General features: G+C 39.6%; 1 protein-coding gene across 1 annotated transcript; it reads left to right on the plus strand.

Annotated features, from left to right (window-relative positions):
* The first annotated feature begins 27408 nt into the window (after positions 1 to 27408).
* Positions 27409 to 30561, plus strand: LOC131686241 (uncharacterized). Its single transcript, XM_058970501.1, has 2 exons — positions 27409 to 28217; positions 28317 to 30561. The coding sequence occupies exons 1-2, from the start codon at positions 27409 to 27411 to the stop codon at positions 30559 to 30561; spliced, it is 3054 nt and encodes a 1017-aa protein (XP_058826484.1).
* The last annotated feature ends 41528 nt before the right edge of the window (positions 30562 to 72089 follow it).

Raw genomic sequence — 72089 nt, forward strand, 5'->3', positions numbered from 1 at the left:
AAATTTTTTGTACATAATTAGAACGTCAAAAGCAGTGATGCTATGAAAAGTAAAATTTTCATCAATCTTCAGGGCATCCATTGGTTTTTGCTTAATAACTTTTTTCACAATCATCAGATCGTTTTGCCGTCTTCTAGACTTTGTTTCCTTGAGAAATTTCCTATAAAAATCAGAAATCTACTTATTTTTAGGATATAACGGGCGACTCTTGGAAGAATTAATTTGCAAAAGAAAATTTTCCTATACGAAATCCCATGTAAACTTTAAACAGTGGGCGCAAAAATATAGTTTCACCGATCGAGCTAAAAATTTGCAGAGTTGTTCTGGGAGCTAAATGGGACCCAAAAAGTTACTCGGAGCCAAATTTTATTTTTTTCATATAACCATGTCCCACTCTAATGAACATTGCATGAATGGCTAAATTCAACAAACAACGATGCGAACAAGCAGCGAACAGCAGTCATCAGATTCGGATTTTTTGTTTGTTTGTATTATTCATTTTCGATGATTCTGTGCTTTCGTGTGACGAACGGCGCAGCGTTATTCGAGGCATGGGTGTATGACACGACGAATATCGCATCGATGATGAACGAATGAACTAGTTCGGCGAAGAATATTTGCAACATTGATCATACATACATACTTTTAAGTAATATCCTTCACCTTGGAATCTACACCATTTTTTTATATAAAACTCACCTTAAGATAGTTTTCCTGCATGCAGCGACTTTCGCCGTGTAATCAAACAGATTGGTGTAGCTACTTCCATGTCATATAATTGCAGCGTTTTAGGAATTGTGTGTAGTTCTGCTTAGTGCCCATCAATGAATCTATAATATGATATTCCTTCATATCACATTTTTTAGGAATCACTCCTCATAAAAGACTATCAAATGTGTAGAAATATGTTCAAATGTTACGTAAACAAAATATATTCTACGTACTACTATCATTTACCATCAAGCAACGATTTTCTGGATCTCTTCAATACTGCTTAGCCGTTTCACTCTTGCAGCAATTATTTCCCTGGGAAATGAAACTGCGATGGTTAGGTATATTATACGGGTACATAACAAAAACTTTGACCGTAGCGAAACAAAAATATTTTACTGTTTGATGCAAATAAATGAAATGCAAATATGCTTCGATAAATTTATATCAATTGTATGGTTTCCCAGCTCACTTCGAGATTATTCAATTGATGTTTTAATTTTAATTTCGAATCCGCTTTTATCTTAACTTCAACATATTTAGAAAAAAAAACCGAGAGCTTTCTTATGTACGCATCCTTTTCAACTCAAAAAATGGTCACATTTCCACTGCAATTGTTGATTTTCTTTTTGCTGTCTTTCTTTTCAAGCAACTGACAGCTTTCAAAAACAACAATTTTATTCAGCTAACTGGTGAGGCGAAATTCAACAAAACAGTTAGTTGTATTAGCAATTTTTAGTTGAAACAGTCAAACCTAAAAACAAAAAATGCAATATTCTATTTTTGTGATTGCGGGGTTTTCCGTGTATTGTAAAGCTCAATAGATGTTTTTTGATAATACGACGTATCACGATTGGTTTGCAATTTGATAAAAGTGATCATCGGGGCCAAAATCCGGATTCACCGGTGAACCGGTCAAGTGTCCTTGTAGTCTGAAAATGGTTCGATTTGGTTCTTACGCACAGGTTTCTGCCACTCACACTAACCGGTTCATTTGACATATCAAATTTGTCAACTCTATCAATAGTAATGAATTAAAAAAAAAATTCTAATGAAATATCAACCTGTTTTAACGCAACCATGAATTTATCAATCGTGCTAGTTTGTCTTGCTGATTCTAACGCACTATGCAGATGAGCCATTTTTTTCACTGACGCGTATCTGTCAATCCCAGTTATGACTTGTGTAATGTTGCGGTTTACCAAGGCAACGTACGATGCCAAGAAGATCTTTTATCTCAGAAACGTGCACCAAAGATGAAATGTTTCCATGCTCACACGTTCCCTGTCAAGGCAATGGGAGGAGAAAATCGTTTTTCTCGTTTTGGTCAAAGTTCCGAAGGATTGATTTCCAAGTAAGCAACAACACACACACACACACAAACACGCACGTGGGGCTAAAAGAGATGGACGTGACTAAATCCATGAAATTGTAACTACATATTGATTTAGGGTGGCCTTGCAGTGAGACCATTGAGAGCCGATACCCACTCTAGAATTAGAACAACCCTGGAAATGGTTTTCCCTTCAGTTTTTTTCTCTCTCGTAAAAGGACACGATGTATTGAATCAACGGAGGAAAAAATTGCCATCTATCTTCGTGCAAATATTGACGTTTGTCATTCTTTTGAGCACACCCCGAAACAACGTGTACGGCATCCATCAATGGCTTCTGCAGTCATCGTCACCATCTTCATGTATCCTTTAGAAAGGCAAAAAAAAAACCCAGTCACAGGTTGTCATCCATTCGGATCGGTTAACCGGTAGTGAAAGCGACATGTTTTTCCATGCACTGAGCCACAGGCATATGCACGAGTGAGTTTCTGCATGAATTGGTTTTTGCCCATCGGCTTGTTCGACCGGTGCTGACCCAGTTATTTGTAGCCTCCCACATGGTGTAGGTGCAAACGCATCTTTCACCGGTTTTCAGTGAATAGGAAAATACTGTATCGAGTGTGCCTCGCTTTGTTGGTTCGTTCTAAGCCGCAATGAATGTTTGATATTTTTGCTTGAATTTTCATCTATCGCAGTTGGCAGGTCAATTCCAGGACTTGTATTGTCTTGTGGCTAGGAACAATTTAATCACCTGCACACAGTAGGCCATTTCTAGCGAAGATTATTCGACAACAAATTCAAAAGCTGCACGTTTCCATATTTTGCCCGAACCAACTGTGCAATTCAGCGGAAACTTCTTCGCCCGCCAGCGCAAAAGACTTGCGCCCTTGTTTTGCTTCCAACAAACAATTTCCAAGTAGCAGAACTACCACGGAACTGCAAACAGCTGCAAAAAGACACCCGTTTGTTGTTGTTTTTCAGCTGCTGCTGATGCTGCTGCTGTTCTTGTTATGCGAGCAAAAGTTTGAAGGATTGCAACTTTGGCAGTTGCAGCAACTTTTGTACATCAGCTTTTCTTCCGACACGGTACAGCATTTCGTTACATGCAGTTGTTCTTTCCGATTAGTTGCCTCGTTTCACTCGAATGGTTCACTAGTTAGTTCGCGAAGGTATTTGTTACAGACTGAACAAGCTTGTTTTGTAATTTGCCATGTCATTCAGTACTGTGAACTTAATGTAAATGTGTACCTTTTCAGGGCAAATATCGTCGGAATTGTTTGCTACAATACAGCAGTTAGCAAATCGAATGCGTTCAACCATTCCAGAGATCTTTGTGTGGTGTGTTTCCATGGTTGACAGACTGTATTAACGATGTAAAAGGAAATCAAATTAAAATGCTTATCAGTGTGTTAGCGCATTTATAGGTTTGTTCCAGTAGTCAGTACTTGGCTCCAGTTATACACTCGCTCCAGACTACTCCGAATTGCTACTCAAATACTTTCTGCTCCGTAATACTTCCAGTTTCTCCCGGTATGCATCAAATCTATCGACCCATTTCAGAACTTAATGAATCCTCAAGAGTAGACAAAACTTGATTGGTTAAAATTTATTTACGGATATTTTTAAAAATTATTTTCCGTCGGCCTCTGCCCGCACTGAGTGCCAATCACCGATACTAAAGAGGTGACTCCACCATCTGGACCCTAGATTGTGGAAAATTTCAACGACCTCGGTTGGGATTGGGCTCAGGCCCGCTGGGGTGGGTGACGGCTACGCTTACCACTCAACTACTGGCGCCGGCTTATTTGTAGGTATTTGTGGTATCTTAAGTTGAGAGAGTGAGTGAGATGTGATGAGATGAGTGAAAGAACCGGGGGCTTGGACTCGGCGAGAAAGAGTAGGAATCGAGGATGGAGGGTACGCAAGATATCACATTGGCGATCCTGCCATGATTAAAGGATCTAAATTCACAAGAATAGTTTCATTTGTTTCTACAAAGTGAACCAGGTAGTGAAGTGGTGAAGTAGCGAAATGAAGTAATTTTCAATAAAATAGAAAAAAAACCGCTTCAAGAATGAGAGACTGGAAAAAAACCGTGAGGCCAAACAAAAAAAAAAGTTTGCTTGCGTTGAGTAGAGCTCATAACTAAGTCAATCAAAGAAGTGAGTAGAGTTTTAGCTCATTACCACAATCTAATTTTATAGTTGCGTCGGGTAATGCCCATGACCAACAATAAGAACATTGCGCTGAGTTAAGCTCATGGCCAATCGTATAAAAAAAGATGCATAAAAACTGAGTTTTGACTCATAGTCCTTATAAACGCAAAAAAAAGCAAAAAGGATAGAAACCTTCCAACACTGCAAAAGAAAGAGATTATTTTTCGTACACCCACTACTATGCAGTATACAAGAAAAAGAATGACAGTTCGAAAGCGTACATGTGGTAGTCCGTTGCGAGAGTTGGGTTGGGATGTCTGTTCTGATATTTCTATTGCATGCATATTACCTGCATTCTCACGAAAGATAGCCAATGCTAAAAAGAGCAAAGTAGAGTAGCATAGACGGTTGTCGCATAGCAAGTGTTATGCAAAACATTCCACTCACACTATTGAGGGCTGTTTTTTTTGTCTCCAGTTATGACGATATTATATTAATATAGTGTACTGAGTATTTGTTACGATCACAGCTCAGACCGACGCACAGTGGTCAAAATGTGTAAATTCATGCCTTTAATTATTTAGCGGGAAAACTATAAGGTTTTGTGTTTTGGTGACTTCGAAAAAGTTGTTGGAGCTACCAGGGCGGATTTTCGGAAGTAGACAGCCATGTTCCAAAATACAGTGTAAAGACATTTCTGAAATCTAACTTTTTGCTGGTAGCAGATAGACAGTTTCAGTCTTCGGCAAAGTTGTAGAGAATATTATTTTTAGCAAATCTTTCATAAGAATTGACTCTCTAACTATAGCCGTTCCAATGTTATGCGGTGTTTTCATTAGGACCCCCTTCAAAATTGGTTTTTTAATGATAACTCTTGTCGTATTTATTTCTCCACAAATATGTGTTCCAAAATGTTTTAGATATTATGAAAATGCACAACTTTGTTGAATATTTCAAGACGATATTATGTTTTTGGAGAGAGTTACAGCTTTTTTTATGATTAATATTATCAAACTTCATAGCCAGTTTTCTCAAAAAGGTGCAAAAATATGCATATGAAATATTGTTATTTTGAAACTATCATAAATCCCCTACAAAATCCTGAGGGAATGGTTTGAATCCGCTGTATCCTAAGATGTTATGATCGAATGAAAGTGCTAGTAATCGGGGCGATCATATGTGTTATATTGAATATTTAAAAATAAGATAAACATAAACAAAATTCATTAAGATAACGATAGTTTAAATTTCTTCTGCTGACTCGTCTGAACTGGCATTGTCAGATGAATTGCTACCTTCGTCATCATAAATCAGCATAGCCTTCGCATCAGCTGAAAGTGATTTAAGTGTTGCTTTGGGTAGTTCTCGAATATCTATCACTACGGGGTCAGAAGACAACAGTAATCGCTAAAAAAGATCCTCGTTGGCTAGAACTCGTGATGATTTTCTCGTGTGTTCACTTCTGTATCGTCTAAGATCTTTGTTCCGAGACTCCTGTGCTTCTTCAGAAAGCTTACCAATTGGAACCAGAAACGTTTCGATCACCTGCGATCCATGGATCAAAATTTTATGGACGCTGGCCGACATGTAATACCACGGATATAACGCCACAAGTTGCTTTGCAGTTTCCATAGCGTATTCCCCACATTTCTTACAATGTACTTTATGTCCAGATGCCATCACCTGAAGAATGTTTCCGCAACGTTTCAGCACGGTCACATGGATTCCAGTAATCTCAGCAGTTTTTTCGGCAAAGGAGAAAAATTTACGCGCCGTATTTCCGTCGTTCGACGTACCTGATCCTCCCGAACGCGGTTTATCAATTATAAGGCCTGTTCCAATTTTAAATTGATGTTGAATTCGCTTTTTTCGTTCGACCATCTTATCGCGGCTCACGCCTCGTACCTGCCATGTTTTGATTTCCAAACGGTATGCAACGTGAAGAAAATACTCCATGAATCTAATCCAGGCGTGTAGAGTAGATAACCCGAATTGAAATGCATCAGTATTTACATCAAGCTTCTTAATACTTGCAATGTTGTTCATCATTTTTGGTGTAGCTTGACAAATATAGCACTTTTGTGAAGATTTGGTCGCAGTTAACGCGTTACATATTTTGCCGTCAACCATTGTTAATACCATTTTGTAAGAAATCCTTACCAGACGCTCATTTTTTAAAATTTTCGTTGGTTGTAATTTGTCAATTTGCTGCTCGAAATACACCCGCTCCCTTACCGAAATTTCAAAAGATTCAGCTACAAACTGTATTCGAAGCGGTCGGCAGTAGCGCGTTGACGATGGACGTGGATTTTGGAATAACACTTTTCCGTTATATTCGGCTACTATTGGAACGATTGAAGTCATGAAAAGATTTGCATCACTTTTCGAACCATCATCCTCTTGAAACGTTTGTTTGTATTCCGCATGGTCAGCGCTGCCATCAAATCCCCACTTTACGGTCAGTTCGATCCTTAGGAGTTCATCGTCCGAGAAATACTGTAGGTTTTCGCTATTCGCTTCTACTATGCGGTTTGACGTATGATCAAGAAGCTTCTGCAAGTCAACTTCGACAGAACACTCGGTAACAGTTATAGATGATTCATCGGGGTAACATTTTTGTTTCTCGGCGATAACTTTAGTGTATGATGGGTATATATTAACATTTCGTACTTTTGCACCTTTCTGAATTTTTATATAACTCGCTTTCGTAAGATTGCATTCGACGATCAAGGACAATGCTTCAGCTCTAATGTATCGGATTTCTTGTGCTTTCTTCCATGAACGTTGCATTTTAGAAGCCCGAGTGGGAGTTGTTTGCGTTGCCTCTTTAACAACCAAAGCTGCTGATAAATCTCCTGACTCTCGAAGTTTCATCTGTGTCGCAAAAGCTAACTCATCAGAGGAATGTTTGGATCGCAAGATTGATGTTTTGAGGCGCTTCACTTTGTCAGTGCTTTCCAAAAAGGGCAGAGTTTTTCTTCCTCGACAAGTTTCAATAGGCTTTGTATTTATTTTATTTAAAATGTATCCGGGTAGTCTGAACGAACTGTTGAAGTAATCAGTATTGTATTTTAGAACAATAGATTCACTTCGATGATGTCTAAGCCATAACTTATTGAAATATTTGCAGACAGTCGAGGCAATTCTTTCAGTTTCGCTTGCAACATATGGCATATCATCAGGAACTATGCGATAAGCTTTGAAAATTGCCTGGCAGATTTCATGTAATTTTTACTATGATCGCCTGTGGTTTTTTTCCAAAGCAGAAACAGCTGACGTTTACTGATTTCAACTACACAAAAAAAGAAAATTTATAAAAAAAAGAATAACAAACAGATACACCAGGGTATTTGAAACATTAGGATGCTATATTCAAATATCTAATTCACAAAACATTAAATAGCAGCGACAAATGTACGAGCATAGAATAGAAAGAAAACGTCTAATCAATGACAGATAACGAAATTGCATAAATAAAATGTTGCGTTGCTTTCACAGATTACAATACACTAAACAAATATTCATGGTAACCATCAGTTTGCACTTACCCGCAATATTTGAATACATAATTCAAATTAATTACACCGCACCGCGTGATCAGAAAATGTAAGTGATTTTTTCAGCATTTGAAAACCAATTTGATTTATAACTCAGGTTCCTTTGTTTTAAAAAAAATTTTAGTTACGTAACAGATAGACGCTTCTTCAGAATGAGTTTGTATATTTGTGTAACGCCTCCCATGAGCACCAAGCATCGGAGTGTCGCCGAAAAAACTCATATACTCACAGTTTCATTTGTTCATAGCACCTTAGGATACTATCGGATACAAACCATTCCTTCAGGATTTTGTAGGGGATTTAGGATAGTTTCAAAATAACAATATTTCATCTGCATATTTTTGCAACTTTTTGAGAAAACTGGCTATGAAATTTGATAATATTAATCATAAAAAACTCTCTCCAAAAACATAATATCGTCTTGAAATATTCAACAAAGTTGTGCATTTTCATAATATCTAAAACATTTTGGAACACATATTTGTGGAGAAATAAATACGACAAGAGTTATCATGAAAAAACCAATTTTGAAGGGGGTCCTAATGAAAACACCGCATAACGTTGGAACGGCTATAGTTAGAGAGTCAGTTCTTATGAAAGATTTGCTAAAAATAATATTCTCTACAACTTTACCGAAGACTGAAACTGTCTATCTGCTACCAGTAAAAAGTTAGATTTCAGAAATGTCTTTACACTGTATTTTGGAACATGGCTGTCTACTTCCAAAAATCCGCCCTGGTAGCTCCAACAACTTTTCCGAAGTCACCAAAACACAAAACCTTATAGTTTTCCCGCTAAATAATTAAAGGCATGAATTTACACATTTTGACCACTGTGAGACGAGAAGAGATATTCAGTTATTCGTTGTTGAACCTATTAGTTGGACGCCATTTTGCAGACAGGATTTTTTTTGTGTTTATACGAACTGCCGACTGTTTTTCTTCGTGTACTATTTTAATATTCAGCGTATATTGTAAGCCGAATTCAGTACTGAAGAAATAATGGCGAGATTGAAACTAATTGTTTCGTCATAATTTCAGGTAATGAGCGGATACTGGCAAGAAACTGATGTAAACGCAGAGGAGATTGAAGATGATATTGGTGGTGATGACGTCAGAGAAAATTTCGTTGTTCCCTGGCCGAGAAAAATTTCAGCTGACCCGAATGCCGCCCCGGAATCGATGAAACAAATAGCCTGTAGCGATTTTGGCAGTAAAAGGAGCAAATCAGAATGGTTATCAGGATCGTGGCCATTACGACAATTTGCCTACAAACAAACGCAAAGCTGAGTGGTATCGTTTCCGAGACCAATTTGAACGAATTATGTCATGCAAATCTCCGGTTAATGCTATTACAAGGCTAACGGGATTAAAGATTTTCGCAGGCAGTTATCTCCTCAGTATAATTGAGAATTACGAGCGATGAGAAAAATTCAGCGGAAGATGTATACAAGGAAATCATCTTGGCTTTGGACAAGTATTTCAACGAGATGTGCGATACAACAAAAGAGCGAATGAAATTTCGCGAAATGAAAATGAGGGCTGATGAGGCGTTTGCGGACTGGGTTTTACGTTTGGAGTCCCAAACCCAGTTTTGCGAGTTTACACCGGAACAATGTAAAGAACTGGTCCAAGCATTGTTGCGACGATCAATTCCTGAAATTGCAGGGAAACTATACGAAATGTCTGATATCTTTGAAAACAGTGTCGAGAAAATAATTAGCCACGGCAAGCATCTCGATTATATAAAAACCTGTTTTAATCCACCTAGAGGTGCAATTGTGCCTTTCTCATTTCTCCAAACTATGATATAATAGCTGGTTCGTACAATATAACATTATAAAAATGTCTTTCATTCTTATTACACTTGGTAAGTATATATAAGAGCACCTTTTTGCATTCATCGCGGTATCGGTTTGAATCGGAGTTTTCTATGTGATGGCACTCCACCACCCGTAGCTCCGGAGCTGGAAGTCGGATGGAGATGGAATTTAATATCAGTTTCCGGGGACGCAACACCTTTCATTTGAGACTAAGTTGATCAAATCGTTCTAGCCATTTTCAAGAAACCAATATAACCGTTATTCTGAATTTGGATGCTTCCGGATCCGTCGATGGTGGCCAGTGTGGCCAAAGAGACTTTGAATGACTGTTGGTGATCTAGATCTACAAATTCAACAGTTGTGTTTACATTTTGGAAAAAAAATTCACCTTTTTACATTGATCGCAGAATTCGTTAGAATCGCGATTTGCTGCGTGATCGTACGTATCACCCTGTAATTCAGGAACCAGAACTCGGATCCACACAAAATTCAACAGCAGCTGATGGACCTTTCATTTAAAATCAAGTTTGTCAAAATCGGTTCAGAAAATTGCGAGAAACCGATGTGGACAAATCAACAAATATTGTTTTGTAACCATACTCTTCAACTCGTAATCCGGAACAAGATGTCGGTTGAAAACAAAATTCAATAGCAACCTATGGGAATATTATACCTTTCATTTGAATCTTAGTTTGTAAAAATCGGTTCAGCCATCTCCGAGAAACCGATGTGGACATTTTGTTAACAAATCCGCACATACACACATACATACATACATACATATATACATACTAGGGCATTGCAAAAAAATTTTTTTTTTTAATTCTCAAAGGCCCCCCCTCTCATATTGTGACAAATGTCAAAGTAAGCTCAGATGCCAAATTTCACATCATTTGGACAATTTTAGACCCCCGCCCACTTCGCTTGAAATTTTTTGAAATTGGTACTATGGGAAAATATGGAGGAAAAATACATTATATGCAATAACTTTGGAAGTAGCAATCAGAAAATTACAATTTATACCTCTTTTGAAAGGAAACAATTTTAGTATTTGAATAAAGATATATTTGTTTCTAGGAAAATACGGGAAAGTAGGGTACTGGGTCATTTTGGCCCCAAAATCCCCTATTTTTAATGATTTTTCTGCTCCGTGATGCAAATCATACATATTTTGTAGTTTTTCTAATGTGAAAAAATCTCAGAAATTGAACGGAACCCTTTTGATCTTAGTCCGAATACGATAAGTTGGGGTTATAGGGCTTTTTGTCAGTCATATTAAATTTTATCATTTTCTCATGCATATATCTCTATTATTCTTCAATCAATTTTCATAAAATGTAACTTATTTAACGTGTAAAATTCTGAGGAATAAAACAAAAATAAAAACGTTAAAGATAAAATTCAGAAACATCAAAAATTTTGATATTTACTCTACAAATCTTTTTTTTTTCATTATTTGTCCTAATACCTCAACTTCCCTTATTTTTCCAGGAATGAAACTTTTCTCATGTGATCCCTAAGCATATTTTACACTAAAAGTAGTAAATTAAATAAGAATTTTGTTGTTAAATGGAGTTAATATGTGCGATTTTATGATAAAAATGTGAAATCGACACTATATGTCAGATAATTTGATGTTCCTGAATTTTACCGGTAACGAATCTATTTTTGTTATAATCCTAAGGATTTTCCACGTTCAACAAGGTATAGTTTATGAAAAATGAGTAAAGAATAATAGAGATATATTCACGAGAAAATGATGAAGTTTAATATGAATGACAAAAGGCCATTTAACCCCAACTTCTCGTATTCGGACTAAAGTCAAAAGGGTTCCGTTCGATTTCTGAGATTTTTTCACATTAGAAAAACTACAAAATATGTATGATTTGCATCACGGAGCAGAAAAATCATAAAAATAGGGGATTTTGGGGCCAAAATGATCCAGCACCCTACTTTCCCGTATTTTCCTAGAAACAAATATATCTTCATTCAAATACTAAGATTATTTCCTTCCAAAACAGGTATAAATTGTAATTTTCTGATTGCTACTTCAAAAGTTATTGCATTTAATGTATTTTTCCTCCATATTTTCCCATAGTACCCATTTCAAAAAATTTCAAGCGAAGTGGGCGGGGGTCTAAAATTGTCCAAATGATGTGAAATTTGGCATCTGAGCTTACTTTGACATTTGTCACAATATGAGAGGGGGGGCCTTCGAGAATTCAAAAAAAAATTTTTTTTGCAATGCCCTAATACATACATACACACATGCACACATACATACACACTTACATACACACAGATATTTTGCGATCTCGGCGAACGGAGTCGAATGTTATATGAGACTCGGCCCTCCGGGCCTCGGTTAGAAAGTCGGTTTTTGGAGCAATTGCATAACCTTTCTATATGAGAAAGGCAAAAAAATAATATTTAATTAGCTTGATCAGCATGAGTTCAATGTTATCTTCATGTGGTCATATTTTGAAATGTTGGTGGAATGGATTTAAAAGTGGAGGGAATGGGGGGTTAGTAGAGTGGAAGTGGAGGATGCGTCAGAAATCCTTCATCTTATTTCGGTATACGGGGTGGATGAAGGAAATGCGGGCGTGAGGGTGGTCCAAGGGGAGGGGAGTAATGAAGGAGGGAGGTGTAAGGGCAAGGCGGGGGGAGGGGGCGGCGACGCAATACTCAATTGCATATTTTGCCTTCCATTTGAGACTTGGTTTGAGAAAATCGGTTCAGTCATCACCGAAGAACCGATTTGACTTTAATTGTGGAATATGCCCGGAATTCCGGAATCGTCGATAGTGGACAATATATTCAAAGAATGTTTGATTGGCAATCAGTGATCTAGATCTGCGATTAGAAGTAATTTGGTGACCATTTCAATAGTTTTTAGCCTCTGAGGTATTACGATTGTACCGATTTATATGGGAAATTCCAGTGTATCCTTACTAACACCCCTGTAACTCCGGAAGCAAGAGTCAGAACCGAATGAAATTCAGCAGCAGTCAATGGCATTACTGTATCTTTCATTTGAAATCAAGTTTGTAAAAATCGGTAGATAATTCGTTGGGGAATGGGTGTGATATTAACTTAGGAACTTGGCGGGTTCCCCCGGGGCGTCATGAACCGTCATAGGTGGCCAATGTGGTCAAAGCTGCTTCGATTGATCATTAGTGATCCAGACCCGCAAACTAGAGTAATGTTACATCAATTTTAATATGTTTTACATCATTTTAACATCATGGTGGTACCAGTTTGCATGGGAATTTGCTGTGTGACCGCACTCTTCAACCCGTAACTCCGGAACCGGAAGTCGGATCAACTAAAAAATCAATAGCAGCTTATGGGAGCGTTATACCTTTCAGATGAAACTAAGTTTGCGAAAATCGGTTCAGCCATCTCTGAGAAAATTGTGTAAGTTTAAATGACACACACACACATACACACACACATACACACATACATACACACACAGACATTTGCCGATCTCGACGAACTGAATCGAATGGTGTATGACACTCGGCCCTCCGGGCCTCGGTGAAAAAGTCGATTTTTACAGTGATTGCATAGCCTTTCTTTATATGAGAAAGGCAAAAAGGAGGCCCTGGAATCGGGTATTGAATCTACTCAGCAACACTTAACGGACCCGTCAAAAGATATTTTGCATGAATCTGAGTGGAAGCCAGTTAACTCTTTAGTTAAGAGGTCTGGATTCAAGCAGGCTCGTTTCGCCCCTTATCGTTCTACCCCAGACGTGGTTACTACTGGATTTTCTCGAAAGCGCAGCTACAATTTTGGTAACAAGGATTACGGTATATCGTGCTGCTCACGTTGTGGTCGCCGGCATGAGCCGAAACTATGCAGAGCATTTCAAGTGAGATGCTTCAAATGCAACAAGATTGGACATTACGCAGAGTTATGTCAACGACACGACCTGAAACTTCATGAAAAATTCCGAAGAAAAAGTGTCCATGAAATTATCCGCCAGTTACCAGTATATTGAGCGACCCCTCGGTAATGATGAAATATGAATTTCTCACGTAACACTGCCTCAATTTTCTTAATGTTTATTTGCATACCTTAGCAACCAAAGTCCGTAACAGCTAGGAAAAAAATATTTGTTTCGTTTGCCGCAAGAGTCGAAGGCGAACTCGGAAAGGGAAACTTTTGTTGGATTTTGACAAAATTTGCTTCTTTCGAAGCATTTTGGTGTAAAAAGTGTAAAACGTGAAGTGATAGTTCCAATTATCAATTAAGAAAAAAGCCTCGCTCTCCTCACAACGAATTGTTGGGGGGCTAGGCATCAACGCCAGCAAGCAAGCGATTGAGGATGCCTTTTCTTACTACGGTCCGTTAAGAAACGTTTGTGCTCGTTTCGAACTGTCCACCAGCACGAGCGTGGCAAAGAAGGTCGTGGTAACTTTCATTCGAACGACAGATGCTACGAGTGTGGAGGGCGAGATCATTATGCCCGGGATTGTACTAAGGGACGCAAGAGATCTCTGAGCCGCATTCCACATTCCCGCTCTCATGAGCTCTGAATTCGTTCGAATAGCTACACCGAAGCCGTGACTGCCGTACCCGATCCAAAACACCGAACCCGCGATCGTTCGATTACTCGTTATTATACTAAATCACCACGGCGGTCCAAGACCCACTCCTGGAACTGCCCCCGAACACCCTCTCCCCCCGAACCAGATCACGCTTCAGATCGCATCGTTGCAATGGCGGCGAGTCTTCAGGGTAGTGTCGAACCAGAAATTATGTCGAGCTATCTGGTTTGTGAAATTGTTAACGTCTTCTCGGAAGTCCTTAGCAATTATTTTATACTTGAATAAATTACTAAAGCACATTCGATTTCAGAGCAATATGAAAAATAGTCCAACAATTAGCCGTCTGGAAATTATAACCAGCATGCAAGGACCAAATAATACACCCTGTCCAAGACTGAATTTCTGCAGTTTCCCAGTTATTTCAGTAGTTTCCCCGAACCATGGCATATTACCCTTTTTTAGGTTGTTTTTAGATTCGAATCGGGATAGATTCGTTCGAAACCGTCATTTTTGTAAATATTAGAGCGAACCTACTCTGACTCGGATCCAGAAACCAATTCTGCATTTAAATGTATTTAACCGACGAAAAATTATCTATTAATGGCTATCTTTACTCACGTACAGAACATTGTTATAATTTTATATAATTTTACTATTTTATCTAACATAATCGACGGAGTAGAAATGGAAACAAATTACAATTTATAAAATTTTCGATAAAGACGACTTTGTTAGGACCTTGTGGTTTTATCGAATTATTAATTTTCTCAAAATAAATGTTCTCAAATATATCAAATACTTTATGCTCCGAACCATATAGACATTCCATGCTGATTTTGTTTTTAGAACCGAGTCGCTCTAGGTTCGCTCTGAGCTGTCACTTTTGTATGGATTTTGTAAATATTAGAGCGAACCTAGGGCGACTCTGATCTAAAACCGAAACCGAAAAATGAAGTTATTAAAAATAGTTTTAGGTACCAGGTTCTAGTTACCACTATATAATAAAATTCCAAATAAACTTGCACCCTTTTTCAAAAAGCTCTCCAGAAAGGCGACAAATGCAATCTTCTATATGTATGTGAACACACAAACCTTCGGCCTAAACATCGATCCCTGTAATTAAGTAATCATTCGAATTCACGCTAAACCCACTGCAATGTGGTGGGTCCGAAAATTATAAATAGTTACTTTTGCCGATGCTCAGAAAACCCTCCGCATTCCCATTCAAGAGCAAGTAAAGTAATTTTTTGGAGCAGGAAAATCCTGGTTCCGATTATCATAACATTTAGTAATCTAGACTTTATATAATTTTGAACAATGCCATACAGCAAGACCACATTAAATTATTGAATAGATAGTAAGTTTTTCGGCAGCTGTGACAGCCTCTTGGTTACGGTTTAGTTCACTTGATAGCTCGATTTTTTCGCTACATCAATACCCAGTCGGGTGCGAACTGTACTCGTTTAACCGCGTGGAGAACCTGCAAACAAAATTGTAGTTCTATCGCGTCTTCTAGTGGACCCGAATCGGGTTTTTCCTTTAGTAAACTCAACTTCATTGTTGAAAAAATGTCTTGTTCGGCTTTAATAATGATTAATATCGGCGATGACATTTTTGTTCTTTACCTGAAAATTGATTAGTTGGTTACGAAAACATTCGGCTCTTTTTTAAACAGTAACTTATCTCAAACCTTACCTATTATCTACAGTAGAGTTATAGAGTAAAACCATGACTGCCATGACATGATGGAAAACCGGTAGCTATCAATAGACCGTGCAGTCAACTGAGAATCGCTGAATATTTGCAGTGTGATGACGAGCGGTAACGGCCTTGTTCGTGGCTACTGAATATAATAAAGGGGCATAGGTTCAAGTTTTTGGATAATGTTCACAATTTACCACTAATTTACCGTGCCGAACGCAAACAGGCTAAACAGTATACACGATTGAAAATGGGTGCCTTTTTTCTCGTTTGATGGGACTAGATAAATTGGCGAATTTAACAGAATTTCTAAAGCGAAATATTTTTCGTTGTTTATAAACCACTGCGTAACCAACGGTTGCAACAGTAACAAAACGGTTGTTAGAGAAAAATAACAAAACATTTATAAGTGCTGCTAGTCTCATATATTTTTTAACCAAATATCAAATTTGACAGTACCAGTTACCTGAGTCACTGAGGGGTAGTCGGATTTTCGATACATTTTTGGAATGCCAGTGTCTAGTCGTGTCGTTGGTTATGTCGTTCATCAGGCAATTATTCCAAACCCGATAATTTTGACGATTTGAAAAAGGAAGCAGGGAAAATTAATGAGGTAGTCATAGATACTATTTAGTTTTGCCATTACATGTTTACATGTTTACATTTTCCGGTGCATTGGTTAATAAGAATAAACATTGTATGAGTTGTTCTGATAGTTATATTTCTTTTTTATGTTGTAGTTAATCACTGGGCCCCATCATTCATCACACATTGGCTCCCACGTTAACAATGATCCACGACTTGTAGAATGTGTAATTGGCTCCGAGAGTTTCGTATTCTTGATAGATTCCGGCGCCACTGTGAATACAGTAACGAGCCACGGATGGCAGATGATAAAGCGCAATTGTTATACAGTTATTCAAGATTTGATTGTTCATCCAGAGGAAGTTCTAAGAGGGTATGCCTAGGGTTCGTCGCGGTGCGGATGTGGGCGGTAAATGGATAGACCGCACCGCAACCGCAAAAAAATAATAAAACCGCACCGCATACCGCAACCGCATTGCATTTACCGCACCGCACCGCGCGGTAATGCGGTAAATGCGGTAAAAATCATGAATTTTAAAAATTGTGCTGAAAAATTATTCATTTGTTTTGTATAGTCATAAATAGTAAAATGTTATTCTTATATACACGAAGATTATCTTTGACGGACTCCTCAGAATGTAACATTTATGAAAATATTCAACTTTGCAAGTTTTATTGAGAGGGGTAGGGGTTTTGGCGTGGAAAAAAAAAACTTTTTCTCGATTTTTTTAAACTTTGCGTGAAGCGAACTGATCAAAACTTTTGTACATTATAGTATATCATTTCAATAACATGCTGTAATTTTTCTATGCAAAAATATCGACAAACGACTCGGTGAAGAAGCTTTTTGTAGAACGTCTCTGGAAAAACATGATTTGCGGTGTTACCTCACATTCAAAAACTACTTAACCGACTTCTTTCAAACTTTGTATACAGATTCTATGTAAAAATACCTAACCCCTACGTTAAAGTTTCGAGATAAATTTTCAATTAAGGCAAAAACTGTCCAAACTATGCAAAATTTGGAATCTGGGCTAACTTTGACACTTGTCACAATATGAAGGAAGACCTTGAGAGAGACTGAGAAACACAAAAAAATCGCAATGCCCTACACTAACTTCGAAAGCTTTACTTTCAAAAAGTTACAAAATACTCCCAACTGAAAAATATTATTTGTTAATTTGGTAGAAAATATTCCCAGTCTATGGAAATTAGAGCAATTAGATGTTTATCATGTTTCTATATTGTTGGGTAATAAATAAAACTCGAACGTTCTGACAGAGAGATGTTCCTAATAATGACATTGCTAAGCATTCGTTCAGAAAATAAATCTAGTTGCGTCCTTCTCAAATGGCAAAAGTCATAGTTTTAATTCACTTTTTATTGCAGACTGCAGACTTTATCAATTATTTTTTGAAGCGCGGTTGCGGTAATACCGCGCGGTTAAAACTCATTTCCCGCACCGCATCCGCGGGAAAAAGTGTCTCACCGCACCGCAGTTTTTGCGGTGCGGGTGCGGTAAATACCGCGCGGTTGCGGTAATTACCGCAACCGCGACGAACCCTAGGTATGCCAATCAGCGGCCTTTGGACGTTGTGTGTTCGTTCAATGCATATATTGCGGTCAAAGGCCATGATCAATTCAGAGTGCTGGTTAAATTTTTCATGGTAAATGGAACAAAATTGTCGTTACTTCGTTATCCAACGTCCCGAAAGTTGAACTTGATTCAAATAGGACATCCAAAGGCAGGAAGTGTTAACGCTATTGCCGAGTCCTACACTACGAAAAATGACATGCACGATTCACAACCTATCTCCGGTACAGAACGAAATGGGTTTCCAAAGTTACCTGTTGGAGGAGTTCGATTTAAAATAGACAATTCTGTTATACCGAAGCAAATAATCCGCTACAATGTTCCCAAAGCATTTGAGGACGCAATCAACAAAAGACTTGCGGACATGGAAAGAAAGGGGATTATCGAAAGAGCCGATAAGGAAGCTGACACAATTACATTTGTGTCCCCCATGGTGTTGGTACCGAAAGGCGTTAAAGATTTTCGTATTGTTATTGAATATCGGGAGGTTAACAAGGCTATAATCCGTGATCCATATCCAATGCCATCGCTAGACAAGATATGGGCAGACATTCCCCACAACAATGGTTCTCTTTTCTTTTCTAAACTAGACTTGAAAGATGCGTATTTTCATGTAGAACTGCATGAGGATGTTCGTCACGTTACAACGTTCATGACCGCTAACGGCTTGATGCGCTTTAAAAGATTACCATTTGGGCTTTCGTGTGCTCCAGAACTGTTCCAGCGGGTTATGGAGATGATGCTGATCAATTGCAAGGGCATCATTGTATACCTTGACGATGTTATGGTATTCGCCCCATCTTTGGAAGAACTCCAGAAAAACGTGGATGAAGTGAAACGTGTGCTTCAAAGCCACAATTTAACTATAAATGAAGAGAAATCATCGTATAACCAGAGAACGGTTGAGTTTGTCGGATTTACTCTGGACGGAAGGGGCATGTTACCGACGCAGAAGAAGATCTCAGATATAATGCGGTTCGAGAAACCAAAGGATGTTTCTGAAGTTAGAAGTTTTCTGGGTATGCTCACTTTTATTAGCCCCTTCATCAAAAAATTTTCACACATTACTAAGCCTCTACGTGATCTACTGCATCACAATACTAGGTTTGAGTGGTCCGAGATACAACAAAAAGCATTCGATGATTTGAAAAATGCGACGGAGAAAATGATCGAACAGTACTATACACGGATGCATCTCCTTGGGGGCTTGGCGCTGTTTTAACACAACAGGATGCTGTGTCAGGGGAGCGTCGAATAATAGCATGTGCGTCGAAAAGTTTAACGGAAGTAGAGAGTCGATACCCGCAGCTTCATCGCAAAGCACTAGCGATTGTCTGGGCCATGGAACGGTTTGCATATTACCTGCTTGGATGTAAATTTACGTTGCGTTCGGATAGCGAGGCACTTATGTTTATGGTTAAGACAAAACAGCGAAAAGATGTAGGTAAAAGGATTATGTCACGGGCAGAAAGTTGGTTTTTAAGAATGGACCATTTCAACAATGACTTCGAACATGTATCAGGCAAAGACAATATTGCTGATGCAGCATCTCGGTTTGGAGGGAAGCGCAACGATATGCAATTCGGAGCGGAAAAAGAACCCCATGAACTGTGTTTAGTCGATGCGAACATCAAAAACATCAACGAGCAGCTCCTAGCGTTAACCACAGCACAGGTACAGGAGGAATCATTGAAAGACGAGGAGTTGCAGAGAGTTGTTCAATGGCTGGAAAAGACCGATAAATTGCCACCAAGCATTATCAAATACCAGCCATTCCAACACGACATGTATGTCCAAGAGAATGTAATATTAAAGCAAGAGAAATTGTTGCTTCCGGTATCTCTACTTAGACGAGCTCTTGTTATAGCCCATCGCAGTCATCCAGGAATGTCCACAATGAAAAACTTTTTGAGACAAGGATTGTGGTGGCCAAATATGGATCGCAACGTGGAACAATTCGTGAAGAGTTGCCCTGAATGCCAACTTGTCATTCCGAGCAGTAAGCCAATGCCCATTACATTGACAGATCTACCAAACAATCCGTGGGAATACGTTTCCATGGATTTGTCCTCATGTTCGGATACTATGAATTGGAAGGCGTTGGTACTTACAGACAACTATTCGAGGTTCCTGGTGGCATTACCTATGGAAAAGACAGATACTGAAGCGATGAAAAGGGTCCTACGGCGAATTTTCAACATTTATCATTTACCAAAGACACTGAAAGCTGATAATGGGCCACCATTCAATAGCTCTGAATTGCGGTCTTGGTTGAAGGATATCTGGGGTATCAAACTTATTCATAGTACTCCTCTTAATCCAACCGAAAACGGTCTGGTTGAACGTTGCATGCAAGGAATAAACCAAGTTGCAACCATAGCCAGGCTCACTAAACAGAATTGTCGCCGCATATAATTCCTGGCCCCTTCACGTGACGAAGAAGTACCTCCCGCAGAATTGATGTTCGGGCGAGCGGTTAGAGGCATGCTGCCTAACATCAAAGTAAATTCAGCACAGTCACTAGATGGCGAGCTACGGGACCGTGACCGAGTTGCTAAATTTGAGCGCAATGCAAGGGAAGATAAGAGACGAGGTGCACGAGCGAATGAAATCCGGGTAGGAGATATGGTGCTAGTAATGCAGCAAAAGAGGGACAAGGCTGACACAATTTATAAAAACGCAAAGCATGAAGTGGTAAAGCTATCAGGAGCTGGAAGAGCTACGATAAAGGATGTGACTACCGATAAGGTGTATGAACGTAACGTCAAGATGTTGAAGAAATATGTTGAACGGTGCGAATATCTTACACAGACGGAAGTGGAGAAGTCTGAACCATTGCACGCTAAGGAAAAGGAGCAACAGGGAACACACAACTCACATGAAGTAGAAAGTTCGTCTATACCGTACGAACAAAATGCTGATGTTGAGGAACCGAGCCGCAAGAGACGTAGTGTCAGGGACATAAGGTGTCCGAAGCGATATCTAAATTTGTGCGAAGAAATCGATGAATCTTTGAAATAAAATTGGTTTTCAATTGTTGGCAAAAGGGAGGATGAGGTATCTTAAGTTGAGAGAGTGAGTGAGATGTAATGAGATGAGTGAAAGAACCGGGGGCTTGGACTCGGCGAGAAAGAGTAGGAATCGAGGATGGAGGGTACGCAAGATATCACAGTATTGTTAATCGTTAATCGTTGCCATTTGAAATATTACCAGAATCTTCGATAAAAAAAAGTACAACAAACGTTTCCATACAAAACAATGTTGATCATATCAGTTTCGCCCCATTCCAATGAATATAAATCCCACTAGAAGTAAAATTTGGAAAGGAATCCCGAGTAAAAATAAATTTTGAAGATACGAAAATTCTGAAAAAATGTAATATTTAGCGAACTTTAGGACAGCTCAAAAAGTTATTACCGCAAGTGCATTGTATTTTTTCAATATGCTGCATTAACTACTCTTAAGGAGGGATTGTCCTGTGAGAAAATAAATCATATATCATTTTATGTTTCTTACATTCTATCTATCTAATATATGATAAAAATATGGATGAATAAGGTAGGGGACGGTGGGGAGTTCCGAACCATGGGGAGTTGTGAACACCGTTAATTTCCGCCAAGTTATAAATGAAAAAATGTGGTAACTACTTTTCAATGATTCTACTGTCATAACGTCACTTTCTCATTAGCAAGTGTTTCATTAACTCATATTCTTCGTGTTCAGGTAACTAGCGTATAAATAAACCAAACCGGAAGTTTTTTTTACTCAATTGTATTTGTAGTATGTGGAGTCCAACACGTAACTGATTTCAAAGTAAATTAGTGCAAAACATTCCTTGGGCAGTTGGCTTTCATTGACAAAAAAATTGGATGAAACTTTAGTGTGTCGATGGAGATGCGAATTTTTCGTGTGTATTATGTAGAGTGGGGAGTTGTGAACCATACATTTCAGTGGATTATAGTTTTTTTTTTAAATCAGAGATGACTCATACATATTATAACATAAAAAGATTAAATTTTATGCGACGAACAGTATTCTACCACAATTTTAATCTCCCTGAGCCGCAACCGCGAATTCAGCGCGATTCATTTTGTCATCTACGCATTGTGATTCGGATCACTTTTCCATCTCATCTTTAGCTTAGAAATGGCTTAAAATTTATCTTCTATAGCCTTAATAAAAATAATCCACAAAAGTATTCCATTTCTTCTGCCGATTCCAAGCATTTCACGCATTCTGCCATATCTCAAAGAAGATAACGATTATTATAAATTGCTGCAGCCTGTGGATGCATTAAGGTGTCCTTTACAAATACCAGGTCAAATTTCGAAATTCGACCAGTGTTTATGGTAGTTATGCCCCGAAAACAAAACTATGTTCACAACTACCCACCGTCCCCTACTGTTATTTGCATTGAGTTGCAAGTTTAGATATTACAAAATTCACCATTTAAAGCCGTCGCACGGTGGGACGGAATCAATAAAAGCCGGACATTAATATTTGCGACGAAACTATTGGTTATGATACTTTGATGTCTTCGGAATAGTTTATTTATTTTTTAAGCATTTTAATATAATGTTGGAAAATTTTGATTTACGCAGATAAAAAAATAAATTGATGGTCATATATGGAAAGTTTGTAGACGAAATGATTTCTTGAAACTTTGTTGAAATAGCAAAATGGCTATCTGTTGAGCGAAAAAAATTATGGGGTGAAATTAAAGTACATGTCGGAATACCCGATTAAAAGTGTTTTTACTGTAACTTTTTTATTTGATTTTTTACAGTTTTTTGATGTTCAATAAAGTTGTAAATGATGCATACCTGCTTTTTTGGTTGTTTTGGGCTAACTTTAAGAGGCTACGGTTTGTAGAGTAGCAGGTAGTAGCAGCTAAATTTATTTATTTTTAGTTCAGCAAGAAATGCCCTATTGAAACATATATAAATCATAGGGTGATCTAAAGGGATCCTTGGAATAATGTAGAGAAAAAAAAAATCCTAGCGTTCTAATAAATTATTTGTAATATGAAGCATGAAAAATAAGCCATTAAATTAAATTAAAAATTTGGGTAAGGATTTTTACAAAAGCTATACAGTTGTTTTTCAGAATATTAACAGGTATATTATCAGGACCACTGCTATGGATTTTCTTGAGACCGTTGATTAGTAAAATGACTTCATTAACAGTTGTGGTACGCAAATAGATGGTTTCACGAATACGTTGAGTATTAGAAAAGGGATCTGCTGTGGGGCTGGTGGGTATATTATCGGCCAATTTTTTCCCTACATTGACGAAGTAGTCATTCATCGCTTCGCATACCGCGCTAGTCTCGTCTATTCTAATTCCATCGCATACTAAACTTATGGGATCTGCAGACTTGGAACGGCCAACAATGTAATTAATGTGTTTCCAGATTTTCGAATGAGGTGTGTTTGTAAGGATATTTTCAAAATGTGTCTTTTTGCAACGTTTTTTCATTACATCAACTTTTTTCGTTACATGGCGAAGTAGGCTTTTGAGTTGTTCATTATTAGGATTATTTTTCACCCTTCTAAGGTAGTTTCTCTTAATTTTGATGAGTGTCCATAAGTCAAAGCTCATCCATGGACAAAATACACCTTTGCATTTAACTGTTTTAGAGACTGTCTTCGAGCACTGAGTTAGTAGGGAGTTGTATGTGGAAATGATTGTATTAAAGCACGAGTCTACGTCATTGGTTACCTGGAAGCTATTTATGAAATTTATGAAATAAGAATTAAGTTTTTCGTGGTTAACTATTGTTTTTGTTAGCCGTACTAGTTCTTTTTCTACAACAAGTTTATAAGAAGAAATTATTTGAAGGTGGTCACTAGCTGTCGTAAAAACCGTGTCATTTCTCAAACGCGGAACATCGTCGTGTCTACAAACAACGTAATCTAAAATATTCGAGCTGGCTGGGCGAGTCGTAAAGGTGTTGGTACACGCAAATTCATAGGATTCAAGAAGATTTAAGTATCTAGTTACAGCATTGTTATTCGGGCGATTTACTGGTATGTTAACGTCACCTACAATGAAACATGGACGCGTATTTGAAGTTGTTGACAAAGCATATTCGACCTTGTCTAGAAAATCCCCGAGGTCATAAGATGGGGGTCGGTATAGGCAATGGATATCATAGTAATTTCGATGAATGCACAGCTCGATGTGAATATGATGAAAACCGTCAGTGACAACACTCAGAACTTCCCTATGCCAAATATTTTTCCTAATATAGATTGCGAGTCCACCGTTAGGTTGTTCTCTGCAAGAAAAGATGCTATTGTACCCAGGAATATTGAAAATATCCTCATTTCCAGATTTAACCCACGTTTCGCCGATGACAACCACATCAATGATGTTACTGGAGTGATCTAAAGTTTCTAAGATATGATCAAACTTGCTAAGATCATTCATGCCTCGTATATTCCATTGCAAGAGGTTAAAAAATTTCCTGTTGTTGTTCGAAACGCTGTTATTATAGCTATCAAGATCATCATGCATAAAGTTTCTTATATCACCTGTCTGAAGATGTGACATTACTACCCTATGGTTACCAACTGCCACCAACACAAGTATGCAGCCATTATCAGCGATCGGTCATCTGTGCACTCTATGGTGCTGTCGGAGTTGCGATCAGCACTATCTAAACCAGCGTGGCGCGAAAGGGATGGCTAATCATCTACCTATCGTTGGATCGACCAAAGAAGGAGAGATCAGTCTGCTCCATATCACGGCCGAATATGGGTGTCCCAAGGGGAACCTGCGTGCAATTTTATATCTAATTGTAACCGAATTATTGTATAGTCGTAATATAAGTTAATTCTAGTAAATTGAGTATTAAATGTTCGTGTTAAGGAATAAATCGCGTGTGTAATATGTGTAACATGAAGCCTTTTATTCACGAGGGGCCTTAATTGCCCATTCCGACCAAACGGAGGGAGGCACTGGCGGTCACAAGTTACCCTGGAAAACCGATCATCGAGACACAAGGAGGTCAGCAAAAGGTCAGTCGTCGTCTTTCCCAACATTGCTGGTCCTTCGAGCCGGATCGTCACGACGGAAGGAAGGAATTCGAACCTTCGGATTTGGGAACAAAGGGACCCTTTGATTGACGCTGAACAACGGACCTGGATAATACACCTTTGTGACCGCAGACAAAAGGACCGCGCCATCGCGCTGTTAGATGACGCCGCTATTCAAACGCCAACTATACAAAGGGCCTTCGCCATTACCAACGCTTCAGGACTGGTGCGCTATCCAACCTGCAACTCAACGGGGTGCGACTGCATGTTATCGCTATTTGCATGCTGGCGGATTTTCGAAATTTATCGCATCTGGAAGGAATTCATCGCAAGGAATTGGACACTGAACAACAAGCTCCGTCTATTTTCTGTCAGGTATGTAGAATAGACTACGTATATGTTCAGCCGAAGTTCCACTTGCGTCATCTAACAATCGTCCTTTATCCCCTTTAACTATCTCTACGAAACCTTGAGCGTCGGACGGACGTGATCTGGATCCAACCTACGGAGTGGTTGGAGTACACTTCAACAAGCAGAGCAGACTATTAGAATCGGAGGCATCGAGAACGCTCTATTAATATTGGATCTGGTCATCGTGCAACAGCCATTGTGGCCAGGTAAATTTATTGAACAAGTATATGCCCAGCCGAAGCTGGATTTTATGGATGCTACCTACAATAAATTTAACCTTTTCGTGCAAATTGGATTTCTGCTTCAACAAAGTGAGCCCTGATTTGTGAATTGCAGTTACAAACCCTTACGATCTCGTTGGCATCAAACTTAGTTCTCCAGGTGAGGCCAAGAGTATATGTCCTGCCTAGGATTGTGGTACCGGTACCGAAAATCCCGGGAATGCCGACCCATTTTTGGTACCGTAATACCGGTACTGAACAAAAGCCAGTACCGGTATTTTCGGTACCATACAATATTTTCATGAAAAATATGTGGATTCTCTAGGTGGACCTGTTTAAAAATGACTGCAAGATGACTTAATTATATTAGATATCTTCGAAATAAATCGTTGAGCTAACACCTTTGTGGGGAAATCAGGTGGGGCCATCATCATAATAGTTCTAGAAGTTAAACATTATTAGCTCCCGTTATACTGAATGGTTTGTTTAAATTCTTGCACTATTTTGACGAAATTAAATTTCAAGGATCTTGTACTAAATTTCAAAATATTCACATCAAGCGTTAGAGACGTAAATTTTTTTTTATGATTTTTCTATTAGCAACATTCTGATTGTTTTCCATTATTCACTGGGCGGCGCCTAATAAGACTATGGTCTATGTCATGTCTGTATTTGGTTTGCTCTTAAACCTTTATCTATAAAAGAACGAACAGCGATTTAGAAGCTAACATTTTTAGACTTGGTGAACTACTTCAAATGTGGCAATTTGTTACTTCTTGTGATCGGAAAATTCAGCAAAACTCCATAGTTTACAGGAAAGCAAGGAGCATTGGTATGCATTAGAGAATAGTATGCAAACGACATAAAGGTCGAAATCAATTTACAGAAAAGCAAGAGAGGAAGTGCGAGCAACCTGCACGGATACACTGTCATTCTCGCTTTAATTTTCTATTGTTAATAGAGTTTCTTACATATACCATCTGTTGAAGTCGGCGAAAGTCGCACCGCGTAGCAGTTATTGATTTCAAAGTAGCCTAGATTTCGAAATAAAAGCAAATGCCGCATACGAAAAATATCTTCTGTGAAATGAGTCATGCCATTCCGAAGAATTTAAAAACAATAAACATGCTTTTTTGATCAGCACAAATTATTCGTCTGAGAATAAGGTTCTCGGTTTGAGCATTCAATTTCACTTTGACACTTTTTTCGAATTTTTTAAAAAAATATTCGAGTACCGGTACTTTACCGGTACTACCGGTACTGAGAGCTTCAGTACCGTAGTACCGGTTCTCGCCAAAAAGGGTCGGTACTGCGAACCCTAGTCCTGCCGAAGCAGGTCGTCTTTCGATATTACACCTGAATTCCCCTTACGATTGCATTGGTATCTACGCTGCTCCAAAGATAACGAAAATCATCTTTCGGCTTTGGTTGCCTTACGGAATTTACGGCTTGGTGTGGATATTGCTTGTCCAGTTATTCGACCGAAAGTTCTTCGCACATCAGCTGGTGGAAATACCTCTACAGTTGGTGGTCTTCGGCTCTGGTGCCACTGTTAGTTCTCCAGGTAGGGCGAGACAGTATATGTTCGGCCGAAGGCGGTCAATCTTGATACTACATGATCATTTCCCCTTCCACTGTATTGGATCAATCCTATTCTGCTGCAATCGGAGCTGACAGCAAGGCAGCATCGGTGCTGTTAATTTGTAATTGTATTCAACATGCCAGCAGCTTCAACATCCACGTCGAAGAAGATGGCTTCGTTGAAGTCGCTTCTTTCGAAACTGAAGGGTCTGCACGCTTCCTTCAACAACATCGCGGAGTTTGTGTCAGAGTATCGCGAGGACACAAGTGCGAGCCAGGTGTCGGTTCGTTTGGAACGATTGGCAGAAATATGGGACAAAGTGAGCGACGTGGTTTGTGAGGTGGAAGCTCACGAGGAATTTTCCTCGGAGGGAGATGCTTTTGCGAAGGAACGAATTGATTTCGAAAATCGTTATTTCGATATTAAATCGTTCTTAATGGATAAGGCACGGGATTTGCAGGACCCTCCGGTTTTGGACCAATCAACGAGGCAAGCCGATACCTCCATACAAGGATCATTGGACCATGTTCGACTACCGCAAATTAAATTGCAAACGTTTGGTGGTGACATCGATGAATGGCTTAGCTTCAGGGATCTCTTCACGTCATTAATTCACTGGAAAACGGAACTTCCAGAAGTGGAAAAATTCCACTATCTGAAGGGATGCCTTGAAGGCGAGGCAAAGGCTCTGATCGATCCAATTAAGATCACGAGGGGAAATTATGTGATTGCTTGGGAAATGCTACTCAAGCGATACAATAATAGCAAATTGCTGAAGAAACGTCAGGTCGAATCGCTGTTTAAACTTCCTACAGTTTCAAAGGAATCGGCTGTCGAGTTACACAATCTTTTGGATGGATTTGAAAGGATCATACACACTCTGGATCAAATAGTACAACCTGTGGATTATAAGGACCTACTACTAATAAATGTGCTGTGCTCACGGTTAGACCCACACACGCGGTGAGGCTGGGAAGAACACTCGTCGACCAAGGAACAGGACACATTGAAAGACTTGACAGAATTCCTGCAACGTCGTATCAGAATACTGGAATCTCTTCCAACGAAATCTACGGAGCATAAACGAGAGTCATCATCGATTAAAAGGAAGCAACCACCATTTCGAGTTAGCCATAATGCAGTGCAATCATCATCGGTTGGAAGGTGTGCTGCCTGTCCAGAAAACCATTGGCTGTACACCTGTCCAGTCTTTCAGCGCATGGCGGTAGCAAACAGAGAATCACTGCTTCGTTCTCAGTCTCTCTGTCGCAACTGCTTCAAACGGGGCCATCAAGCCAAAGACTGTTCGTCAAAATACTCTTGTCGGAAATGTAAAGGCCGACATCACACGATGGTATGCTTTAAGGCGGATGGGGAAGGCAGTTCCCGGGATCAAGCAAATGAAACTGGTGCATCTACAAGCAACAAACCATCAACATCCGCTCCAAGTACAAATACGAGGGTAGCGAATGTGGCTGCTACCGAAACCGTTGCATCAAACTTCGCTCAGAAGAGAACATCCAATGTACTTCTTGCTACGGCTGTAGTCATTATCGAAGACGACGGGGGAGCTCGCTACCCAGCGCGAGCGTTATTTGATTCCGGTTCGGAATGCAATTTTATCTCGGAAAGGCTATGTCAACGGTTGAATGTGTCAAGAGAGAAGGTAGACATTTCTGTCCTAGGCGTTGGCCATGCGTCAACTCAGGTTAACCAACAATTTCAAGCGACAATCAAATCTCGAATCTCGTCATTTTCGCGCAAAATGAGCTTTCTTGTTTTGCCAAGGGTTACGGTCAATCTACCTACAGTAACAGTGCAAATATCGGGATGGGAGATCCCAGATGGAATCGATCTAGCGGATCCCACTTTCTTCCAATCAAAAGGTGTGGATTTAGTGCTAGGCATTCAGGCATTCTTTAGCTTCTTCAAGAAAGGCAATGAATTATCGCTGGGCGATGGTTTACCACTACTTACCGAGTCGGTTTTCGGTTGGGTGGTTGCCGGAGAAGTAGATTCTACTAGAAAGACCACACGCATAGTATGTAACATGGCGGTATCTGACACTATGGAGAAGTTAATGGAGCGGTTTTGGTCCTGCGAGGAAGTGGGAAGCGGCAAAATTTACTCTCCAGAGGAGGCGCGCTGTGAGGAGCAGTTTGGGCGCACTATTCACCGAGAATCAAACGGTCGGTACACAGTAACACTTCCCAAGAACGAGGCGGTCTTGGAACGGTTAGGGTCATCAAAGGATATCGCCATGAAACGCTTTCAAGGACTGGAAAGAAGGCTTTCCAGGGACGATGAACTTCGCCGACAATACGAGGATTTCATGACAGAATACCTTCAGCTTGGACACATGCGAAGGCTGGACGATTCCCAGGAAGACAAGGTCAAACGATGTTACTTACCGCATCATCCTGTAGTGAAAGAGTCCAGTACCACGACTAAGGTGAGAGTGGTCTTCGATGCTTCATGCAAAACGTCAACTGGAATTTCGCTAAATGATGCGTTACTCGTCGGACCAATCGTGCAGCAAGATCTTCGCGCAATCATACTACGTTGTCGAACTCGCCAGGTAATGGTTGTCGCAGATGTCGAAAAAATGTTTCGGCAGATTAATATGGATCAGGCAGATGTACCCTTACAGAGCATCTTGTGGAGGTTTTCCCATGAAGAAGTGGTTAATACGTTCGAGCTTACGACGGTCACCTACGGCACAAAACCAGCACTGTTTCTAGCCACGCGGACACTCAAACAGCTGGCATTTGACGAACAAGGTCGATTTCCTCTGGCAGCACAAGCAGCAGATGAAGACATCTACATGGACGATGTAATATCTGGGGCTGATGACATCGAAACCGCTATGCAGCTCAGGATGCAATTCGATGCAATGATGTTGAGCGGTGGATTCAGACTGCGAAAATGGGTTTCCAACTGCGAAAGGGTCTTAGAAGGAATACCGAAGGAAAATCGAGCACTACCAGGGGCGGACGAAATTACTTGGGATAAAGATGATACAGTTAAAACACTTGGGTTATCATGGCTGCCCAAAACGGATTGCCTGAAATTTCAATTTACTATACCTACACTTACACCAAATCAATCTCTAACCAAGCGCATGATTCTGTCTATCATCGCATCACTCTTCGACCCCTTGGGGATCTTAGGGGCAACCATCGTAACGGCCAAGATTTATATGCAACAACTGTGGAACTATCGTGACAAAGATGGGCAACGTTTGGAATGGGACGAATCTATACCTACAACGGTAGGTGAGGAGTGGTGAAGATATCAGCTACAACTGCCTTCGCTAAATTTGCTTCGGATTCCACGATGTGCAGTCGCACCGGAAAGCATAGATATCGAGATCCATTGTTTCTCAGACGCCTCTGAGAAGGCGTATGGAGCTTGCTTATACCTTCGCAGTAGGGATACCAACGGAAGAATTACAGTCCAGCTTTTAACTTCGAAATCGAAGGTAGCACCATTAAAGATTCAAACGTTACCGAGACTGGAGTTGTGTGGCGCTCTACTAGCGGCGCAGCTTGTGGAGAAAGTTTCGGATGCAGTGAAGGGTATCAGCAAGGTTCATTTCTGGACCGACTCAACGTGTGTTCTTCAGTGGCTGAAAGCAGAATCACCAAATGTTTGGAGTAGTTTTGTGGCAAATCGTGTATCAAAAATTCAGGCTATTTCGGAAAATCATTCTTGGCATCACGTCCCAGGTATCTGCAATCCCGCAGATCTAATATCGCGTGGTATTCTACCGAATGCAGTAGAAGGAAACAGTTTGTGGTGGGAGGGCCCAGACTGGTTACAGGAGAAAGCTGATAAATGGCCCAGTCAGCCAAATATTAATTATACTGACGCACCAGAAATGCGACGAAGTACAGTAACCGTTATCGCAACTAAACGGCCAACATTCACAACAAGCTTCATTGTAAAATTCTCATCCTACAGTCAGCTCATCCGGGCCACTGCTTATTGGTTACGGTTAATTGCTATCTTACAGCACAAGGAAAGCGGTAAGAGAAAGGGATTTCTCAGTACAAACGAGCTGCGAGAAGCGGAAACTGTAATACTACGGAAGGTACAGCAGGAATCATTTGGAGATGAACTGAATGCTCTGAAAGGTGGAAAATCTGTTTCTCGTGGTTCCTCGCTTCGATGGTTCATCCCAGCTATAGGAGAAGATGGTATTCTGCGGGTAGGTGGCAGGTTAAGTCACTCTCAGGAATCGTTTGATACAAAACACCCAATTATTATGCCAGCCAGACATTTATTGACGGCGATGCTATTTAAACACTACCATGAGAAACTGCTACACGCGGGAACTCAATTGCTATTGAGTACAGTACGGTTACGGTATTGGCCTTTGGGTGGCAGAAATGTGGCCAGAAAGATAGTTCACCAATGTCTTCGATGCTTCAGAGCCAAACCGTCGGCCATCAAGCAGCAAATGGGTGAACTGCCAGCTGCTCGGGTTACAGTTTGCAAGGCGTTTTCAAAAACCGGAGTGGATTATTTCGGACCGGTGTACATTCGGGAGGGCAGACGTCGACCCACGATCAAGACATACGTAGAGGTTTTTGTATGTATGAGCACGAAGGCAGTACATTTGGAACTGGTTACTGACCTGTCTACAGAACGCTTTCTTCAGGCGCTGCGGCGCTTTATTTCTAGACGGGGCTTATGTACAGATGTGTATTCCGACAATGGAACAAATTTTGTTGGTGCCAGAAATCAATTAAAAGAACTGTTTACGCTGCTGAAAAATAAGAAGCATCATGAAATGGTTTCAAAGGAGTGCGCCAAGAATGGCATTCAGTGGCATTTCAACCCACCAGGTGCCCCACACTTCGGAGGCTTGTGGGAAGCCGCTGTACGTTCAGCTAAATTTCACCTACTTCGAGTGCTCGGGGAAAACTCTACGTCGTACGAAGACTTCAACACACTGTTGATCCAGGTAGAAGGTTGTCTAAATTCTCGGCCTTTGACGCCTATGTCGGATGATCCAACAGACCTAGAACCGTTGACACCGGGTCACTTTCTAACCGGAGGATCCTTGCAAGCTATTCCTGAGCTTGACTACAATGATGTACAACTAAATCGGTTGAACCGATGGCAGCTAGTTCAACGTCAGCTTCAGGATTTCTGGAGGCGTTGGCGGCGAGAATATTTATCACAACTACAAGGCAGAACTAAAAATTGGGAACCACCAGTGAAGGTAGAGACCGGCCAATTGGTGACTATTGTAGACGGAAACCAACCTGCAATGCACTGGAAGATGGGTCGAATTCACGAGTTGCACCCAGGAGATGATAACGTGGTACGAGTGGCCACCGTAAAAACAGCATCTGGATTCCTTCGTCGACCAGTAGCGAAGCTGTGCATCCTTCCAACACAAGAAACACCAAGTTCATCAGCTACAGCAAACAACTCACTCAACTAGATCGTACGGTAGTATCCATCCAATGCATCGAAAGGGAGTTTGTTTATTTATTTCAGAAGTTCCTGTCAACTTCAGGGTAGGTGAGGATGTCTGAAGATGTGACATTACTACCCTATGGTTACCAACTGCCACCAACACAAGTATGCAGCCATTATCAGCGATCGGTCATCTGTGCACCCTATGGTGCTGTCGGAGTTGCGATCAGCACTATCTAAACCAGCGTGGCGCGAAAGGGATGGCTAATCATCTACCTATCGTTGGATCGACCAAAGAAGGAGAGATCAGTCTGCTACCGATCACGGCCGAATATGGGTGTCCCAAGGGGAACCTGCGTGCAATTTTATATCTAATTGTAACCGAATTATTGTAGAGTCGTAATATAAGTTAATTCTAGTAAATTGAGTATTAAATGTTCGTGTTAAGGAATAAATCGCGTGTGTAATATGTGTAACATGAAGCCTTTTATTCACGAGGGGCCTTAATTGCCCATTCCGACCAAACGGAGGGAGGCACTGGCGGTCACAAGTTACCCTGGAAAACCGATCATCGAGACACAAGGAGGTCAGCAAATTAGTACGAGATAGCGAAAAATGAAAAGGGGACGTTTAATCTTTCGACGAAATATTAGTTCGCTTCCTTTTTGGGGAAGGAGAAATCTTCGAAGAATTATTGTGACAATCTACTGAATCCGAATTGTTCAAGTAATGGCCGGTTATGCGATTTAGGTCATTCCGATTTCGGATGACTTCAGGTTTAGCCCTCTCATCTTTTTTAACAAGAACAACACCCCCTCTACCTGACCACAATATTAAGTTTTTCCTGACACTCGCGCATCTCATTTAAAAGTTCTAAGCAAAGCGGCGTCAACCCATCCCTTATCGCAACATATGTAGGTTTACCATTAATCACTAAAGATTTATCGATTGTTGTAGATAACATCCTTCCAAACTTTCTTTGCTGCGAACACCTTTTCCTTGGCTACTTCGTCTTTGAAAATTATCCTAATAGGAAACAGGCTATTGGTTACTTTATTTCCTGGCGACAACCTTGAAGCAGAGAAGACGGCATCACGGTCTAAAGGCAAACCAATGCAATTAGCAATTTTAATTACTATACCGACAGAGTCTTCATTGGTAAGGAAGGGGACTCCCAAAATGATCGCATTCTCTGAAACGTTTCCCTTTATGGCTTTGTCCAAATCCATTTCTAGTTTGTTCACATTGGTGGAAAGGCAAGACTGTGATTTTTTTAAGCATTTGATCTCATGTTTTAGGACCTCGTTTTCGGATCTCAGATTTCCAAAGTCTGCTACAATTGCATCAAACTTTGAAGAAAGAAAATCCTGCGAGGTTTCAATAGCCGAAGTTATCAACTTAAATTTCTCCCGTAAATTTTTCATCTCAGAAGCCACTGCATTTGAAACAGCTTTCTTCAATTCAGAACCTAGTGCGGAAACAATGTCACTTTTATTATTTTGCATGTCAACTATTTGTTTATATATGTCAGAGCAGCTACACAGCAAAAAGAATTGTAATGATAGCCGATGCGATGTTCACCGATGTGCATGGAATTTAGACGTAATGATAAAACAAACACAATATTGTACCGTTATAGCTAGAATTATACATCAATCACCTAATATCACGCGATAACTACGTGTTGAGATTATTACATCATTTTTATTGGATATTGCTTTTAAATTGACATAATATCGCAATAAACATGATGTACGAATCTCTTCCTTTCAAAGTCATGTAATATTAATTCACTAAAAGATTATTCATTTTTGAGTATGATATTTTACCTTGGCATACTTGTATTATTACGCGGTTTGTCACCATATCGTATTCATATATATGCACATCACTCTTTCCATCAACTTTATTGTGATATCACACGCATTATCGCTATATTAAACAGCATGAAATAATTTTCAGTGTATTGCTGACAACTATCCAAATTCCACCCGTCGTTCGTCAGTCTTCAGTTTGTGTGTAATTCGTGTGAGCCTGTTTCTCGAAGACATTAAATATTATAAAAAAAGGTAATATAATTTATATAATGTATATAATGATATTATCACGTCCCGGTTCCGCCATTAAATTGTCCTCTGGACAACAAGTTGGCTGCATTTTCTTTTCGGTGGAAAGAATAAACAACTGGTAAGTTTTGTTTTACTTTTTCCACTGCATATTCAATAACGCAGTGCGGCAAATTATCCAGGAAAGTTGAATGAAGTGCAATTAGCTCAGATCTTATTAATCTGGAAAGATGTGTGCTAGTTGCACATCATTACACTTTTTGTCCAGAATTCTGTTTGTTATTGAGTAGTTGGATAGGAAAGTGAAAATTTAATAATAAATAGAAAACATAAGTATGAACTAACTTGAGATATCCCACTCTTCGTCAAGCCGAGTCCGCCGGATGTGGTGCCGTTGGAAGTACAAGCAAATTGGGATCTACCTAGAAAAGTGGTACCAGCGTAGTACTCACAAAGCAGGTAGAAATTGCCCACTAATTGGAACCATTTTTTTTTAAATATTTATGCTTTTAGGTACAATGCATTCAAAAGCTCAGGAAAAAAAATGAAAAATTCTAATTAGCAAACAGCACTTTTGTGGTTCTGAATGGCTGTGCGGGTTCCGGATTCGCGCATCGTATTTAAGGACTTTGTGACGCACCTTCCTTCGGACATTGACCTCGGACGGTATGGCACGGTGCCTCTGATTCCTAATCAACAGGTTCTGTATTTTACCTTATGTTTACTCTAAACTTTGCGGATGGAGCTAATAGGATATATTTTGTGTGCTAATTTTCGGTGAAAAGCACAATATTAACTGATTCATAAAAGCTTTGTTGTAGAGTCTGAAAACTATTTTGATTCGCCTGACGATGGGATCGAGCCATTTTGATGTTATGCCGTATGTTGTTTGCATTTGTTCTATCAATTGCCAACAACCACACGATGGTACAGGTCTCAATAGGAGGACCGTTATTTGTCCCAGAACTAATCAGGAACCATTCTTGTTGCCAGTAGAAGCGTTGTATTAGATCTGTAATTGCACAATGTTTGCTTGGAGTCACACTAGGGGGAGTCGCTCATTTACTCTTCTGGTCATCTCATTACATAATATGTATACCGTCATTGGGGGCTGCTTTTCGCCAGAATTGGAGAACGATATTTGAGCTTGGCGTTAAAATGTCACGTTGTTGAATGTTTTGCTTTTGTCAAAAAACAACATAAACCTTGAACTACAAGCTCAAATATTGTTCTCTAATTTTGGCGTAAAGCAGAATGACGGTACTTAATAATAATATATAACTTTTAACGAGATATACTACTTGATACCTATGCTCTACACTGCCCATAATCGCAAGTCAGTCCCATGTTCTATGGGATTCCCTATCTACATGGGACTGACTTGCGATTATAGGCAGTACAGATGGCATCAAATATTATTCCGGATCGGATATCACATCACATCAGTGGCAAAGCAGTGGGTATACGGTCAAGTTTCCCCCGGCTAGTGTTAAACTGATAAGCTACTGCATATATTTTTGCTTTGCTTTGTTTAGTTTGACAAGCTAGAAACTGCCAACTGGGAGTTTAATATGCAGGGGAAATAAAATAGTTATCGTTTGGTATAAGTTGGATGAATTTTTGGTTGAGAGGCAGTGGCGTAGCCAGGGGGGGGGGGGGGGGGGTTTGGGGGTTAAACCCCCCCCAAACCAAAATTAATTGGATTGAAAAAAAATTGATGCTGACGAATTTAATTTAATATTCCACAAAATATTTTTGGAAAAATATTCTTTGATCACTACATTGAGAACTGTGTTGAACTTTTGGAAAATTATGGGAAGGGGATCTTGTAACTTATCTCTTAGCCAAAATCCCATAGTTGTCAAATTACTTCAATGTAAAATAAAATAACTGTCTGAATTATTATGAGCTCATTTTTGGAAAGATGCTTCAGAATATGGTTAGAGACCGAAAACTTACATACATTTCAACATTTGCTGAAAATGTATTTTTTTAGATTGTGTAGAGTTTAGACAACAATTCAATATGGTTAACAACAAGAATAACATTTCAGAAACTAGTTGAAAGCTGATGTAATTTTGTCTCTAGCAGGTCAGGATTGGTTTTATGAGCATTGGATTTTTGTTGTATTATCAACTATATGAATAGCCTCTTAGCAGGATGCAATGAATGGCGTACTAAAATTTTGTGTCCTGCGTACTAGTACTGCAAGTTGTGAGGTTGACTAATAAAGAAAAGTAAAATTAATGCCAGATAAATTTTTAACGGTCACGATCACATTCATTCGAAACTGCCAAATTTCGATGTTAAGTAACATTGAAGAATTTCAAAACGTAAAACTGTTCATCTGCTGATAGAATAATTTTGACGGTTAATCCTCCTAGAAGTAATTATAGACAAGAATTACTCTTCAACCAAATTTGGGTCGAGACTTAATGTCTCCAGCAAAGTTTTCGAAAGTGCTATTTCAAACAACTTTGTCAAAGACATAAATATCCCACATATTCAGAGTATCGAAATATAGTAGTAGAAAACCTTTACAACAAGCTATTCTGAAATTACTGTATTTGATAAATCTCTTCTGCGGTAATTAAATAATAAATTCACATTGCGTTCAAGGTGCCTTTGAAGCTTACAAAAAAATAAGGGAACTGGATATAAAACAAATAATGCCCAGATATTAAAAGTACTCAAAAACACAAAGAGTGATTCCATTTTCAGGAGCTAGCATCAATTCGGCGCAAGCTTAGTCCGTCCACCAAGTTAGTGTCGGATTCTGATGAGATTAAGTCGAAACGCAAGTTTCAGTTCCATCCATCCATAATTTAGTTATAGGTTTTGTGTTCTCAACTCGCAATGATTGTTTCAAACAATTTTATCCGTAGCGCAGAAAAAAATAGTTTTCACCTAAATTTTTCTTCGCTAAGAAGAAATATAGCAGGCCCAGTCCATTTAAATCCCTATATGTTGAATTCATGTAGCCTTCATATTTTCAACAAAATTGTTTGAAATGACATTATCAAAAACTTTGCTGAAGGCACCATGTCTCTTAATATTTTTGAAAAATCAATTCACCATAATTACCTCTATGAGAGTTAATCACTAAAATTTCTATATCAAAGCAGGCGCTGTTTTATGTTGATAACTTCCCGAAGTTGTCAAACCTTCAAAGTCAAGGATTATTATATTAGGTGATCTTGAACGTTGAAAATTTTTTAGATCATTTATCCCACTTTAAAAGATCGCAATTTTTGACTTCATTGACATATTATACAAGAAAATAATCTATAGAGGTTTGAAAACTGTTCCATGTTGATCCTTCTTGTTTGTAGACTGGAATGACATCTGTTAGACTACTTATGTTTTTGAGTTTTCAATAATTTATCAAACTAATATTAAATTTTAGCATTTTTTTCAAAAAAAATTGCGATTTTCATCAAAACCCCCTCCAAACCAAATTTCTGGCTACACCACTGTTGAGAGGTGTTGTATGCCCTCGAAATCGTGATTTGTAGCGGGAAGTTATTTGGGGCCCTTTGCACTAACAAATTGGCAGCGTTTATATTTTTGGTCTTTTTGATTTTGTAGACGTCCTGGAAGGAGGCAGGGGGATCTTTCCAACGGTGTGCTTTTTTAATAGAGATACTGTAAGTTATTGATACAATAGTGTTAGGATAGCCGTAGCTTCCTAAGTTCCCAAGCTAATATCACACCTATTTCCCAGCAAATACCTGACCTATTCCTACAAACTCGATATCAGTTAAAACCGCGCGTTTTGCTTATATTTTAGTCGACCGCTTGAAATATCAGTATTATTCAAGTGTAACTAGATTTTGATAAAAGTTCCTATTTCATATTTGGAATAATGGAAAGTTATGCTTACGGTTTGTACTTTATTTATATGTATTGAGGTCTTAAGATAGTATTTTGTTTGTCTATAGAAAACGTCAATTACTTTCACGCTTTTGTAGCAGACGGTTTCAACACACGCTTTTGCTAAATTATTGAAATACTTTTTTTGTCCACGTATGTCCAGTATGTTTCAAGGCAATTTGTGTTCCTCTAAGGATTTACCATTTGGAACACCATACAAATCTTGCCGAATTTGCCCGTTTTTGGGTAATCTTTGATTAAGTAGAGACGGTGACGGATTATAAGATTTTCAGTTTAAAATGTGGTCTCGTATTTTTAATTATTGCTGCCCATCTGGTTGTCGTAGCGAGTTGCACAATACGGCACTTTGATCAGGAAGAATCGCGTAGTTAGTGGTTAAAATTTCATCGAGATTCATAAACATGTTCAAAAGTTATCAAAAGTGGAATGCAAAAGACGTAATTAATTTTGATCAAAATGATTCATTCACATTGAAAACCAACACGCAGAAAAAATTTAGTAAAAATAAACAAATATTGATTTTAAATAACAATTTTCCCGTGTGATAGAGTGACAAACAAGATTTAGGTTTGATTCAATCAATACTGTTGGTTGAAATTACCAACTAATTCATTTGTTGGCTTTTCAGTAGTTTCAACAAAATTTGTTGATAATATTAATATTTATTAATATTTCGTTTGAAACAACAAAATCATATTAAGTTTAACCGAACAAACAAGTTTGAAGGAACAAAAACAAATCTTTTGTATCAACCAAAGGAGAGAACAACTCAAATTTAGTTGAAATTAAACAAAGATTCTGTTGGTTTTTAACAAAGGGATCAGTTAGATCTAACAAATTTTATTTTGATTCAACGATGTTTCTATTTAAAATGTAAACAGAAGTATTTGTTGAACTAAACCAAATACATGCTTTTGAAAAACGCCCATTTCAGTTTGAAACAGTCATTCGCCACGTTTTAGATCCAACAAAACGTTTTGTTGATTCAAAATGGCCTGATTCTTCTGCGTGAACAAGGTTAACAGAAGTGTTCCAAATTTCAAAAATCGTTTATGAATTTCATGCTGAAACGTTACCGGAAAACTATAACGTTTGATCATGCATGGTAAAACAAATCTAAAGGTGGAAAATATGACTAGATACTACGAGCGATAATCAGTAAAGTAGTACAAAAGAATACTGGGACCTCCAGTCGTGGTTTGGCCAAATAACTCACCTTGGCGTACACTCCAGCTTGGCAAATTTGTTTGTGAGAAGGTTGTCAGTCGTAGTATGTCAGCAAGCATGACAACAAGACGTGGTTCCTCAAAACTATACCAGGAAGTAGTACAAGCATGTTCTGACCAAGTATAAAATTAAATAATTAAATGAACGCTTCATCGTAGTAATGGACTTTGGACAAATCCTTGGTGGTCATACGTCTCCCAACCTTTGAACGGAACGGATCGTTATATTTCACAGTGGTGTTCGGTGTGTAAAGTGAGTGAAGGTCATCCTTTGTTCGTTCGGTAGCTGCCGTTCTGCTGGTGCCGGCAGTAAATCCAGTACATTGTTTTCGCTGGTGCGGAACAATCGACGTTGTTTGCAGATAAGTTTTGCTTTATTTTTTTCCTCGTTTGCTTTCTTTCCTTTTCCCTACTTTTACTCTACCTTGTAATCAAATAATAAGACACATTCCCGTTTATATAACGCTCTGCCCTCGTGCTTAAATGGCCGAGGGCGAAATACCATCTGATGTAATCATGGAAGTCCCTGATCCCCCTAATACTCGCATTGCTCCCCGTATAAAGCAATACCCAGAAGGTTCCTCTGGGCCATGGGTGGTATATTTTCGGACCGGAGAGAAACCGGTTAATATATTAAAACTTTCTCGAGATCTGACTGCTAATTACCCGGCCGTAACTCAGATAACACGTGTTCGGGCAAACAAGATACGTGTTCTAGTGAATGATCTCGGCCAGGCAAACGCGATTGCTTGCTGTGAGCGCTTTACGCGGGAATTTAAAGCGTACATGCCTTTTGTGGCCGTAGAAATCGATGGGGTAGTGTCCGAACCGGGCCTGAAATGCGAAGAACTGTTGGAGCACGGGGTTGGCTGCTTTAAGGACCCCTCTCTTGAACAGATTAAGATCTTAGAATGCAAACAATTGTATACCGCAAACACCGAGGGAGGTAAGACTACCTACTCTCTATCAGGCTCGCTTCGGGTGACATTCGCCGGGTCCTCTCTTCCCAACTACATCCTCCTTGACAGGGTTCGCCTACCAGTTCGCCTGTTTGTACCGCGGGTCATGAGCTGCAGCAATTGCAAGCAGTTGGGCCACACAGCCACATATTGTGGAAATAAGAAACGATGCGGCAAATGCGAAGGAGAGCATGAGGATGACTCTTGCGACAAAGAAACTGAAAAGTGTATTTGCTGCGGGGGCCCTTCACATGCTCTTAAATCATGTCCTGCGTACAAGCAGCGCGGGGATAAAATTAAGCGCTCCCTTAAGGAACGCTCAAGGCGTTCTTATGCAGAAATGCTAAAGAATGCTTCGCCATCTGTCCTGTCCGAAAATCCCTATGCTGGTTTGGCTAACGTTGAGCAAGAATCTGACGACCCACGAGAGGGAACATCTTTGGTTAACCCAGGGGAATCCAGGAAGAGGAGAAATCCAGCCTCCCCTACGTTGCCTCGTAAGGGTGCCAAGGTGTCGTCCACTCAGAGTGCGCCAACTACAATCAATAAATCCAACGGAAGTGATGCACAAAAGCCGAAGCAATTTGCTCCAGGACTTGGAAATATTAATTCTAACAAGGAGTACCCACCACTTCCAGGGACATCAAAAACCCCAAGTGTCCCCTTTTTTCAAACAGATACTCAGTCCAGTAGCGGACTAATGAAATTTTCTGACATAGTGGACTTAATTTTCACAGCTTTCAATGTTACTGATCCTCTCAAAAGCCTTCTGTTACGTTTTCTCCCTATAGTGCAAACATTTTTGAAGCAGTTGACTACTAAATGGCCCCTCCTTGCAGCGATCGTATCCTTCGATGGCTAAGTCATCGAACGAGGTCACCGATTCGATCACTGTTCTACAGTGGAACAGCAGAAGTATCCTCCCGAAAATCGATTCCTTTAAATTTTTACTAAATAGTTTAAAATGTGATGCTTTCGCATTATGTGAAACTTGGTTAACTTCCGATATAAATCTCAACTTCCACAACTTTAATATAATTCGTCTGGATCGAGAAAACCCCTATGGAGGAGTACTTTTGGGGATCAAAAAGTGCTATTCTTTCAACCGAATTAACCTCCCTTCGACACCAGGCATTGAAATTGTCGCTTGCCAAGTTCTAATCAAAGGTAAAGACCTTTGCATTGCTTCCATCTACATTCCTCCTAGAGCCTCGGTAGGGCACCGAACGCTTTGTAATATCACGGAATCCTTACCGGCACCGCGGCTAGTTCTGGGAGACTTTAACTCGCACGGTACGGTATGGGGCTGTCTTCATGATGATAATAGATCAACATTAATCCAAGATCTTTGCGATAATTTCAACATGACCATCTTAAACACGGGAGAAATGACGCGGATTCCTACACCACCAGCACGCGCAAGCGCGTTGGATTTGTCGCTTTGCTCGACATCGCTACAGTTAGATTGCATGTGGAAGGTGATCCCTGATCCCCACGGTAGCGATCATTTGCCTATCGTGATTTCAATTGCTAACGGTTCAAGACCATCGGAAACAATCAATGTCTCGTATGACCTCACACGGAACATTGATTGGAAGAGTTACGCGACCGCGATATCCGTTAAAATCGAATCCACTCAAGAACTTCCTCCGGAGGAAGAGTACAGGTTTTTGGCTGGCTTGATTCTCGACAGTGCGAATCAAGCTCAGACTAAACCAGTACCCAGCGCGAATACCCATGGACGGTCTCCCACCCTGTGGTGGGATAAAGAGTGCTCAGAGCTGTACGCGGAAAAGTCCACTGCATATAAGGCCTTCCGGGAAGACGGGTTACCCGCTAGCTATCAACAGTACGCGTCGTTAGAAAGGCGAATGAAGAGTCTAATGAAAGCCAAAAAACGCAGTTATTGGCGCCGGTTCGTCGACGGGTTAACGAGAGAAACAGCGATGAGCACTCTTTGGGGTACGGCTCGACGTATGCGTAACCGTAATAGTACCAACGAGAACGTGGAATATTCAAACCGTTGGATATTCGCTTTCGCCAAGAAGATCTGTCCGGACTCTGTCCCGGTACAGAAAACGTGCCGCGCCGCGTCTCCTCACGATACCGCGAACGAAACACCGTTTTCAATGGTGGAGTTCTCACTTGCTCTCTTATCGTGCAACAATAACGCCCCAGGGTTAGACAGAATCAAATTCAACTTGCTGAAGAATCTGCCTGACACTGCAAAAAGGCGCTTGTTGAATTTATTTAACAAGTTTCTTGAGGGTAACATTGTCCCTTATGAATGGAGGCAAGTGAAGGTCATCGCCATCCAAAAACCAGGAAAACCAGCCTCCGACCACAACTCGTATCGGCCGATTGCAATGCTGTCCTGTATTCGGAAGTTGTTCGAGAAAATGATCTTGTTTCGCCTCGACAATTGGGTTGAAGCAAATGGCTTACTGTCAGATACACAATTTGGCTTCCGCAAAGGCAAAGGGACGAACGATTGCCTTGCGTTGCTTTCTACAGAAATCCAAATGGCCTATGCTAACAAAGAGCAGATGGCATCAGTCTTCTTGGATATTAAGGGGGCGTTTGACTCAGTTTCTATCAACATTCTGTCAGAGAAGCTGCACCAGCATGGTCTTTCGCCAATTTAAAATAACTTTTTGCTAAACCTGTTGTCTGAAAAGCACATGCACTTTTCGCATGACGATTTAACAACATCGCGATTTAGCTACATGGGTCTTCCCCAGGGCTCATGTCTAAGTCCCCTGCTCTACAATTTTTACGTGAATGACATTGACGATTGTCTTGCCAATTCATGCACGCTAAGGCAACTTGCAGACGACGGGGTGGTCTCTGTTACAGGGCCCAAAGCTGCCGACTTGCAAGGACCATTACAAAATACCTTGGACAATTTGTCTGCTTGGGCTCTTCAGCTGGGTATTGAGTTCTCCACGGAGAAAACTGAGTTGGTTGTTTTTTCTAGGAAGCGTGAGCCGGCGCAACTCCAGCTTCTATTAATGGGTGCAACGATCAACCAGGTTTTCACATTTAAATATCTCGGGGTCTGGTTCGACTCCAAAGGTACCTGGGGATGTCACATTAGGTATCTGAAACAGAAATGCCAACAAAGGATCAATTTTCTCCGAACAATAACTGGAACATGGTGGGGTGCTCACCCAGGAGACCTGATCAGGTTGTACCAAACAACGATATTGTCGGTGATGGAGTACGGGTGTTTCTGTTTCCGCTCCGCTGCGAACATACACTTCATCAAACTGGAGAGAATCCAGTATCGTTGCTTGCGCATTGCCTTGGGTTGCATGCACTCGACCCATACGATGAGTCTCGAAGTGCTGGCGGGCGTTCTTCCGCTAAAAAATCGATTTTGGGAACTCTCATATCGATTGCTCATCCGATGCGACATTCTGAACCCGTTGGTGATTGAAAACTTCGAGAGGCTCGTCGAGCTTAATTCTCAAACCCGTTTTATGTCCTTGTACTTCGACTACATGGCACAGAGCATCAATCCTTCTTCGTACAATCCCAACCGTGTCCGTTTCCTAGATACTTCTGATTCTACTGTATTCTTCGACACATCCATGAAGGAAGAGATTCGTGGAATCCCGGACCATATACGCCCGCAGGTGATCCCCAATATATTTTATAATAAATTCCGAGAAGTCGACTGCGACAAAATGTTTTACACTGACGGATCAAATCTCGATGGGTCCACTGGCTTCGGTATCTTCAACAATACTATCACCGCTTCATTCAAGCTCAATGATCCCGCTTCAGTTTACGTCGCAGAGTTAGCTGCAATTCAGTACACCCTTGGGATCATCGACACTCTGCCCACAGATCACTACTTCATCGTTTCGGACAGCCTCAGCTCTATCGAGGCTCTTCGTGCGGTGAAGCCTAAAAAGCAACTCCCGTATTTTCTGGGGATGATACAGGAGTCCTTGTGTACGTTATCTGAAAAATCTTATCAGATTACCTTTGTTTGGGTCCCCTCTCATTGTTCTATCCCGGGCAATGAAAAGGCCGACTCATTAGCAAAGGCGGGCGCATTAAATGGTGACATATACGAAAGACCAATCTGCTTCAACGAATTTTTTAGTATTTGTCGTCAGAGGACGCTCAACAGTTGGCAAACCTCGTGGAGCAACGGGGAACTTGGACGATGGCTACATTCGATTATCCCAAAGGTATCAACGAAGCCTTGGTTCGGGGGGATGGATGTGGGTCGGGATTTTATTCGCGTAATGTCCCGACTTATGTCCAATCACTACACCATGGATGCGCATTTGCGGCGTATTGGGCTTGCGGAGAGTAGTCTGTGCGCTTGTGACGAGGGCTATCACGACATCGAACACGTTGTCTGGGTATGCGCCGGGTATTGTGACGCCAGGTCTCAGTTAAAGGAATCCCTTCGGGCCCGAGGTAGACCACCCAATGTACCAGTCCGAGATATGCTGGCAACTCGTGATTTCCCCTATATGTCCCTTATTTATACCTTCATAAAAACGATAAATATCCCAATTTAGCCCCTCTCTTTTATTTCTCGTTTTTAGAGTTTCCTCCTGCCTTGTGGAACCGATCAGCTCCAGAGTGCCACTTTGTAACCGCCGTCGCCCTTACCACTACGCCTGCATAGAAGGAAAGTGAAGCGAGAGCGACTCGAGGTCCGATGACTTTTGAAGGATTCCCCGCGGGTCCGAAGAATACCATCCGCCAATCCGGTACTCGACGACTTACTAGACTGAGGCGCAAATTTGCTTCGCTGATCCCCCTTCCCCCCCCCCCCCCCCGTTCGAGCGAAAGTTGCAAGTTTTGCTCTTCTTTCCCTGTCTCTCCCCTGTCCTTGATACAACTGCTGCTACACTAATGCGGAAATAAGCCACCCTCTGAATATCTTGACCAAGCATAAGTTTTAGTTAAAAAATTCAAATTAGTATTCTGTATTCCTAGTTTTAAGATAGCTTTAATTTTTACTCTTTATTGAAACTCTTGTCCTCCATTTTGTAAATAGAATTTAATCCCTAGTTTTAAGATTTCTGTGAAATTTCTCATAAATTTGTTCCCCCTTTTGTGTACTAAACTACATTGTTAGTTTTACGATAACCGTAAAATATTTCGTAAAATACTATTACTCCCTCTCTTGTATATCAAAGTGAATCCCTTGTTTTAAATTTTTTCATAAAAAAAAAATCTTTTGGCCCTCTCTTGTATATTGAATCTTATTTCTAGTCTTAAGATAGCTGTAAACTTTTTTTTCCTTTGTAAAAAAATATTTCAACATTGTAACCTCCTAGTTTTAAGATATCCAAAATGTAAAAACAAAAGCATTTGGCACCGCCAAGCTAACGCATTTGTGCCTATCAAATAAACGAAATGAATAAAAAAAATTCTTGGTCAAACAATTTAAATAAAACTACGAATCTTAATGAATTTCACCTTTTTTGTGTGTTTTTGTCATATTCGTTTTTAGTTACTGCATTTTGCAAGCAAATTTGTTTGTATTCTAGACACCCAAACATATCAATGCGTGCAAATCAATATCAAAATATTCTATCATTTAACTACACACCATTTAAAAGTCGATACATTATAAACGTTATTGGCATACACTGGAACCATTAAATCTTCATTCGTGAAAATTCACTTATATTTAGATTTAAATGTCAGCCATTTTGTATCCGCCATTTTGAATATTAAAAATCTGACATCAAAATCGTAATCTGCGCCCCAAAAAACATGGTATGTACCTTATCAGGTCAATCAAAACCATTTTCGACTTTTGGCCAGGTTTTAGGGAAATCCGCCACTGTGCAATGGATGGAGGGTAAGATATACGGTTGGATGTTTCACTTGTCGTCAACAGTCTAGACTCAGTCTCAAATGAAAGGTATACTATTCCCATACATTTGTACGATGCGTTATCGAAAGCACCCTCTATGTCAAGAAATGCTACTAGAGCAATTTCTTTTTTCTCGAGAGTGCTCTCTATTTTGGTTACTAATTTATGTAGAGCTGTGACAGTAGATTTATTTGATTGGTATGCAAATTGAGATTTTCTAAGGGGATTTAGCTGTAAATATTTTGATTTTATGTGCTCGTCAATTATCTTTTCCATAACTTTAGATGTTAGGCTTATTGACAACGCGAACTTGGTTCCATATTTCTGGTATGTGACCAAGTTTTAAACTTGCTTCGAAAATTGTTAAGGAATCAAGTAATGCGTCTCTTCCCTTCTGTAGAAGTGCAGGAAAAATACCATCCCTTCCAGGAGATATGAACAGTTCAAAGGAATTCACGGCCCATTCAACTTTAGATTGTGTGAATATGGTGTTAGGTAGGGATGAGTTTTTGCTCGTAGCCCTAGCTGGCCTCCGTCTTTCTTCAACCCCTACATCCGATGATGGTAGCCAATACGGCCAAAGAGACTTTGAATGGATGTTAGAGACCTAATACTACAAATCGAAGCAGTTGTGGTCATATTTTGGATTTTTTTTTTCACCTTTATACATTCATTGCAGAATTTATTAAAATCGACATTTTCTGCGTGATCGTGCTCACCACCCTGTAATTTCGGAACCGAAAGTCGGATCCATTAGAAATTCAATAGCAGCCTATGGGAACGTTGCACCTTTCATTTGAGACTAAGTTTGTCAAAATCGGTTCAGCCATCTCTGAGACAAATGAGTGACATTTTTGGTCACATACACACACAGACGCACATACACACACATACATACACACACATGCATACACACATACATACATACACACGCACAGACATTTGCCGAACTCGACGAACTGAATCGAATGGTATATGTCACTCGGCCCTCCGGGCCTCCGTTTAAAAATCGGTTTTCAGAGCAATACCTTTCTATTGAGAAAGGCAAAACATGCTGTATCATAACGGTAAAAATTAAATATTAGACTAATTCAAGGAGTGACAACGCTGTAAAATTAAAAGAATGTATACCAAAAAATGAACAACAAGAATATTTAAATATTCAAATTTTCAATTGTGAAGAAAGACGCGACCACACACAGCTTATCTCAAAAATCTGATCGACCTCGGACGGACAGACGAATCGTTAACAGTAACTATTATATTATTTCCTTTATTTTCAGTATGATGACATCGAAATTCAGTGCACGAACCCCATTTAGAAGAATTCAATTACTTCAATCAAACAGCTGCGTCCCTGAATCGACGTTTACCTGGCATTCTGACAAGTACTGCTACTAGACGACGTTCCAGGAACTACTTTGAACGACCACTTCGAAGTGCTACAACCGTCGCTTGGATCGAAACGATCATTTGACCAACAAAACGCTCCGTTACAGCATGAGCTCTCTGGGGCCATATTCTGGATTCACTGGAATGTAGTCAAATGGTCCCAAAATTAGTATTGAGCAGCTTGTTAAGCCCAGCAACATTTCTTGAACCGCCGCTTGACAAAGTTATCTTGAAAAATCACTCCCTGCAACTATGTTCACGGAACAGGCCAAATGGCCTCCAGTTTTTTATCCTTTTCATCAAAATAATGTAATTAATATTATTAAAATATAGCTAGGTTTAGTATAAAATATAGCTTACTATCAAGGTTTTTATATCACATCTCTTCTCATACTTTTGTTAGTGTCTCCATCTATTTTACACAGGTGCAAAATTAAAGCTGGCTAAAATATTGGTCTCAGAAACGCTTGATATAATCTGTAGTTTTTTGAAATCTTAATATGATTGGATTAAAAAATGACATTTTTTGCCACACATAATGAGATTTGATAAAATTTCAGACGATTTAATCAAGTGTTTTTGGGAGCAGTATTTTACTCTGCGTTTATTTTGTACCTGAGTGTACGTTGTTACCTTTTACATAGTTCGCCATTACATCATTGGCCGTTACGTCATATGCCTCTACATCATTCGACATTACGTCGTTCGTCATCACATCGTTCGCCATAGCATCGAGTACAATACATCATTCTTTAACACATCCTTTTAATTACATCATTTTACTTACATCGTTTCACATAGCACTCAGCCTGTAATATCACACTACTCTATCTAAAGAGCGATGTGCAGCGATTTTGATGTGATATCACAAGATTTTTTTTGCTGTGTAGGTGTGCAAAAGTACATATTTTCCTTTACCCGACGAACGGCATTGCCAACAATATTACGGCATTTATAATGCGCACTTTTAAAACAATATAAACACATAACAAGTTTGCTAGAATCAGCTTCCTTTTTCCCGCATTCAACACAAATAACATCGTCGTTATCCATCGTAGGCAGGCAATAAAAAGCACACGCAAAAATGTCAAATAATTAAAAAATAAGCAAAACAACAATTAAAAGGGTAAAAAGAAACGTAAATAATTTTAAAACCACAACAGTATATATTTCTGAATGGAATGGAAATGGAAAAAATCCTTACTAGTGGACCCCTCCCCTATGCTTTCTACCCACTCGGGCGTAAAGTTTTTCGCCGCCCCTGTTAGATAGTTGCATGCAGCAAGATCTCTTCAACCAGATGACGGGAACCACACACAGATACTCGAGCCGAAAGAAAAAAAAATTCGAGCGCCACCACAAAACACCGACTGTGCCGCTGTAACCTATTACACAAGTGAAGACAAGATAAATTTACACAGCTGATCGGTACAATGCACTGGTACACACTACTGCGTCTTCGAAGCCAATAATGGTTGAACCAAAAGGCCAATAATTTAATGCACAAAATATCGATTAAAACACATCAGAACACCGGCCCCTGACTCAACCAGGTGACAAGCAAACTGATGAACGTTTTAAAATATATATCGCGGATAAACTGTACGGAAAACACTCAAAAATTTAACGATTTTGATAAGCACAAAACACTATGCGTCAATCACCAAAAAGCAGTGCTGCCAAAAAAAGAATTATTTTATTGTCATTAACATGGTTATAAGTCATCAGTGTCCTGCCAATCTGCTTCTTCATCATTGGATGAACAAGATATTTCATTGTTTAGAATACTCGGTGGTATTAATATGGGTATTTTCGGGATGGTCTTGAAGAGTAGGTGCTAGAAATTCATGTTTGACGCTATTTTGGAATCCAAAATGGCGACTTCTGGTTTAGCGGAAATTCTCTACAACCCACGCAATATGGGTATTGTCAGAATAGTCGTGAAGAGTAGGTGCCAGAAATTTATGTTTGATGCCATGTTGAAATCCAAGATGGCGACTACCGGTTTAGTAAAATTCGCTATAACCCAATCAATATGGGTATTTTCGGAATGGTCTTGACGAGTAGGTACCAGAAATAAATAAATAAATCTGCATTTTCTGCGCAAAGTTGTCCATGAAAAATTAATTTTTGACGCCATTTTGAAATCCAAGATGGTGACTTCCGGCTTAGCGAGATTTTCTACAATTCAATCAATTTGAATATTTTCGGAATGGTTTTGACGAATAGGAAACAAATGTCGATGTTTGATGTCATTTTGTCTCTAGCCAAAAGATAGTAATACACGTGTATATAGCTTCGACTGGATGAATTCGGTATTATAATTGTGAGGCAATTCGTATATTCGCTTGTGTTCTTGAATGATCACATGGACCGCGACTCTGACGCTAAACCCTTTCATGCCCAACTTTTTTCTAGTGCATGAAGGATTTCAAAACTATTTTTCCTTGAAAACGGTGGGTTTAAGAAACACTAAAAGCCATAAATATAGGTACTTCACTCACAGTGCTAGAAGCTGCTCAATTTTTACCTACCAATGGTCAATACAATTCTAGAATATTGACAATAGTCCAATTGCGTGGGAAACGTTGCCAAAGACAGTCTAAATTGAAGGGTTTTTTCAGTTTCCAATAATATAATTTCAGTTATAAAGATGATCCTTGTAACTGTTAATACTCAAATGAAAGGCAATAGTCACATTTATTAACCTTATTACTTTTGTGAGAAAATATTGCCTCAAACAAAAGTTGTAGCTGTTTAAAAACATTGTTGTCCACAAACAACATGGACATGAAGGGGTTAACTTGTCCAGTGAATATAAGCGTCATTTTCTTTATTGGTGCATCTGAGGATATAAGACTAGGCTGCTAGAACCGAGAGTAGATTCTTCCGGACGTGACTAAGTTTCATGATTCATGATCGCGCGAGCGGTTGGTTAATGCTTCACCGCGTTTGTAGATTTATAAGTGCTAAAACGTTTACTTAATTACCGAGGCGTTTTAATGTTGGTGAAATCGTGGGCGTAAGTATATGATGATGATTAAAATTGCATGTTCGCGTTTGTGACAGGGTTTGTGTTATCGCGAAGGTCACGAGCTCTTGCCCGTTTTGAATGAGAGAGTGTATATGAGAGAATATGTAATTGATTTTGCTAGTATGAATCTAATTTAAGATAAAGCAATAACATTCCGAATAAAGAAAACAAAAAAGTTACAAAGATTTTAAGTAAAAGTGTATAAATTGACCGATATTGTTTTTGGTATACATGAGCAGTGGAAAAGTAAACTAATAAGAAGTACCGCAAAACAAACCAATGAAGTAGAAGAATAGCTTACATGTAACACGCAATCAAATTACTTCAACTCGTCTAAATGCCGGAAATTGATATTTGTTTATTATTAACTGCAATTGTTTTTCAGTTTTGGTCACCGTTGGTCGATGTTTTTATGCTAAGATTGATGTGTTTCGGTGATGATGAAAGTAAAATTTAACTAGTCCGATCCTCCCGAATGAATCGAATCAAATGCTCGAATTAAACACCGGAAAAAGTGACCAACGAATCCTAAAAAAGCCAATTCTTGGAAATAACGTAAGTCACACCTGCTTAGACTTTAGCCATTCAATTGTAAATCTATTTTCCGTGGCATCCACCGATCAAACCGCACCGGAACAACATCGCATAAAAAGATCACCCGACAGGTACACTGTTTATTATTTCTGCACACTTTCAGCAACGTGTTCGGGACCACGGCAAACAATAATAGCACCGCACGCAAGCGACATTCCGACAATGTGGCTTCCAACCCCTCGCCACGACCAAAATTGATCCATGTTTCCCAATACCAGTACATCCTTACCACAGGAAACAACAGATTGTACTCCCGCCGAGCTATCGTTGAACATATACCGTGCTAATCTAAATTCAGGGCATCGAACAAATCTGACCCAAAACGGGCCTTCAATTGAGCATCCTCTACGGTTGACATTGTCTGACCTGGACACGTGTCCGAAATTCGAATCAGAACGGTACATCGGACAATTTTCAACGGACTGAACTAACATGTAATTTTCCGGTTTTTTTCCTGTGTTGCTTTGATCGACACGGTTGCTACGGGGATCTGGAAACAACGCGTAGCACATGTTTTTGGTGCATTGGACATTCACGCAGAGAGATACAGTAAATCACCTTATAAATTGTGTGTGTGTGTGTGTGTGTGTGTGTGTGTGTGTGTGGAAGGATTTATAATGGACACAACGCTGCGGACACGTTTTTATTTAATGAAGTGAACGGTGAGAGGCATTCATAATCTGGTTTACATCATTTTATAGTAGTTTCCTAGAGTCGCTTGAAAACTATTCTACCATTTCGTAAATTCCATTACAAAACTTGCCCATACCTTTCAATTAGCTGAAATAATTTTCTTTAGAGTTCTACTTGCTAAAACCATAAATTAAAAGTTTTTCATTAAACTTATTCCAGTTTCGCTCCGCTGACGATGTGGTGGTGGCTTCTCTTATCCCTGGGAGTTTGCAAAAAAAAGGAAAAATAAAAGTGCTCCTTGAGAAGATCCAGAATAGGAAAAGCTTTTAACACCCGCTTTCGACTTTTAAACTTGCACTTACACACTGATGTCAGGGAATGCTCACATTCACACTGACCACAGAACCTGCGGGAAGGTATTTTTTATGACTCTCAGAACTAACCATCATAATTAAAAGCGAATGGCTTTGTACTTATCCAGCTGGTTACTTTCTAGCTGGTAATGCTTTTCCACTTAAACAATTTAGCTTTCACCAGGATTGTATCTGGCTTGCCAATGCAACTGCAGGATGGTGATCAATTTTCGGTCTGGAAATGAGCAGCCCCAAAACCAATGCCAACTAACGACAAACCTTCCTCTTTTTTTTGTTTCCAATTTAAATAGTTTTAATTAAGTTTGGCTATTATTGTGCCAAACAATACCAATGATGCAAGAAGCGCTCGTTTCACCAAGACACGGTGATGATGCTGGCAGTGCAGATAATTTCTTTTCCTTCCCTCGATCTAAGACCTGAAGTTACAACCGGAAAGAAGATCCCGTACCTGTCGTAGCGAGGAACAAAAAAATAGAGAGAGAAGTAAAGCGAACTGAAGCCAACCATCCCACCCTTGGAGCAATTTTAATTATCCTCTAATTTGCATATAAATTGTCTTGTACGAGGGAGGGCAGAACAATGGGGTAGCAAGTAATAAAGACGTTTTTGCCAAAGTCAACCCACGCGCTTTGACCGAATCCATTCTCATTCGTTTCTGCTGTTGGTTTTTGTCTTGTCCTTTGCTTCATTATTTTGACAGTTTAATCTAATGGATGGTCACCCTTTCCACCCCATGGTCTTCTGTCTGTCGGATGGCATCATCAGGTGAACGTTCGCTGTGTTCTTTTCTGGAAGGGGGGTTTTACTGAAGCGATTGGCTGTTTGGCATTTGATTCTGGAGAGGTTGCCATTAGTATTCGAACAGTACGTTTAGCGTAGTGAACATTCGGATAGTAACGTTTGGTCAGGGCACATTTGAGCAATGTGATGAAATTTCGATTTTGAAATGAACATTTTACAATTCGTAATACATAATCACCTTATTTAATGAAAATCACGATTGATCAGTTTTGGTGGTCAAATTTTGTTGGGAAATGATTTTGAGATTCAAACTAACATAACTCAAACTCCCCGACTCAAACAGTACCCAGAACTGTCTACTGGTCCCTTTTAAGTGCTTTTCCGGTCCGAAGATAGAAACAAAGACTTAAATTCCAAAAAAATCTCGAACGACCTTACGGAACGCCTTTCATCTGTGATCGAAATAACAAAAGTCCGTCCGGATACACTCAGAGTCGTGATAGCCAACTCAAAGAAGGCGAGGTATTGCTAGCAACAAGCTTTTGAGGCGGAACTATAATGTCTATGTGCCTGCTCGTCATGTCGAAATCCAAGGGGTCGTGAATGATGGGAGTTTGACGTGTGGGAATCTGCTGGAGTACGGGACTGGCTGTTTCCGAAACCCCTTACTTCAGCCGGCAAAAATATAGGACTACACACCTTTGCATTCTGTAGTAACAGTGAAAAATGGAAAGAAAACATACCACCAATCAACCTCTTATCGGATGTACTTCGCTGGGTTCGCTTTGCCGAACTACATCCTCTTGCCTAAAACTTGGCTGCCTGACTGTATGTTTATATCGCGGGTCATAAACTACGTTAATTGCAAATAATTGGGCTACATAGCCACCCATTACAGCGATAAAGACTGCTGTAGGAAGTGCGGCGAGAATCATGGGGACAATTCTTGCAGTAAGAATACCGAGAAGTGTCCATACTGTTCGAAGAATCTACATGATATCTCAACATGTCCTCCGTATAAACTACCTGGGGATCAACTTAAACGTTCCTTCACGGACCGTTCCTAGCGTTCTTTCGCTGAAATATTAATGAAAATTTTGCCACCTCTTTTGCTAGCTTGCCTCCCCTACTAACGAGGGCAACACTGATGACCAACAAGAGTGATGATAAGAGTGATAGATATTATGGGAAAAGAAGGAACATTTCCTCTCCTAAACTTCTCGGAAAAAGCCAGAAGGTCCATCTTCTAATCCATTTATCAGGAACATACTTTTCGATTGGTTCCGCATCCAACCTTCTGACCCACAGTTAAATGCATGTTAAACGATTTTAACACACGAAACAAGGTACTTGTCGGCATTTTTATGTTTCTGACGAGATCGCGTAACGACAACTTTGGGTTTTGATGCCGTTCGTAAACGCTTTTTTTGTACTTCCACTTGATTTGATGCCATTTTACTAAATTGAATAAGAATATTAACATGTTCAAATTGTATTTGTTTCATAATGGGCAAGATCACGCTCGCTTAGTTAACAAGGTGTCGTAGAAGGATGACCAACAAAAATCGTATAAGTATACAATTTTTATCGGAATCGCATAATGGTTCACCGTATATATACGCATTATAAAAAAAATTGTCTTAACTAATTGCGTTGTGACGACTCTTTTACGATTCTCGTATATGAGTGCATACTAAGTCATATAATGTATAAAAAGGATCATTATTAGTGCAGTAATAATACGCAATTACGACTACACAAATGTGTGTTGGTAATGGCCAAATTAATCTAAATATTGTACGCCAAGTATCGTAAAGCAAAGGATTGTAGGGTTAATTTCGAATGAAATACTACTTGAATTTTAAGTTTTAAGTTTTCAAAAAAAAATTATGAAAAGGGGGTCTCAGTTATATGTTGATATTGCCTTCAATTCGTTCCCATACCAGCATGGATGTATCGTGCCATAAATAGGAACTATGGATAATATGGACAAGACTTTTTTGTATTAGTTAAGATTGTGAGTTTTTCTATATGTTGTTTATAAACAGCTTAAGTTAATTTCAAGGCTGAAGCAGGTACAGTTAACAGATAACAAAAATATAAAAAGCGGAGATAGTATTAACAGAACTCGAAACATGTTGAAGCTAAAGTAAAATTTGAAAAAGTTAACCTGATTGATTCAGACATTTTTTTTTGGTTATTTCTATGATTTCATAATTTTTTCAATCAATATGTTTCCAACTTTCAGGTTAGAGGAATACTCTAAAAAGATTATGTTCAAAATTCTGAAGGTTCAAATTAAAGGACAAATCATTTTTATTGCCAATACTTAACAAAAAGAGAAACATGAAAAATATTTCAGATTGTAACTAGACTTATGAAATTACAAATGCTTTTGAATTCATTTAATTTTTTTCTTTTTAAGTCAGACTTTTAGGTTCACCGACAGTGTTGGCCAAAAGAATGATATTTGCTACTCAATCCGAATCACAGAACATTGAACAGCTATCAGAATTTTAAGAAGTATTCAGGGCCGGCGGAAAACTTTTTTCCCGAGTGGGTAGAAAGATTCGGAGTGATTTCTACCAGTGCTGATGAAAGCTCAGACATGACGTGTACAAGTAAAAATGAAAATTCCCTGATAATAGCTGGTGACTATTTGCAAGCACCCTATACTAACGGGTTGTATGACCGACGGCTCAGCGAAAATGTGTTTATTGATTACTGATACTACAAATGTTCCACAGTTAAGTACCAATTACTCCATTCTTTAAAATTTCGTCGCATTAATTTTCCATTCCTTGTAATAAAACCTTTTTTCGCGGGTACTGAAACCACATGACAGTGTTGACTAATGGGAAGGTATCTCCGACGACCGACATCCTTTCAGGCTTAATGGAGGTCAGCTTAAATATTTTTCCGAATGCAAAAATAATGCCGGCAAGTCCTCTTTTCGAAACAAATTATATCCATCTAATACAACCGCTCTCTGGATGGTCTACTTCCGGACCAAAGACAAGCCATTTAACATCATCGATATATCGCGTGATCTAACTAAGCAACACTCGACTATGTACGAAGAAGTAAATATTTTGTCTACACTTCTTCCCGGGAAGTAAAAATTAATGGTGTTGTCTCAAAGAGGCTTGGCTCCTTCCAAAACCCTTTGCTTCAGTCAGCGAAAATTCTGGTATGCAAGAAAAAATCCAGGATTATAAGAAAACGATTTTTTTCATTTGCCTCATTTCGAGCTTTTCGCCGGATCTGTTCTTCCAAACTTTGTTATTTTGAACGGGGCTCGTCAACCTGTTTGCCTGTTTATGTTGCGGAGCATTAACTGCCGTCGCTGCAAACAATGAGCCATAGAGTTTCCCATTGTAGAAACAAGGCACGGGGAGAGACTCCTAATGAACTGACGACATATAAATTATACGGGGGAAAACTTAAGGATTCCTTTGAGGAAACCTCCGAGAAGAAATGCTAATGAAGGCTACGCCACCGGCCACGACTAATTTATATGCTCCCTTGTTCACTAAAGAGCGAGATTCTGAAAATCTTATCGAGAGCAAATCTTCCATTGCGTTTAAATTTTCGAAAAAGGAGAATCATTTCCTCTCCTAAGCTTCCTCGCAAAGGCGCTGGAGATTGTTCCTTGATGGATGCTTTTACAAAACCGAAATAAGTGGCTCCTGGTCTCGGAAAGTCCACATGCGACATCCAAAACTGCATGTGTCTATATATTTCAGTCCTTTTATTTTGCATTTGCATTGTGTAAAACCTGGTTAACTTCCGATGTAGATCTTCTGCAATTTTAACATCATTCGCCAGGGCCGAGAAAACACTACGGAGGAGCGTTTTGGGGGATCAAAACGTGCTATTGGAAGTTGTCGCTTGTCATGTCCGAATCAAAGGTAAATGCTCATTGACATTGTTTTCATATACATCGCACCTCAGCTGATTCTAGAAGACTTCAACTCCCACGGTATGCCATGGGGTTATCTTCACGATGATAACCGATCTATATTACTGCATGCTATTCGCAACAATTTCAGTATGATGATCTGGAATACGGTGACATGAATACCTACTCCACTAGCGCGGTCAAGCGCGATAGATTTATCGTTGTAGTCGATCTCGCTACAATTAGTGTGCCAATTCACTATATCCGAAACAATCGAATCAAAACAAGAAATTCCTCCGATGGAAGCGCACAACGTTTTGACTGGCTTGATTCTCTACAGTGCGATTGAGGGTCAGACGAAACAGGTACCCGGCGCGAACAACCGTGAACGCTCTCCCACTCCATGGTGCGAAAAGAGGTCCTATAAGGACTTTTTGAAAGTCCGATCGCCTGAATGAAAAACTTGATGAAAGCTGAAAAACACGGTTATTGGCACCGGTCCGTCGACGGATTAACGAGAGAAACAATAAGTTTGTTCCAGTACACGGAAGTCACTCCGGAGTAAACAGGAGCAAAAAATCTTTGCTCCTTTTTACTCCGGTTTGCTACCAGAAGAAGAAAAAAGAGAAGAAGAGAGTACAGGAACGATTTTCTCCGGAGTACTTCCAGTTTCTCCTGGTACTGGAACAGACCTAATATTTCGTCTGTTGGCTAAGCCCTGCGTACAATCCAAACGACGTTTTCTCTCCATGGGACCATTCATAAATTACGTAACGCTTTTGGGGGGGGGGGGGTACGACAAGTTGTGACAAGTTGTGACATAGGGGGGAGGGGGCGTTAACTAGATCGTTACGTAACATGTTTTCATCGAAGAAAAAAAAATTTTTTCTTGGAATTTGTTACGTAATAGGGGAGGGGGGGATGGAAAAATTTGTGACAATTTGTTACATAGGGGGAGGGGGGAGTCAATTTTGGGCAATTTTTGCGTTACGTAGTTTATGAATGGTCCCCATGTCGTTTTCTGTTTGCTATAGCGCGGATTGTGGACTTACAGGCGATACGAAACGAAGTGCCGACAAAGACGCACCGCCACGTGCGTAAGGCGGCACCGCTAAACGCCATCAGCCGGATCGTTGCATCCGTATTTTGTTTCTGTTACGCTGTGCGGAGATCCGACACTACCAGTAGTTACCGAACTCCAAGCTAGGACCTTAACAACACCCTCGCGTAGTTATTGGGGACTCTGTCTGTGATGATAACCAGTAGTTTAGTCGCGATCTTTTGATTATTGCTTGGTGTCATTCCGTGAGACGGACTACCCTTCGGCTTTTGCGTCTGCCGTTTCGTTTCCCCTAATATTTAGCAAAACTTACCCGCCTTGGAATTGGGTTTCTGGTCGGGCAACCTTGAACGTGACAAGTGGTCCTCGTAAGAGGTGGCGCTTAAACCGCTTGTTCAGTAAACTGGGAAACACTAAAGCAGATAGATCCGCAGCTGTATCTTGCAGGCTGCAGTTCACACAACGTGAATTTATGTTTTTGAAAATATCATTTATTCTTAGGAATATAGTTTATATTATATTTAGAATTATATGTTTCTCTGTATATTATAGTGAAACAAAAATCGTTTAGCAATATTATGTATAGAATAAAAATGTCGCATACCAATCATAGTTAGTTCAGCATTTTTAAAGCAACAGAGCAAAATAAATATATCAAAACAGCCGCCTAATGTGGCTACGCCACATCGCTTTACTTCGTGTGCTGTCCGACGTCGCTCCGCTCAGTCGGATCTAAACTAATTTATCGAACGTATGGTCGAGTAAGCCGTGCAAACAAGTGGATCACAGGTTTGCTTGCGAGGGGCCGCCGCTTCGGAAAGAAAAACACCAATAAATATTTAAATTATTGTATTTCATGAATTAAAATTTTTATAGCAAAATTCAAGTTCATGGTAGAATTCATTATTTGTTGAACATTAACATATAAGTTAAAATCGATTTTCAGTAGTTTCAAAAATATAGCTTTATTCGGATTATTTTTAAATTTAAAAACTGCCAAGAGCGGCGCAAGTTTCAAAGTTGAGGAGATACTACTTGAATAGAGTATAGCTGCGTATGAAACAGCTGATGAGTGATAGATAACAGACGGTAACGAAGCAGTTATCACCGATTTACGAACTAATTCAAAGGCCATAAATCACCATGAAAACAGAACAATACACAGTCAATAGTAGTCAGAGAAGGCAAAATAAAAAGGAATGGTCTACTCCATTTAAACACAACACAGTAACGAACTAAGCAAATATAAATACGTGGGTATTAATGAAATGCAATTGAAAAGTAACAGACAGTAAAAAACAATAATTGATCGTCTTGGATCTTGGTTATGATTCTAATTAAAGCACTACGTTAAGAAATACTGCGTTGGAATAAGAAACTGCGTGAAAAGGTCCCCGATATTTTGTCTATTTAAACGTTTTGTCTCTTTCGACGTTTTGTCCCTTTCGACGTTTTATCCCTTTCGACCTTTTATTCCTTTCGACCTTTTGTCCTTTCGACCTTTTGTCTCTTCGACCTTTTGTCTTTTTCGACCTTGTGGCCTTTCGACCATTTGTTTTTCGACCATTTCTCTTTCGACTTTTTGTCTATTCGGCCTTTTGTCTTTCGACATTTTGTCCCTTAACCCTTGTATATATGTCTCGTAGGAGCAAAGCGTTACAATTTATTAAAAATATAATGTCGCATTCTCCTCGATGTTTTGCTGAAGAGTTATAGCTTTCTTACTGAAATAGAGCGAATGATCGAAAGACCCGGAAGAATTAATACAAATTTGACATTAATTGGATTATTGTATGTACATATGGATATATATGCACACTTCCATCAGTACAAGGAAGATGTTATAATATATGAATTGATTACAACACATTTTGAATACCGTTAAAAGTATGTTAAAAGCTTGTTATCTCACGTTCGTATGAACAAAGTCGTATATCAAAGTGGTATAATAAAAAGCGATTTCCCAAGAGTCAATGAGTTTAGCCCAAACTAACCATACTTATCAAATGGTGTATGGGATATGTTACAGGTGATGATGAAGCCATTTGTAGGAATAAAAATGCTAGAAGTATGTTACATTTTAGAATGCGATAATTTTAAAGTAATTCTCGTTCTTACAAAAAAGGTGGTCGAAAGATGTGTCTCATTCTTAACTTTTATTTCAAATTAATATTTTCCTAATGCGTAATAAAATCGTATATAGTACTGTTTTAAGTCGTAAGAGTGCATACAAGATGTCTTGATGCATTTAACCGCATCTACCGTATGCTGAAGGTACATGAATCTGTTCGATAACAGATCTTCGATTGGTGCTTCGACCTCAAAATTCGCTGAAGTTTTGTTCCAACTCAAACACCACAATTTGGTGGTTTTTCGGAGGCCGTAGTAAAGTCAGTGATGACACACTTGCTACAGGCGATCGGCAATATCAATTTTGCATATCGCGACATAATCACACTGCTGGCGCAGGGAGAGATGTAGTTCACTTCTCGCCCTCTGACTCCAGTGCCGGACGATCCATCCGATCTCGAAGACCTCACGCCAGGACATTTTCTCTTCAGGGGTAATCCTCAGGCTGTTTCAGAAGCTGATCAGAAGGATACTCTCGACAACTGCTTGAACTACTGGGAATTAACCCCGTGCTCGGAATCGCTCTGCTACTTACATCACTGCAACATTTTACATCAATCCTCAAAGATGCCCACGCCTACTGCGTTATCGTCTTTCAACCCGTCGCACAGAGGAGTAACTAGAACAAATCCTTGGCCAATAACCAAAAAAAAATTTTTCGATTTTTTTGTTTTGTTATATTTTTTTACATACCTAAGAACTTACTGTATAACGTGACAAAGTTAGGAGTATATCAAAAATTGTTAAAGGATTTTTGCATGGATGCCCAATGGTGATATTTTAAGGGATATTTCAATCATTTTCATTATACATTCAGCAAAATAGCTTTCTAGTGATGATGACTGTATTAAATAAGACAATATTATTACAAACGCAGTTCAACACAACCGTTTGTTTAACTTCAGCTTAAAACTAACTGAAAATAGTAGACTTGCTGTGTATTGCACCAACTTTAAAAATATCTTTTTTGAACATTTTATTCCAAATTTGAATGATGAAAAAGTTACATTATACGGCGAGATCCGGCAAAGTTGCTGAAGCAGTATTACAAAGCAAGATTTCAGCTATACAAAAAATATTCTAACTCTTCCGATCTTGTCCGATCCACCAATCGCAAGCGATTTGAAAATATTTAAATTTTTACGAATTTGAGGTACACCGAAATGCTGTAGAGTCAAATACTATGTTTGCCAAAATGTATCTCTATGAAATTATGCACAGACGTCCCTTTTCTTCTCCCTTTCCCACTGATCAACTGTTCATGCAACTGGAAAAACAAATGTATTCACAAAGATCGCCTAGAAATTACTAGTATTCGAAAGGATATAAAAAATTGGCCTCTGCACTGGCAGGTGGGTAGATACCAAATTGTTTCAAAAACTAGTAATTGTCTATTTTTAGTTCATATTAAGGCATAATAACAACAATTCCAGCAACAAATAATTTTGGCCAGGATTCGATCCCAATTACTCCTCTGTGCGTCGCCGGTATACACTTAAAAAGCTAAAGTAGATTGTTAGGGGCTCCTGCCTGACTGGACAAACTGCTTCCGAAGGGTCTCCGGCAATCACGCATTTATTGATATCCGTTGTTCCCTTCTACGGGTCTTGTCCATCCAGCGATCAAGCGAGCATTAGATGCGCTGAAGGTGTTCGGTGCTACTGAGCTATTCTTGACTTCGTCGGATAGAGCACCCCCGATTCCCATGCGGAAGTTACGATTAAACCGGGTGTTCTCTTAGGAAACGGCGCATGTTTTCGGCGATTCCCTTCTTGGCTAGCTGTTGCAGTACTCCGAAACACCTCCAGTAGGTCCGTTCCCGAGCGAAGTCGACCATCAAAATTACAACAAGTAGAAATCATATTTTGATAATAGCATCAAATTGAAGTCTTATGGTGCTATCAGTTTTAGATTTTTTAAACATGATATCAAATTTTGATTTCATTTTGCTATCCTTGTTTCTTAGAAGAATTTTCTATGTTTATATTTCTTTGGTGAAACATCAAAGTGAATACATATTTTGATATAAAATTTTTTTTAAACATCTCAATGAGCTTTCAATTTACTCTCACTGATAGCAGAATTAGTTTTCTGTTTGATGTCATAGGACAATTTTTCTGCTCTCCATTTTGATCTTTTAACCGTTAAAACGACCAAAACGAGAACAACCTGAGTAATCATTTGCCGAACATCACAACATCAAGTTTAGTTTTCAATTTGTTGTCAGACTCTGCTCGGGCAGTTACTTCATCGTCTTAGAAAAGCCGGGGAGCAAAGTGATTGGCCTGGCATTGCTTTGGGACAGAAATTTCCAGGTCTTCCTTCCACGAAGCGAGCATCGGTACACCCCTCTATATGTGCTTAAAGATTTTATTGGCAATACGAGTCCAGTGAGAAGCCCAAGACTTTCGTAACTTGGCAACTGATGTGAGCTATTCCACGGATGTCGACGGAGAGCAATACGAATAAATCTATGCTGAACTGAATCAATTCGATGTGCACTATTGTGGTAGTGAGGATTCCATACCACAGAGAATTATTTGACCGTTGAGCGAACTAGTGAGCAATAAAGAAACAACAGACAGTGAAAGCCCGTGAAGTGCACAGTTGTACTCATTACGAATCCCAAGCAGCGGGATGCTTTGGAGACAACGTAGCTGATATGGTACTTGAATGACAATTACTTGTCAACATAAACTCCAAGATCTTTGACACAAGTCATGCTGATAATCACTTCTCCACCAAGAGGGTAGTGAAATCGGTGGACTTTTTCTTCTGTAATAGATCTTTAGATTATCAGCGAACGATAGCCATAGACCTTCCAGGGAAAAACTGACATCGTTGAAGTACTGTAGAAAGATCAACGGGCCGAGATGGCTGCCTTGCGGAATTCCGGATGAAGTGAAGAACTCTTCGGAAACACAATCGCCTATCTTAACGGAAAGATGGCGTTTGCTAAGTTACGATTGAATCCAGCGACATTGAAACTGAAGCCAAGTTTATCCATCTTGGCAACAGTAATGGCGTGGTTAACCTTTTGAAACGCCGCAGATAAATCAGTGTAGATAGCGTCCGTCTGTAGAAACAGGCACATTAGAAGCGGCATACGAGATTTCGTTAGAAATAACTCTGAAGAATTTTTCAGAAAAAAACTGAGAAATTTTCTGTGCACTCGAACCTGTACGCTTTTTATAGTTGAAGGATGAAGCTAACCCAGTTTCCTATCTTTGTTCGTGTACATGCTTCCAGAATGTCGGGATCAGACTTCCATCTACGTTGTACATTCCCTAAGTAATTGGTACCACAGCGCCTAGCTGTGTTTTAACCACCTGGTTTAGTTTAAATTTCTCCACGGCGAAAGGTGCTGCGGTAATGCCAGGTGCGTAGTTGGAATTATTCGAAAAACAAAATTCAATAACTATAATAATACACACACACACACATCTGTCTTAAGAGGATTAATTATGACATTCCACTAAGTCGCTCAAAAAGTTTTGAATTTTGTAAAAAATTGCAGTGTTAGATCCCGAGTTCAGTCCGGTGAAAGTTAAACCCCACGGAGGAAAATTAAATATCCTACCATTTTTAGTTGCACCCATTCCTGCCCGACACTGTTCCCCAAGGTTCTCACAATTAGTTGCGCCTTCAAAAGGCGGTGAACTGCAACAAACACTCCTGCACCGGTTTTGTTCAGACTATAGACTTGGAACTAAACTGCGACCTGTAACTTCGTAGTTCGCCCCGAAGGCTTGTTCTGATAAGGTACTTTTGCTGAGCCACGTTTCTGTGAGAGCGATAACGTCGTTCTTGTATCACACTTGGAAATTCGAAAACCGTGAATGAGAAGGTTGACCACGCGATGAGGAATTGCCATGTGTGGCAGGTTGAATGAACTCATCACCACTCAAGCACATAGGACTGGGACGGCTGGTGATCGCAAGCTGCAACGCCTCGACTGTGGATCAGGGTCTACTATAATACCAGATATAGTGCGGATCGATGTCTGGTTCACGAAGGTCCAGAAGTTTGGAAAAACTCTTCACCACTCTCGCACACAGGACCGAAACGGTGAGCGCTAGCAGCAATGGCTCGACTTTGGCAGGGGGATCAGAGGCTTTCATAGTAGCAACGATGGTGCTTTCCAGCACGCGTACTTTTAAGCCAACACAAACTAGTATTAGCCTACTACCAACTAGGATAGAGCAGCTAACTCGATTCGTGATTGGGCGAAGCGCTCGGTTCCCAAACAAAAATCAACTTATATCAGAAATCACAACTCGCGACATTTGTGCTGTCACTGTCATTCTTCATAAAATACGTTTATTGTTCGGCATATTTGACGAATAAAAAATCATCACCTTCTGACGATTTCAAAAAGGTTGTATCATACTGTGACAGAAATGGATTTCTACTCATAATCGGTAGTAATGCAAATGCTCCCTACAGAATTTGGGACAGCTCAGTTATCGATTTGGAAGACAGCGAATTGATGGAATACTAAAACAGCACAAACCAGCATATACCACATGTAGGAAATCGCCCTACATTTGCACGATCTGACAAGGAAGATATTAGATGTAACCCTCTGCTCCGACAGTATTACGCATGAATTGGCTCGATCCGTCGTTAAGATTGAAACCTCTCGCTACATAGTTATCGTCACAAATCGTATATCTAAATTTACGAGCTGGAATGTCTACGAAGAGCATTTGGCGACTGGGTTTCGTGAGTATTTTCCAACGATTGAATCTCCAAGTGACTTAAATGAGGTCGTGGATTAAACGAGCTCAATCATAGTAGCAGCACACCAAGAGACTTACCTGTTTCGAGTTATGCTGGTTAGTTAATTACTTTTAATTGCGAGCTTCGAGTTATACATGCTTTTAGAATAACTTGCTAGACTTGAAAAGTCATGTAGAAGAGCTTGGAATCGCAGACACAGGGGACGGGAAAAAGGTGTTTGAGTTGGCTCACAAAGCTTATAGAAATTACCTTCCATCCTGTGAAAGAAGTGATTGGAAAAGCCTCTGCACAAATGTCTCCAGTCTCAACGAGGCTAGTAGATTAAATATTTTGTTACTTTCGAAATCGAAAGACTTTCCATGCAAAGTCGCTGCTAATGGTGAATACATGGCATACAATTTCCAGCCTCTACTGAGCCATCACCGAAGACTGCCCCTAGGTTCTTTCCAGATAGTTCAGATTATTTAACACTTCAAGCATATTCTGAAAAAAAACTTATAGTATGCAGCAGAATACATTTTATTAGCGTCGCGAGTAATAATTGTAAAATGCATTAACAAAGATGGTCGCGTACCATTTGAACGGGTAAAGAGCTTTAGACCGATCAGTCTGACCTCCTTCCTTCTCAAATCAGTGGACGATTAATCGACCAGTACATTCTGGCTGTTAGCTTGGGCGAGCTACAATACAACATGCATATCAGCGAGGGAAGTCTACTACTACCCTGTTTCATAATATTGTCCACAATTTTTTTTTTCGAAGAAGTAGTCAGGCTTAAGAATTTTTCTTGATCTTGATGGCGCTTTTGAGAACGTATCTTTCGAATCCAATATGGAAGCAACACGAGGTCATGGAGTACCTTAATATATCACGAACTGGATACACGCAATGCTTAGCAACCGACATGTGCTCATCGTTAAGACAAGTAGAGATTAGGAAACTGAGTGTCTGCGGATGTTCTCAAGATTGTGTACTTTCACCACTTTTTTGGAACGTCTCCGATGGCTTGTCGAGGAAATTTAATGAGTTCGGATTGTGGCAGGCGATGGGAGAAATAACAATAATCAAGTCAGATCTTCAAAGCACGATCCTGATGACCACTATAAGTGTTGGAATCTTAAACAAGAAGCACGTTTTTGTGCATACCGTCTTATGTACAATTTCATTAATGACAGCTCATCCTTACCTGCTATCGAATAGGAGGCTGTTGCACATGCTTGGTCACAGCTTTATCATTAAATCGAATCAGCAATTCAATAATAGTGTTCCAGTATCGTATTTTCGACCGTTTGATTGCTGAAACAAGTTAAGGCTTTCTAAACCGCAAGTAGTAGAGTACATTTTAACAATAAACACACATACACAACGAAAATCCCTTGCTGAAAGCGAATATCTGCGGTATCCTTATGTTCATTTGATAACGGGAATGAAATTTGCTCCAAATGATAAATTAGATTCCATGAAAACCACATCTCAGGATTGTTTCAGACCGGCTCCCACACTCAGAGCAGGGATTTTAGGCTCCTGTGCACAGAATGCAATTACCGTGGCTCTTTGTGTCATGCTGTGGTTAGGTTCTTCTTAGGCTGGCTAATAAATTTAGCTACACGTTGAGCATACGTTTGAAGACAAAATCTTCCCACATACGACAGGAAAAGATTTCTTTTTTTTTATACAGGAAATATATTCATGGCATGAGCTTTGTAACGCATTTCTCATTGGCTGTCAAAAACAGCGACCACCCACTCCGAAACAGGTTCCCACTAAGCCCTCGCAAAGCCAAAGTATTAAAAGCAATCAAAAACTTTTCCCTCATTGTCTTGGCAGGTGCTTCCACAAATTGATAAAGAAGACAGGGTTAATAGAGCAAACGTGATTCTCGTTCGCATCACCAACGGTCCCGAACCCGGTGTGCAGCAATGGAGCAAAATATGTTTATCCCTGTTTGTCCACCTTCCATTCCTTTCCAGCGGTAATCGTTCGTTGTGGGCGAGAAAATGAAGAAAGGTATTGGGGAAAAAAGTGGACTGGTGTCTTTTTTTCGATCCAACGGAAGAGCCAATAGATAGGGAAAATCCTGTGACATTAAAGCTTGGATTATAGTTTTATCGGTCACCCAACGAAAGGGGATTTAGGTGGTATAAGTTGTTCATTATGGTGTAGGATCGATGAGTTCTTATCTTGTTAGCTGAGCACCTACATCATGGAACAGATGTTTTTTGGGACAAGTTTCATAATCTGTTTAAAAATTTGGTTGTAGGAATGGAGATTCATAACTTAAAAGAAAAATGAAAATTTAAAAAAGAAGTTCATGAAACAGGAACAAACGATTTGTTGATATTTGTATGTGTTCTCATTTCATGCAAGTATTCATTTGTTTCGAATTTTACACGAAGGTAACGTGCAACAAAGAATCAAAGTAGGTGGTTTCTGGCACAATGAAAAAAAAAATTGTTCGCTGTTTTTCCAACGTTTTACGAGTTATTCAGTTAAATAAATATGAATTTACGATATTCCATTGAATGCAATTTTCATTTCTATAGTTTGCCTAACTTATTTCCGGTAATAAATGCATGAGGGAAAAATATTTTTCTACTCCTCGTTACAACACTAACGTAAACGTTAAAAACATAGCAGGCTTTGAATCGAAGCCCCTCAATGACTATCAGGAGATTTGATAAAAAAAAGTCTGTACCCATATTTTTACTGCTACCGCAAAATCCAGGATTAATGGAGTTTTATTCCACTCGGCTTCTAGTGTCGTTACATCCGTACCGCAGCGAAAAAAAAAAACACACGCTAGCACACTCCCGGTTCAACCAATCGAAAGGCTTCGAAATAAGCACTCGCAGGAACGACGCAGTGAAAATATCCGGTCCCGCATTGGCAGATGGGGGAAAAGGGATTTCTGGCCGCATTTTTTTTTTTGGTTCTAGAGGAGCAAAAATGCACCAACATGAAAATGGTTTTACCCATCCAGCAAGCGCACAGGAAATGGATTCTTGTGTCAACATTTCTGCAGTGGATTTTTCTATTAATACAAAATTGCAGCAATAACTGCAGCGGTTCGTTGCGGGAGGTACACTTCCCGCTTCGAACCGAAAAAAAGCGTTGGATTTTTCGTCGGTTTTATTTATGGAGCGATGGTCGAAATTCTAATATTAAATGAGAATTTGACACATATGAAACAAATTTTTATTCGCTGGTTTTGTATTTATATTGGATTTTTCATATTTGAGCTTCCTTTTAGATTTAATGATCAAAACTTGACATACTTTTAGCGAGGCGTTTTTGGTATATTTATCTTTATAAGGATAACTAACCAAAATCTATGAATGTGGACATTGCTACAAATAATCGAAAGGCAATGGAAGGAAATTTATCATTACCTTCTCGTGCTTTTAATATTCTATGAGGCTACCGAAAACGTCAATCGAAGCAAGCGTGCTTTTTTGTGTCTATCCGGCGCCGATTCGGTGCTGGTTTGAACTTATCTAACTAGCTGCAAGTTGGTGTTGGTTACCAACGAGGAGAATTCGAAAAACTAAAAAATCAAAATTTTGCTCAGGATGTTTCTAATGAAACCAATCATTATACTGAGTAGGATTCCATCTGAATCTGGCAATATTCTATTCTGAGAAGGACTTCATCAGAATCCTGGAATTATTTTGAAGAAATAAGTTTTTTAAGTTTGTATATGTTGATTTGAACGGATTTTCATTTAAATACAAACGCCAGGTTTACGTTTGGCATGTAGGTAACTTCGCATGTATAAATTCGACTGTATAACCGCGTGGCCATTCGCAAACTAGCATATGTTCTTGGCCGATCGCGCGGACCTCGAAACTGATCAGTGTGTGGTTCAGAGAGTGATTTCCCCCATACTAGTAGAATTCCCGGTCATGTAGCCAGCATGTTCGCGATTGTGACCAGGATTGTATTATCGCGCAGAGCTCGAGTGATTGTGCGTGTCGCGCGTATGTACTTTTGTATAAATTCGTTTGTATAAACGTGTAACAACTTGCATGTTCGTGTGTGCTTTTGAATGTTGCGCGAATTGCGGTTTTGAGTGTTTGGTTCGGATCTCGAAGGGTGTGAGTTTTGCCATATCACTAGAGTATCCGGCCATGGCGCTTCCAACGTATATGAGTTTATTACATTTTAACGACATTCATTTAGCTAGAGATTATTGAGTAGTGAAAGTTTAGAAAATTTAGAGCCAGGGGCGAAACAAATTCGGAGGGGATCTTAAATTTCTGAATTAAATAAGTAAGAAGCTCATTTGAGAGGCTGAGAGCAAGTGTGGGTTAAAATTTTGCTCAGAATAAAAGTGGGTTAAAAATTCTGTTAGATCAGAAAAGGTATATTCATCACAACCTCAGGTAAAAGTGGGTCAAATATTAGGCAATGGGAATAAGCGTTTATTTGTTCGTTGAGACCATGTTAATCAAATTATAAGTGCAATAGCGTTCACTAAATCATCGGGGCATTTTTCTGTTTTTGAAATCATGGGCGTAGTTCATCGTTGATGATCGTGATTACATGTCTACCTATGTGTATAATGGGGCTCGAGTTGAAACGGTCGGTACGGTAGTCCTCGTTTCTTCCTCCTTTAAGATTCAAAACAATTTGTTAATTAAATTATTCACTAAATGAATAATTTAATTGCCGTCTAATTATGTAGTAGACCTGGCCGTTTTAATATTTGCGACATATGAAAATATGCTTCAAATATTTATGTTGACAAGAAAAACACTACAGAGTAACTGTGGTGTTTCCAGGATGCCTTTCAATACTGGCTGTGTAATAGGGTGTTCCAAAATGACATCATGTTAAAAAAGTCATCGGGCTCACTTCTTAAATGAAAGGTTAGGGTACTGGGACCACTTTCTTCTTCGGAGTGATTTGAAATTTCATCCAAAATCGGCCCATTTTTCAAAAAATCAAAAGTCGCCACCAGTAGGAAGCGTTTTAGCAAACTCACTCCGAAGAAGAAAGTGGTCCTAATACCCTAAACTTTCATTTAAGAAGTAAGCCCGATGACTTTTTTAACATGATGTCATTTTGAGACACCCTACTGTGTAAGGGTTAGAATATAATAGAATAAAATAGAATAGAAATATTCCATTATATTGGTTTTGGTATCTCGCGGGTGGTAGCGTATAACTTCGCTTGTATACATTCAATTTTTTAACTGCGAGCCCATTTCCATTTTCGCCTGTGTTCTTGAATGATCGCGTGGACCGTGAATGATACTTAATTTTCAGTATTCGGTTCAGATGCTAGAAGCAAGTGAGTTCTCCGGTATCACTAGTTTTCGGTCGTGGCGCCATAAAACGTGTTGTCTAGTGGCTATGAGCGTTAAATTTTATTAGTCCAACTGAACGCATTGATCTATGTTGATAGGGCCGAGATTTGAGACTTCCGGACGTAATCAATTGATGATCGCGCGAACACGAGCGTTTGTAGGTTCACATTTGGTACCCCTTGTTTGTAAATTAATAAGTGCTGAACGGTTCACTTTGTCACCGGAGGGTAATCCTGTTTGGAAGATCGCTGACGTAGGTATGCGGGGTTTATCGCGAAGGGCCTTCAAAGATCTTTTGGTATTTTGTTATCTTCGGCAGTCCTGGTATGAGACACTTCAAGTTAAAAAAAGTTCCGAACCTGGGCTTATCGCCAGGTCTAGGGTACCTCCAACGAGAACTTGGCCCTAAACCCACTTTGTACGTGAAACGTTATCTATTCATATCATATCATGAACGTGCAACAACGAATAAAACGCATCAAAGTAGGCCTTGGCACAATATAAGCGATGATAGTTAATATTTTATGTTTTAGCAGTATTTTAAAACATTTACTTGAATAATTAGTGAAATGAATATTATTGTACGATACTCAACTGAATGAAGAAAATGGATTTTTGAGTGAATATTCTTTCTATTCATCACGAGTCGCATCAGGTTCATTTTCAGTACTCATAAAATAGCTTCATTTATTTTGAACTCTGGCCCTATGTCCGAACCCTAATCAGAAAGGATCCATTGTGTTAGTAACATCGTAACGCTAGCCATGAAACATCATGTATACTAAGAATCGTTACGTACTGTTCATTCTCTTTCAAATGATACCCATATTCCCACTATTTTTGGTAACCGGAAGTCGCAATCTTGGATTTCGAAATGGCACTAATCATCATGTCTACTAACTAGTCCTTTCCAAATGACACTCCTACCGATGATGGTCTCACTATTTTGCGGTAACCGAAGGCAGCTATCTTGGATTTCAAAATGGCGGCAATCGTCAATATCCGATACCTACTGACAACCAACTTTCAAATAACGTCCACATTGATGATGGTTTCATTGATTTCTGATAAATAATTTCTGAAACCATTCTTAAAGGGCGAACACGAAATTATTGCGGCACATTCAACATGGCATAACTTTTTTACCATTGGGTAAAAATCAACCAAATTTTGCACACTTTCTCATTGATGTGTATTATTTACATGCTGTCAAACTCGAAGTCGTGTTTTTCGATTCAACGAAAATGAAGGTGAACCAACGCGAGTCGAGAGAACAAATTCTTTCCAAACACCTGGAATTTCCTGACCTGTCGCACCGGCAGTTGGGAAAAATGTTGAACATTCACCATTCAACCGTCTCCAGGGTGTTGAAGCGGTTCCAGGAGCGGTTGACGTTGGACTACGGCAAAGGAGCTGGAAGAAAACCGGGACCGGAGAACAAAAAGACGGAGGGAAAGGTGAAGCGGATGATTAAAGCA

Source organism: Topomyia yanbarensis, chromosome 2 (assembly GCF_030247195.1).
Source record: "Topomyia yanbarensis strain Yona2022 chromosome 2, ASM3024719v1, whole genome shotgun sequence".
Classification (NCBI taxonomy): Eukaryota; Metazoa; Arthropoda; class Insecta; order Diptera; family Culicidae; genus Topomyia; species Topomyia yanbarensis.

Excerpts from the sequence above, each read along its gene's own strand:
- LOC131686241 (XM_058970501.1), top strand. The coding sequence starts at position 27,409 with ATGCCAGCAGCTTCAACATCCACGTCGAAGAAGATGGCTTCGTTGAAG. Across the intron at positions 28,218-28,316 it reads ATAAATGTGCTGTGCTCACG|AATACTGGAATCTCTTCCAA; the intron begins GTTAGACCCACA and ends ACGTCGTATCAG.